Source organism: Camelus bactrianus, chromosome 16, assembly GCF_048773025.1.
Source record: "Camelus bactrianus isolate YW-2024 breed Bactrian camel chromosome 16, ASM4877302v1, whole genome shotgun sequence".
NCBI lineage: Eukaryota > Metazoa > Chordata > Mammalia > Artiodactyla > Camelidae > Camelus > Camelus bactrianus.
Window position 1 is genome coordinate 29,928,417 of NC_133554.1, and position 67,807 is coordinate 29,996,223.

Here is a 67,807-nt window from a genome sequence, read left to right on the forward strand (position 1 = left end):
AGGTCACCGACCTGCGACGCACCCTCCAGGGTCTGGAGATCGAGCTGCAGTCTCAGCTCAGCATGGTCTGTGCCCTCTGCCCTGTGGGAAGCACCCTCGTGTCCTCGCAGCCTTGGGCAGTCTGGGTGGTGGCTGTGCCCATGCCCTCTCTCAGCACCAGGCACGGCTGAGACTCCTTCCCTCTCCCTGCCCTCAGAAAGCCGCCCTGGAAGGCACCCTGGCAGAAACGGAGGCTCGCTTTGGAGCCCAGCTGGCACAGATCCAGGCACTGATCAGCGGCCTCGAAGCCCAGCTGAGCGACGTGCGAGCCGACACCGAGCGGCAGAACCAGGAGTACCAGCAGCTCATGGACATCAAGTCCCACCTGGAGCAGGAGATCGCCACCTACCGAAACCTGCTGGAGGGCCAGGACGCCTACTACAATGACCTGTCCCTGCCCAAGGTCCTCTGAGTCCAGTGGCCCCCTCGGCTTCCTGCCCTCCTGCAGAGGGATTCCCCTGGGTAGGGGCGTAAGAGGGGAGGGACCCTTCCCTGGCTCTCCCCCTGAGCTGCCAATAAAACTTTATGGCCTAAGGGAAGAAGGTTGCTGGGTTTGTTATTTCAGCCCATGGGCCGGGCCTTGGCACTGTTTGGCTTTGTTTGAAACAGAGTCCATCCACCCTGTCCCAGGAAAGGGAAGAGGGGGTCGCACACAAACTCCAACTCTTACGGTTATTCCGTCTTCATTCATCTTACCTGTTCCTTAAAACAAACTTGTGAACTAAGCATTGCTCCCACTTTACAGAGGGGTAAACTCAGGCCCAGAGGGGCAAGGTGGTTGGTGGTACAGGTAACTGTTCTAACACCTAGCAAAGGTAGGATTTGAAACTGGTTTTTGCTTCCAGATTTAGTTTTCTGACTATGGTACTTCCCTACAAGGGTTGGTGTGTGTTTGTGTAGGTGTAATTAATGTTTGCTGAGCACCTACTATGTACCATGTAATATAGTATGAGTGACATCTTACAGAGCAGGAAAACAGGCTCAGAGAGGTTAAGTAGCTTGCCCAACGCCTCACAGTGACTACCTGGCAGAGCTAAGACCAGAATCTACATTTACTGATTTTTTTTTTTCTGCTTGTTGGCACTTTCTTATTTATTTATTTATTTATTATTATTTTTAAATTGAAGGATAGTTGGTTTACAATGTTGTGTTAATTTCTGGTGTACAGCATAACGATTGAGTTATACATATATAGATATATTTTCCTTTTCATGTTCTTTTTCATTATAGGCTATTACAAGATACTGAATATAGTTCCCTGTGCTCTACAGTAGGACCTTATTGTTCATCTATTTTATATATAGTAGTTAGTATCTGCAAATCTCGAACTCCCAATTTATCCCTCCACCCATTTCTTAATTCTTAACCTACAATGCCAACCCTGCCCCCCTGTCTCCTAGGATGACACGACTCGTACCAGTTCCTCAGTACAGTCTAGTCTTGTTCTGGGACAAAGCAAGTTCAGAGGAACCCCTGAGGCAATTCCTCCTGACACATTTCTCCACCTAACTGAAGGAGAAACTGGGGCTTTGGGGTCAGAGCCTGGGTAACGGGGGCAGGCATCTGCTCAGAGGTTGGCTGGGGAGGGTGTGGTGTGCCCGTTGGCGTGTGTGCGTGTGCGTGCATGGACACCTCCATCCATCCCTGGGCAGCCCCGTGTCAGCCCCTTACGCCCACCAGCCCATACCTGGGCCCAGAGCCTGGAATAGGACCCAGCCGTGACCCAGACCTCCCACAATGACCCCCAACCTGGCTTGCCTGGGGCTGGTCCTGGGTCCACAAAGGAACACCAAGTCCCAGTATTCTGGTTCAGCTCTGCCCTTGGGTGGGTACGGTCCTGCCCCTGTGGTTTATGGCTCAGCTGCCAAAAACGGAGGCCAAGTAAAGGTAAATAAGAAGTCCCACTTACTCCAGCTGAGAGGTTCAGGCTGAGTGGACTGCGCAGGGCCCGAGCATCTGTCTGTGACAGGAGGCCGGCCCTGTGAGGGAGGGGTCAGTGGAGAAGCGCTACCCCACCCTCCTAGAAGGTCTTCTCTAGGGGCACAGGCTGTGCAGCACTGGGCCAAGGAGGCCTGAGACCCTTCATCCTGAAGCAGGTGCCCTTTCTGCCATTTTCCCATGGGCCTTGGCGAGGGTCATTCACTTGCTCCAAATCACAGGCTGGTGACCAAAGAGCCCAGCTCTTCCTCTACCCCTGCTGCAGCCCTGGGCCGGGAGCCCTTCCGCCACTCCCCCAGCTATCCATCAACACCCACGTTCCCTCTTTCCCTCTTAACTTAGGAGGCCTTGGAGCTAGGGGCCAGAGGCCATGCTGCACCTCCAGGCTGGGACTGCCCAGAGGTATTTGTTCCCTGTTCATGAAAGCCTCTGTTGTTGTCACAGCTGAAACCCTCCCCTATGCTCCAGAGGCCCCTGGAATGTGGCTGTGGGGTGGGGTCTGGGCCCACACAGGTGGGGCTGGTGGCTGGGTCGCAGGTTTGGGTGTCAGGAATAAAGCCTGCCTTTGTGCGTGTGTATGTGTGTGTGTGGAGGGTGGGGACACTTCTGTCTCAGTCTGGGAGCTGAAACTAGGGATAGTGTGTTGACACAGCAGCTGGGATAGAGGAGAGGGAGAGAGACGAAGGGGGAGGGGATTTGAGGAGTGAGGTTTTCCAGGCTGGTTCTCATGACCACTTCAGTTTGCAAGCATTTCCGGCCCATCTTCTTGCTCCATTCATGTGAGTCAGCCTGGGCTGGAGTTATTCCCGTTTTCCTGATTGGTAGACTGAGGCTCAGAGAGAGGAGGCTTGATTATCCAAAGCCACATAACTAATAAATGAGAAACGAGGAGTTCTCCAGGCCCCAGGGTGTATATTCTCTCTGCCCCCTGCATCTCCCTGGGGAGCAGAGGAGGTGAGGGTGGACTCTAACATTTATGGAGACCTCCACTCCCCATGGGCCATCAAATGCTCACTGTGGCCCTGTAGCTGGGGTCGTTGTTACTGGGGTCAGTGGGGTTTTTCTTTCTTTCTTTTTTTTTATTGTGGTAAAATACACAACATAAAATTTACCATCTTAACCATTTCTAAGTGTACAGTTATGTGGCATTAAATATACCCACACTGTTGTGCAACCATCACCACCCTCCATCCTCATAACTCTTTCCATCTTGTAAAGATGAACCTTTATCCCTAGTAAACGATAACTCCCCACTCTCCCTCCCCAACTCTGGCAACTGCCATTACACTTTCCATCTTTATGACTTTGACTCTGCTCAGTACTTCATATAAATGGGAAAATGGCCCAATATTAAGTTGGGAACCTGGGTCGGAGACGTTGAGTCACACCCAGAGGTGGAGTCCAGCCCAGGCTCCTTCTGCTGGGCTGCATCGTCCCATCCCCAGGACAGGAGGCCGGCTCTGTGGATAGCCTCTGTCTGCAGTGGGCGAAGGACAGAAATTGGCATCCTGGGTGGGCTGCCTAGGGCAGGGCCTGGGGCCACAGTCTGGACTAGGGCCAAATGGAGCTTGATCTTTGCCCTCATCCAGCTGTCCCCTCCTGGCCCTAATGCGTAGGCCCCAGGCACACAGACCTTGAGCTCATAGGAGCTGTTTGGACCGAAACCAGGGATTCAAGACTGGGCCAGCTGCCGCCTGGCCTGGTCCTGAGAGTGTAGGGAAAGCTATCTTGAGGGGCTGCTGGAGGGGAGTCAGGGTGCAGAGAGAGGTTGGCGGGGCTCCAGCCCTCCCTCACCCAGGGCTGACGGTACGTAATTGTTCATGGTAATTGCTGGGGCCGTAATGTCTGCAGAGGCTTTAATGAGCTATGGCTGATCTGAGTTTGATTATTTTTCTTTCAGAGGAAAAGACAATATCCTCCCACCCATGAGACAATACCGCACTGTCTGGGTTCAGCACTGAGAGGCCCGGCTGACGGTGATGCTGGGTGAGAAGTCTGCCCCTACGCCCCAGGACTGCACCCCGCTTCTGACATCTTAACTCAGGTGCAGGAGTCTGGGGTCTGTGGGGGTGAGCCTTCTTTCTTATTCCTTGTTTGAGTGGGGGTCAGGGGATCCACTGAGTCCTGGCGAAGCCTTCTTACTAGCTGTGCCACCTTATACAAATCGCTTTCCCTCTCTGAGCCCCAATTCCTTCTGAAATAGGGGCAGGGATCATCTTCTGAGATGTGAGGATTGGAGGCGTGGAAGCAAAAATATCTTGTAAACCGTGAAGTATGCAGTGGAAGTAAGAAATTACTCCTATTAGAGCAATAATAACAAAGATCTGCATTGCCCAAGAGGTGCTGGGTGTGGTAGGATATGGAAGGGTACGATGCTCACTCATGGGGTATATCTGATGCTCAAGAACAAAAGTTCCTCCTGCTGAGGGTCCTTGGAAGTCCCAGGTACTAGATGTGCACCACGCTCTCTGGCCCTTCATAAGACGGGGAGCCAAGAGGAGGCAGGATGGGCACTTTTGGGCCTCGGCCTTCCCTGGAAGTGGGAGTTGAAAGTTTCCAGTTGCTCCAAGGAAACTGAGACTTGAAAGGTACCATGCCGAAGGTTTTTACAAGTGGCAACTGATAGAACCAGCCTTGAACCCAGACCCAAGGGGCTCCAGGGCTCTGTCCACTTCATGGTGCTGTAAGGCCTGGGCCAGGAACCCCCCCTCCTGACTCTCCAGTCTAGTCTTGCTCACTTCCCCACCCCTGGCTCTCTCTCAACCCTGGAGCTGCAGACTTAGGGCCAGGCCTGGCTCCAGGGGTACTCCCACAGGTATCAGGTATCCCAGGAAAGCGGGCCCCTGAGCTGGTGGCAGAGGAACACGCTCTCCTGAGTGTTGGACTCCCCTCTCCGGCCTCAGCATCCTGCTCTGTGAAGTGGTGCCTTGGCCTTCAAAAATCTCCGAGGTGACTTCCAGTCTGCCTGCCGGGCCTCCTTCTCCCCTCCCTCCTCAAAGTGCTCAAGCACGTGCAGCCCTCTGGGTCGGGTCCCTCCTCAGCCCTGCGGCGGCTCTTGGCAGGACAAATGGGGTTAATCTGGTCCCGCTGTGCAGCAACATGCCTCTCCCTGGAGAAGGCAGGGGCTTTCTGGAACTTGTTCCCGTCTTATCTGCAGAGGTTTGCCCCAACTCGTCCCTGCAGCAAGGCGAAGGTTCGGTGACATGTAGTTGGCAGGTGGTAGGATGATCTATCAGCCCCATGTCAGCCCTGAGCCTGCTGGCTTTTGTGAGACTTCCAGTGCAGTGGGGCTGGGGGCTGGGGGGCACTGGAGAAGCAGGAGGGGGGCTGCAGGTGGGGGAGAGGGGGAGGGGGTGGAGGAAAAATGTCCATTTGCAGCATCAAGGAAGTGACAGATGCTGGCACCTCTGGTCACCTCAGCTGCAACTTGACTCAAGATCCCTCTCCTGTCCTCAGCCTGTCCCCGTGGGCTTGCATTCCTCCACATGCCTCTGCCCACCAATCCCCAGAGCCCCGCGGGCTCATGCCCAGGCTCTGAGGGACAGCACAGGGCACTGGTGAAAAGTGGATTCTCAAACTGAGAGCAAGGCGTCAGCCGTTCTGGGGTGAGGGTTCCCGGCTCAGAGGGGGCAGCAGAGAAGCCTGGCAATGGGCGGAGTTGGCTGGAGCCTCTCACAGGCCTGGGAGATGTGATGGGAGTTCACTCCGCTCCGTGCTCTCCTGGAGTGCAGAGATGAACCTGTAATTCAGGTGTTAAAACCATGGCCCCGGGGGCAAAACACCATACATTCTGAATCATCTCCTTTGTTGCATCAAGGGGGAAAAAAAAAAAAAGAAAGAAAGAAAGAAAAGAAAACCCCCACACTGGCCACATCGAGGTGTGCAGGCAGCTGTGTTTGCCGGGAACGCAGAAGGAGTTGGCTTCCCTTTTGGGGGAGGAGACGCGGTCCCACAACACCCGCAGAGGGGTATATAAGGAGCTGGTTGCTGGGGGGTGACAGGCACAGTGCCTGGGTCTCAGCCCTGCCCGTGCCTCCCACCAGCTTCTCTTGCACTGCTGAGAGCTTGGGGCTGCTGCCTGGCCATGAGCACCACATTTCTGCAGACTTCTTTCTCCAGCCTTGGGGGTGGCTCTACCCGAGGGGGTTCCCTCCTGGCTGGGGGAGGTGGCTTTGGCGGCGGGAGCCACTATGGGGGAGGTGGAAGCCGTAGCATCACAGCTTCTTCTGCTAGGTTTGTCTCCTCGGGGTCAGGAGGGGGCTACGGGGGCAGCTTGGGTGGAGGGGCTGGTAGTGGTTTGGGTGGAGGCTTTGGAGGTGGCCTTGGAGGTGGCTTTGGAGGTGGCTTTGGTGGGGGTTTTGGTGGTGGCTTTGGTGACTTCGGTGGTGGCGATGGTGGCCTCCTCTCCGGCAATGAGAAGATCACCATGCAGAACCTCAATGACCGCCTGGCCTCCTACCTGGACAAGGTGCGTGCCCTGGAGGAGGCCAACGCTGACCTGGAGGTGAAGATCCGCGACTGGTACCAGAAGCAGAGCCCCACCAGCCCGGAGCGTGACTACAGCCCTTACTTCAAGACCATAGAAGAGCTCCGGGACAAGGTGAGTCCTTGGGGGTCAGGGAGAGGGGAGCAGGTGGCTGGTGCCCTGCACACATCTCTACCAGCAGTGTTCCGGCTGTCTGGAAGAAATCCTTTCCTGCCCAGGCAGTGACTGTCGGTGTGTGACCTCTGCAAACTTGGAGTTCGGGGATTGCATTCCAGGTGCGGACGCTGGCAGCACACATCCGCTCAATCTGGCAGTGCTGGGTATCCTAGGAATCTGGTGGGGACCAGCGTGGGCTGAGGTGGGGGCAGAGTGCATGCCCTGCAGGACTTTGACTGGAGCATTCCTTTGCTTCTTTTGCAAGACTGGGAGTGGAGCTCTGGGAGTCCTGAATGCCAGGACCGCCTGCCTCACCTTTTGGGTGACTTTGGTGGCAAAAGCACTGCCGGGACTTAGGAGACCTGGATCTGGTTGTGGGCTCTGCCACCCACTCACTCACCTTTCACTCACCTGGACGGGTTTCCTCAGCTACAAAATGCCTTCCTCAGGTTCCTGTTGACTGGGATGTTCTGTAGATGTATGGCTGTGTCAAGGTGTGCCGGAGGCCAGTGACCATGAGCTGTCCACAGGGCAGGCTAGCGGAGTGCCCTGGAGATGGGCACCCAGCCCACCCCACAGTGGCAACCTGGGATCCTTGGTCTTTCATGCTCTGGAGACAAGGAAGAGGTGTGGGGGCAGATGGAGTAGTGAGCACTCAAGGTGAAGGTGGACTTTGGCCCTGGACCCTACAGGCTTCCATTGCTGGTATCAGAGGGGAGATGGTCAGTGAGGGGTCCGACCTGGGGTGCAGGGTGGGGAGAGCAGCAGGGAAGAGGAGGGGTCCTCTAGACACCAGCTCCCCATCTTCTGCAGATCCTGGCAGCCACCATCGACAACTCCCGGGTCATCCTGGAGATTGACAACGCCAGGCTGGCGGCCGACGACTTCAGACTCAAGTACGTCCCCCGTCCCTCCCCCAGTTCAAGTGACCCAGACCCCTCACCCTTCCTCACTTGGGTTCCCTCTTTCTTCCCAGGTTTGAGAACGAGCTGGCCCTGCGCCAGGGCGTGGAGGCTGACATCAACGGCCTGCGCAGGGTGCTGGACGAGCTGACCCTGGCCAAGACCGACCTGGAGATGCAGATCGAGGGCCTGAATGAGGAGTTGGTCTACCTGAAGAAGAACCATGAGGAGGTGAGAGCGGGGCTGGGGGTCGGGGGCTGGGAAGCAGAATGGGGCCTTCTCATTATTGGCTGAAGGGCTTAGTGGTTCAGATATGCCCCTCTCCCAGCAAAACAGTGGTCAGAATGGAGAGGAAGGGGCACCATCCTCTGGTGACCCAGACCCCTTTTCTTCTCTGATCTGTAGCCAGGCCGGGTGGACAGTGGGAACTACTGTCCTAATTTGCTTCATGAGTTCACACAAGGACCCTACTGCCTTGAGGTCCTCCCTTGGTAGGATTTAGAGGGCAGGGGAGACCCTCAGAGCTGAGGGGCCCATGTGATCAAACTTCTTCATGTGCAGTGGGAAACAGAGGCGGAGGATGGGTGCAGGGCAGAGCCAAGTTCTGGGGATGAGTTAGGGATGGAGCCGGGATTGACATGGGAGACCCCAGACTCGGCTCTCTCTTCTGCCCTCTGTCTCTGAATGGAGCCCACCCACCCTGCAGGAGATGAAGGAGTACAGCAGCCAGCTGGCCGGCCAGGTCAACGTGGAGATGGACGCCGCACCGGGTGTGGACCTGACCCGGATGCTGGCGGAGATGAGGGAGCAGTACGAGGCCATGGCGGAGAAGAACCGCCGGGATGCAGAAGCCTGGTTCTTCAGCAAGGTGGGCCTGACCTGCCTGCCCCATCCCAGCTCCCTGAACTCCTGGGGGATCCATGGAGCTCACTGCTCTTGTGTGCTACTTACAGACAGAGGAGCTGAATAAGGAGGTGGCCTCCAACACAGAGATGATCCAGACCAGCAAGACAGAGATCACAGACCTGAGACGCACGATGCAGGGACTGGAGATTGAGCTGCAGTCCCAGCTCAGCATGGTGTGACTCGCCCTGCCCCACCCCTCCAGCCTCTCCCACCCTCCATGGCTGCTTAAGCCTTGGAGTTTCCCAGCTCCCTCTGGGGTGGGGGTTCCCTGCACTTCATTCAGCCCCTCTCTCCAGAGGCCCTCAGTGGCTTCCCGCCTAGCCTGTTGTGGTGTCTGTTGGTCTGTTGATCCATCAGAAAGCCGGGCTGGAGAGCTCGCTGGCAGAGACAGAGTGCCGCTACGCCACGCAGCTGCAGCAGATCCAGGGCCTCATCAGTGGCCTGGAGGCCCAGCTGAGCGAGCTCCGCAGTGAGATGGAGTGCCAGAACCAGGAGTACAAGATGCTGCTGGACGTCAAGACGCGGCTGGAGCAGGAGATCGCCACCTACCGCAGCCTCCTGGAGGGCCAGGATGCCAAGTAGGTCCCGTGGGAAGGTACCTGCAGGACCCTGGGCTGTCGGAGGGGGCAGAGCCTTAGGGAGTCAGGCCTCGATGTCTGCACCCAAGAAGGGGCAGGGGTGTAGAGGGGGGATGAGGTAGGGGATGGTTGTGGTCGGGGTGGAGCATCATCCTAAGGGCACAACGATGTGTACAGTGAAAAGAGAAGAGAGCAAGGAGTAATGGGTTCTGTACGCTGTGCTGTGGTTTTGGGTGGTTACCTTGGGCAGGTTGTGTCACCTCTTTGGACCTGTGTGCCTTCTGTAAATGACACATTTGGGCTAGTGGTCTCGGATTTAATGCTGGTTCCACTTTCAGCATTAAATAGATGGGGTTTTATCATAGGTCAGAATCTCTCTGCTTAGAGGTGGCAGGTCTGGAGGGCTCTCAGGACGTCCCAGCCTTTAGAGAAGTCAGATGTGGGGAGGAGGGTGGGGTGGGGGCTGGGGGGGACTGCTTAGCTGTCTACCGAGGTCTCCCTTAGGGAGACCTGAGCTTCTGTCCTTTGCTTACATCTGCTCCCCTCTTTCAGGATGGCTGGTATTGGCACCAGAGAAGGTAAGAAAGCTTAACTCTTCCTGAGTTGCGAGGGGAGGGAAGCTGTTTAAGCCATGATTCCCCATGGAATGGAAAGGAAGGAGAACAAGGCCAAGTATCCTAGTAGGGTGGGGACATGCCCATTCCAGTTGATACCTCTTACCCAGTGGGACCCTCTACCAGCCCCAGGTAGGGTTGAGACTGAAGATTTATTGAGAACCTTCCAGGCTGAGAAGGCTAGGTCCAGGGCATAGCTCCCCCCAGCCCTCACTTTCATGTATTTATGGTAAGATGCCCATGATTACTTCCTGTTTATGTGCAGCTTAAAAACCCTGACATTCTCGCTCACTGCAGGGCATACCTGCCACTGCCACCACCCACCTCTTTCTGAGTAATTCCAGTCCTCCTGGCAGCTCTAGGATTGGCCAATGGCCATTCTCAGGGGTGCTATCCAATTCTTTCAGAGCTCAGCCAAGGTCCTGGTCCTGTGGGAGGGAGGACAGGGAGGGTCTCCCACTCTAAAGCTCACCCCTCTTTCTACAGCCTCCCTGGGTGGTGGCAGCGGCGGCAAAGTCCGCATCAATGTTGAAGAGTCAGTGGACGGAAAGGTGGTTTCTTCTCGAAAGAGAGAAATCTAAATACCCAGTGCAAGAGAGACGCCCCCGCCACCCCAACCCTCCCCATGCTCAGTGGACAGCTGGCCAGAGGGGCCAGAAGAGCAAACTCTAGACCCAGAGGTCCCTTGTCTCCTATTTGGGTGCTTTGCATGCTCTCCCTGTGCCCCTCCCCAGCCTTCCCACCTCCTTTAGAGCAGGAAGGTGCAAAGAAACCATAGTATTGTGTAACAAGGTCGTTTGTACCATGTCTAGCCATGCAATAAAGAATTGCTTTTCCTTTTGCAAATATCTCATGGTGATACGCCAGTTTTTCTTGTTGGTGGCCTCTGAGGAGGTGCAGGGCCCACGTGCTGTCATCTCCCCCGACTTTGACTTCTTCCCTGCACAGTCATTCTTTGAGGTCCCTGGGGTGCCTGGGACAAACCGGGCTGCTCAGGGGACTTGCTATACAGCTTACCCCCTTAAGCGATCATGGAAACAGGAGACGAGGTTCCTTAGAGCAGTTTGGCGTACCTAGCACAGAGCCAGACACATCGACTGATCACTTGCCAGATGCCTGCCTGTGTGGACGGCATTGGTTCACCACTGCACGGCTGGCCCTGCGCTCGGCCCACCCGCCCTCAGTTCTCATGTGATACAACTGCAGGTGGTCCTAATTTCTTATTCCCTCTTAGAGGCGAGATGAGAAACCTATAGAGGGAGTCAGGGAGATGACTTGCCCAGAAGCTTCATGGATGGATGGATGGATAGTAAGCTGCAGGGCTGGGGCTGGGTCCCACATCCGTATGACTCTAAGACCAGGGCTCGTTCAGACCCTGGTCCTTCGCAGTTCATTGCCAGGATCCTCCTCCTTGCTTCTGGTCCTCACCACATGTGCCCCCTGAACCTCCCTTCTTTTCCAGCCAGGTACACTTGACCTCCAGAGTGATTGAACCAGTTCCCATCTCTGCCCCCCTACAAAGCTGGCCCCCATTCCCCCCGAAGCTGCCATCTCCTCATAAGGCACTTAAAGTGCCCAGAGGGAAAGACACCAGCTCCAAGAAGCCCTCCCTGATTTTCCCATGCTTACGTCCAAAGCAACACCAACCCCTACTGCCCTTCTCTGTCCAAGTCCTGCTCCTGCTCCCCTCTCCCCAGTCTCCACCCTAGGGCTCATTAGAGCAGAGGCATCCATGCACACCTGATTTGTTGCCTCTGGTCTGGCACTGGTTCCTCTGGGATTCACAGCCCACTGGCAGAGGCCAGGGAATGAGGAAGTGGAGAACTCTGGGTGCCCTGGTTGGGCTGGGCTGGGGTCAGGATTGGTGGGCAGGGGGAGGGAGAACCGGTTTCTTAGTCCTGCTAGGAAGAGCAGGTAGGAGGTGTCTCTGTTCTCCTGAGAATCTGATCAACTAGAGGAAGGGCCCAGCCCTCTAAGAGGGACCCTGTGGGTCTCACGGGTCAAACTCCTTATGCAGTGATCCTGGCTGGAGAGAAGGTGTCACCTGATCTTTCTGAGGGAGGTTTAATCTAGAATGTGTCTCCTGAGTACACACTCCGAGGCCAGACTCCCCTGGGGCTAGAGGAAGGAAAGGGAATTTATTAAGTGTTCCATTCTGGGTTCTGGGCAGGGCGTTGAGTGGACAGCATCTCATTTACTCTCTCGACAGCTTTTGAAGTCGTGGTCAGACTTTAGCACTTCAGTTTTCAGACAAGGAAACTGAATCCCAGGGAAGTTAAGTCATTTGAATGAAGGCACAGCTAGGAAATCGTGAAACGGGATCTGGCACAGTCTCTCTGATTCCAGACGCTTGCTTTTCCCACAATGCCACGAGGGCAACGGAACCTGGCAACGCCTTCCTTACAGGGTGTGCTGCTCTGAAACCTATTTCTTAACCTCTGGGGGCAGCCTGTTCAAGTGTCACCCAGCTGTTACGGTCACAAAGATTGTCCTCACATGGAACCTTGGTCTCTCACGCTGTGGTTCAAGCCCAGAGTGCCAAGTGCCACATTCCCGACATCCTGGGATCAGTCAGGCTCCTTCTGGGGACTCTCCAACCCTATCGCCTGCTGTTCCTGCCTCTCTGACCTCTGGGCTTCTGTTGGGAGGTCTCAGACCTTCTAAATAGCTGCTACCAATGCTAGCTGTTCTTCCTTTTTGCAAAAACAATCGCCTCTGCAAAGGTGTAGAGGGGCAAGGGGGCTCAGCCCTCATCCAGGGAGACTTCTCTCAGGGCCAGACCCTGAGCTGCTGGAGAGAGGGTGCTGCTTCCACCCTCACCGCCGGAGCGCCCGTTCTTGCTCTGCTGGGATTCCGGGACGGGCTGTCAGAGGCCCATGGAACTTGCCAAGCCCTGTCCCCTGCCTGACCCTGGAGCGAGATGCCCACGCCCAGAGACAGCTCAAGCCTGGCTGAGCCCTTAAATAGTCTCTGCGCAGAGATGGCCCGCCTTCTGCCCGCTCCTGGACTGAGGTGGGGCTAGGTTTCCAGCCAATCTGGGAAGCAAGAAGCAGGCCTCTTTTCTCCCCTTAGAGAGGCCAGCTTTGGGACAAGGGATTAGGTCCCTGGGTGCGTCCTCTGTTCAGGCTAGGCTTCCCAGAGCAGGCGTGGGGCATACCCACCACTCTCTCCCCGAGGACTTTGACTGGTCCCTGCCCCTCTTTGAGTCTCAGTTTCCTCATCTTTAAATTGAAAATTCTGGCTGGATGAGATGAATTTTTTTTTAAATGAAGTATAGTCGAGTTACAGTGTTTTGTTAGTTTCTGGTGTACAGTATAATGATTCAATCATATATTCTTTTTCATATTCTTTTTAAAAGTGATCATATTCTTTTTTATTATAGGCTATTACAAGGTATTGAATATAGTTCCCTACGCTATACAGTAGGACCTTGTTGTTTATCTGTTTTATCTATTTTATATATTGTAGTTTCTGCAAATTCCAAACTCCCAATTTATCCCTTCCCACCCCCTTTCTCCTCTGGTAACTATAAGTTTGTTTTCTATATCTCTGAGTCTGTTTCTGTTTTGTAAAAAAATCTGTGTGTTTTTTAGATTCTATATATAAGTAATAACATGATATTTTTCTTTCTCTTTCTGGTTTATTTCAGTTAGTATGAAAATCTCCAGGTCTATCCACATTGCTGCAAATGGCATTATTTCATTATTTTTTCTTTACAGCTGAGTAGTATTCCATCACATATATATTCCACAATTTCTTTATCCAGTCTTCTGTTGATGGACATTTAGGTTGCTTCCATGTCTTGGCTATTGTCAATAGTGCTGCTATGAACATTGGGGTGCATGTATCTTTTCAAATTAGAACTCCCTCCAGATATACACCCAGCAGTGGGATTGCTGGATCATAGGGTAAGTCTATTTTTCAGTTATTTAAGGACTCTCCATACTGTTTTCCATAGTGGCTGCACCAAACTGCATTCCCCTCAGCAGCATGGGAGGTTCCCTTTTGGATGAGATGATCTTGACGTTCTCTATGAGCTGATCTGCATCCTGGGACCTCAGAGGGGCTCCTGGCCCCTGAGATCTGTGACAGCAGGGGCTGGATCTACCCCATGCACTGCCGAATCCTCGGAGAGGGAGCTAGATAAATATTTGTTGTACAAATGCGCGAACTTTCTTCTCTTTTGCTCTTTCCTGTCTTAGACGTGACGTGACTCTGGAAATTCACTAGTGTCTTGGGCATGTGCCCACATGGTGGTCCCTCTGTGGGCAGCTGGTGGCAGAGGGCGGGGGGGAATAAGGAGGCGGCAGCTTTTCCTGTGAGATTTGGAGCTGGGTGACCCCATCGGTTACCATTCCTGTTTGCCGTTGCTTCTCACCTAAAGCCAGCAGACAATGTATCTTTAAAACAGCTTCTCAGGCCGTTTTCCAGAGCTCCCCTCTGCCAGAAGCAGTATTTGGAGGTATATTTGACAAAGACCCTGTCTTTAGGGAACGTAAAACTGACTGGGGGAAATAAGACAGGAATGCCACCAACTGTCACCTGTCCGGTGGCTGTGGGTGCCGTGCTGGCTGCAGGAACTAGAGATGGAGGCAAAGCAGTGAGCTGGCACAGAATGGAGGCCCAGAGGAATTCTTGGACAGGTCATCTAACAATGATAAGCCTGTACTTCCTCATTTGTAACAGGGAAGGACTAGTAACCTTCTGCCTGCTGGGTGCTCCCGTGGGTCAGGTGCTTCTCAAACACTAACTCATCTAAGGCCTGTTTTTCCGATGGGACCACAGAGGAGGCCCTGAGAGGTTGAGCATCTTTCCCAAGGTCACGCAGGCAGTCTACGGCAGATGGAGGGTTGAAACTCAGGTCCACTGAATTCAAAGTCTTTGCTGACCTCGCTGGGTTTCCAGAGAGCCCTAGTGGTATAAGGGATTTGAGGAAGAAAAAGAAAAAGAAGACACTAATGAACTTATCTACAAAACAGAAAGAGACTCACAGACATAGTAAACAAACTTATGGTTACTGGGGGAAAAAAGGGGTGGGAAGGGATAAATTGGGAGTTCGAGATTTGCAAATATTAACTACTACATATAAAATATATAAAAAACAAATTTCTTCTGTGTAGCACAGGGAACTATATTCAATACCTTGTAGTAACTTATAACGAAAAAGAATATGAAAATGAGTATATGTATATCTGCCTTTCACAAGAGTCCCCATCCCTGTGGGGGAGCCTTAAGACCCTTTGGGAGGTTGTCAGGCATCCTGGGCTCTGGACCCCTTGTGGTCCAAGGAGAGAGGAAGGGAGGAATCTGATCTGAGATCCAAGAAAGGAACCCTGGGTTAGGAGCTGGGGGATGGGGCCTAGGCCTCTGTTCGGCAGATGAGTGATCTGGTGACTCTGGATAAATCTTTGAGAATCAGAGACTGAGGAGACATTGCTGAAGGAAACAGAATCATTTCCATGTAAGGCCCATGATGAATCAGTGGTGGAAATCCATGCAGTTCTCTTTCCTTCCCACTGCTCTGGATCTTGGCTTTCTGGGCCTTGGTTTTCCTACACATGAAATGAAGGGGTTGGATGGGAAAGTTCCTAAGTTGTCCTAAAAACAATTTAGGCTTGGACATTCTGTGTTGAGTGAGTACCACTGCCAGTCCCCGAGGTTTGGAGCTCATGTCAGGACAGACAGCAGACAGGCTGACCGTCAGGCCACCACCAGCTGCATAGGCCTAACCACTGTGCGATGCAAGACCATCCACCAGCTGGGTCTTGGGTGACAGGGGGCCTGAGGATGGCAACAGAAGACACCCTTGGTTGGATGGGATGGCGCTGACACCAGCCGGGAAGGGATTTACCATGTAGTAGTGAAGGGGGCAGAACCTAGAGCCAGAGGTTTGAATCTTGGCTCTGACATAATGAAGTCTGGGCAATGCAAACCGCTCCTAGCCTTAGTTTCCTCATCTGAGAAAAGGGTATGATACAAAGAGTGGAGTTATTTCAAGGACCAAACGAAGTCAGGCACGTAGAGCGTTTAGCACAGTGTTCAAGCAATGACAGCAAGTGTAATCGTTGTCTTTTAACAGAATGGAACCTTCAGCAATCGTGTGCTGATTTCATGGTGACCTGGGTCTAGTGACTTGGCTCCCCTGATCCTCATCTGGGGTTGTAACATGGGATTATATATTCATGGGGTTAGTAAAAACTCTCTACCATCGCAGCGTGGATTCAGGAGCAACATGTTCAGCACAGCCTCACTTGCTGGGGATACTCATAAATGTAGCGTTCTCTCCCCTTACCTGGAAAAAACATAGGGGAGGGAACTGAATTTGGTGTGATTTTTACCAGAAAGCAAAGAAGGAAGCTTAAGACACGTGAGCAGGGCCTCAGCTCCAGCCCTCTGAGCTGTCCCATTCGGAGCTGGGTTGGGAGAGGCGAGATGGGGTTCCTGGGAGAGGTTGGGATGAGTCTCTGCCCAGCATCCTCCAGGAGGGCTGGCCTGTGTCCCCCGGCCCTGTGTGCCCTGGGTTCACTGCAGGTCAGTGGAAGGCATTCCTGTGTCAAGGCATCACATACCCTGCTGGGGAGGGGAGGGGAGGGGAGGGGAGGGGAGGGGCGGGGAGGGCAGGCATGTCCTGGCTGCCGTGTTTGTACCACTGGGGATTGAGAGGCTCTGTGGTATTGTTCCTCTCCGAGGCGTTGGCCGAACCTGCTCTTCAGCCCCAGGAGGCTTGTCATTCCAGGCCTAGCAGGTTCCATTAATCACCTTCTTGTCACTTTTGATCCTCTACGGAGAGCACGGGAGCTCCTGCTTTGGGCTGAATCACCCCTTTTTGGAGAGAGAGCGCTGAGCCATCAGTTTGGGGTGGGAGGGCCGGGCAGGGTCAGGGGTCAGCCTGAATCCCTGGCCTCACTGTGGTCTCAGGGCGCCCACAGCCCGCCCTGGCTCCCTCCCTGACGCTGCCACCCGCTGGGTGAGACTCCCAGCAGGCCCACTCCTCTCCCCGCAAAAAACAAAGGCCAAGAAAGCCCTGACTCAGAGCCCTCCTTTCTGGTCTTGCTGAATCAGCGAAGGGGTTTCCAGGACACCCTCAAGCCTGTGCCACCTCACCCCAGCCCAAGGCCTATCCCATCCAGCCCCTCAGGCTGCCGGGGGCTGCAGGCTGTTCCCCGGAGGCCATTCACAGTAACCCTGGCCCCCTTGGTGAATGGAGGCTGGAAGCCGGAGTCCAGCATCCTCCATTCTCAGCCCTGGAAGCTGTCCTGCTATCCTGGGCTCTGAGAGGCCAGCTCCAGGCCCCTTTCTTTCAGCCTGAGTGGTGAGACCTCCCCCAACAGGCTCACTAAGTGGTCCCCGAGTTTTAGTCACATCCCAGCTTCTTTGGCAGAGACCCTGGCCCCAGGCCCAGGGTCACATCCTCCAGTGTGGCCTCTTGGTCAAACATTCACAGGTGTCATGTGACTGGGGGGCTAGAAAGAGCCTGATTCAGCACTACAAGACTTCCTCTCTGGGGTAGCTGCTATAATGGAGTGATTAAACATAGGTTGATCAGGGCTTCTCAACCTTGACACTAAGGACATTTTGGGCCAGAGAGTTCTTAGTGGCAGGGGCTGTTCCGCGCACATAGGATGCTCAGCAGCATTCCTGGTCTCTAGCCTCCAGATACCAGTAGCATCCCCCTGTTGTGACAACCAGGATGTCTCCAGACATTGTCAAATGTATGTCCCCTGGGGAGCAAAATAGTCCCTGGCTGAGAACTCTAAATTGAGCTACAGTGACAGAGACGGAATTGTGCTTATGTTAGGGGCAGGGGGAATATGGGCTGGGGTGGGGGCATTGACTGGGAAAAGGTATGAGGAGCTTTATGGGGTGCTGGAAATGTTCTGAGTGGTGGTTACTCAAGTGAACATGTGCTTAAAACTTCGTACAAGGGTAAAAATGCATCAAGCTGGACACAGGATTTGTACATTTCACAGTAAGAAAAATATACCTAAAAGTGAGCCTCAGGGTCGGACAGAACCAGACTGGGGTGGGGTTTCAGTCCTGACTCTGCTCTTAAGGCTCATTTTCCTCATGTGCAAAATGATGATTGTAGTAGGACCCACCTCACTGGGCTGCTGCAAAGATTTTTTTGTTTTAATTGCTGCAAAGATTAAATGAGGTGTCATGATAAATTTCTTAGCTCAGGGCCTGCATATGGGGAGGGATCTGAGATCAGCTATTATAATGAGCAGGGCTCCGGGCTCGTTCTGTGCCTCAGTTTCCCCAGCTGTGTTGGACGATCCCTAAGGTTCTTTGCCCCTGTGACTTTATCTGATGGTCTTGGAGTCATTTTGTTCTCAGCCTAAACACTTGCAAGGTTGTGGATTCTACAAGACAGAGCCAAGTTTGTCGTCAGAATGGCTAGGAGCTGGGAGTAGATGAAAGGCTGAGAAGGAGGCAGAACATTCCAGGTAGAACTTTTAGAAATAGGAAGAAGGGAGGCAGAGGGCCATGGTGACCTCGCATGATGTGGAGCCACTTTGCAGGCACCCTTCCTCCCCAGAGGCTCAGTCCCCATTCTAACACTGGGTGGGGCTGGGAGCCTGTAGGAGTGAGTTCTGAAAGAGAATTCAGTTGTCAAAGGGTAGGCTCAGGTAGAACACTGTTCCCTCTGAATCATCTGTTTTGTAAAGGATTAAAAAAAAAAAGGCCACCCCCCCACAAAGGCACAACCCACCCTGGAGAGCCAAGGTAACTGGGCTTGTGGGAAACGGACATGCAGCTGGCACCAGTCAGAGGGTGGGGAAGGGAGGAGAGAAGATGGGGCGGCTGTCCAACCCCCTGGAAGGTGTATAAAAGGCATCCACTCTGGGCAAGGGCCACAGTCCTCGGACAGCTCAGGCCAAGCTCCCGCTGCACCTGTGCTCTCTCCATCTCACTCTCATCATGAGCTGTCGCCTGCAGAGTTCCTCCGCCAGCTACGGAGGTGGCTTCGGGGGTGGCTCCTGCCAGCTGGGAGGAGGCCGCAGTATCTCTACTTCCTCAACCCGGTTTGTCTCTGGGGGATCAGCTGGAGGCTATGGGGGCGGTGTGAGCTGTGGCTTTGGTGGAGGGGCTGGTAGTGGTTTTGGGGGTGGCTTCGGAGGCAGCTATGGAGGTGGCTTTGGAGGTGGCCTTGGAGGTGGCTTCGGTGGGGGTTTCGGCGGTGGCTTTGGTGACTTTGGTGGTGGCGATGGCGGCCTCCTCTCTGGCAATGAGAAGATCACCATGCAGAACCTCAACGACCGCCTGGCCTCCTACCTGGACAAGGTGCGTGCCCTGGAGGAGGCCAACACCGACCTGGAGGTGAAGATCCGGGACTGGCACCTGAAGCAGAGCCCGGCCAGCCCAGAGCGTGACTACAGCCCCTACTTCAAGACCATAGAAGAGCTCCGGGAAAAGGTGAGCCTTTGCAGGCCAAGGAGGGTTCCTCCGTGCAGGGCAGAGGCACGATGTCCAGGAAACCCAGTATCCCTGGGGACCAGCAGATGCAGCGTGGACAGAATTCTTACCCTTCCTGTGGGGGAATATCTAGTTTTTACTACCTACCAAACAGCTCTGCTTCTGCTGGGCTTTCTCATACTATGTCTTCCCAAATGCATTTTCTCCCATTATTCATTTTTATTGTGATTACTCATGCAAACATTTTTTACTGCTTTCCAAACAGTTATGTTTTCAGTGACTTGATCTCTATAATCCTAACCCACTGGGTTATTTGGAAACCATGACAGTTTTAAAAGCCACTGAGAATGACTCAAACAACAGAGAAAGGGATACTTGTTCATTCATTGGTCTGGGGGTAGAGCTTATTTTTGCAGGTGCCCACGTTAAACTCTCAATTAGCCACGACCAGGTGGGGGAGATGCAGGCAGAGGCTTAGGTGAGGCTAAGCCGAGATTTTCTCCATCAAGCCTGTCCATCACACTGTGCTGTCAGCTTGTTGGAACAGAAATCCACCTCCCTGGGCTGAGTCCCAGCTACGTGGGGTGGATTTGAAGAGCTTTGGAACACAGAAGTTTAGACAAGAAATTCAAATGGATGGGACTGTTTGCTGGAATTCCCCTCTACTCAGCCAGGAGGCCAGCTCTAGTGAGGTTATTATGAACTGTGTGGAACCAGGCTGATTCTCTTCTGATCTTAAGGGGAAGGCTCTCAAGACAGCAGCCTGAATGCTTGAGCAGGGCTGCAGAGACGTGACTGACTACAGATGTTCTTGGTGGGGTTGCTCCCTTGAAATGCACATCCAGGTCTTACCCACCACGACCTAGAATGCTAGAGCGACAGAACAAACTGGAGGGCCCAGTCCCCTCTCTCACTTTCCAGAAGAGGAACCGAAGCCCAGACGGATGTGCCTTGTTAGGTCGCAGGGGCAGTGAAGAGGCAGAGTCTGGCAGCCACCTGCCCTGCCTGTGTTTTCTGAGTCCTCCTCCCCAAGCTCTCGGACCCTCCAGTGGTTACCTTCCGTATTTTGCAGATCCTGGCGGCCACCATTGACAACAACCGGGTCATTCTGGAGATTGACAATGCCAGGCTGGCAGCTGATGACTTCAGGCTCAAGTGAGTTTATTTCCCTCGTTCCCCTGCCCCAACAGTTCTTGTTTGAGACAGATGCTCTTCTGAACCGTGTAATTGGAGCATCCCAGGAGTGAAGTCTTGGGGTAATAGCAGGGTCCACTGCAGGGATGGGGGAGTGTCTAACATCATTTCTGTGTCGTTTTTTCTATGAAAAAAAATCCTTTAGGTACGAGAATGAGCTGGCCCTGCGCCAGAGTGTGGAGGCCGACATCAACGGCCTGCGCAGGGTGCTGGATGAGCTGACCTTGACCAAGACCGATCTGGAGATGCAGATCGAGAGCCTGAATGAGGAGCTGGCCTACCTGAAGAAGAACCACGAGGAGGTGAGGCGGGGAGAGGGGCTGAGCTCGCTGTGGCTGAATCACCGTCAGTGAGAACTGGGAGCCCTCGGCTGCAGCCAGACTCAGCCTTCCACCATGGGACCTGGGAGCACTTTCTAGAACACCCCAGTAGCATTCAGAGCCGGGGAGAGGCAGGATAAGTAGCTTCATGCATCTTCCCTTCCCATCCCCACAGGAGATGAAGGAGTTAGGCAACCAGGTGGTTGGCCAGGTCAACGTGGAGATGGACGCCACCCCGGGCATTGACCTGACCCGCGTGCTGGCGGAGATGAGGGAGCAGTACGAGGCCATGGCGGAGAAGAACCGCCGGGACGCAGAGGAGTGGTTCCACAGCAAGGTACCTGGCCCTCTCAGCCCGCGGAGCCAGGGGCTGCCAGGGCCTTCCGGCTGGGGTCCTCCATCACCTCCGTCCTGCTTGAATTCCAGAGTGCAGAGCTGAACAAGGAGGTGTCTTCCAGCACTGCCATGATCCAGACCAGCAAGACGGAGATCACGGAGCTCAGGCGTACGCTCCAGGGCCTGGAGATCGAGCTGCAGTCGCAGCTCAGCATGGTACACCTGCTGCCCCCTGCCCAACGGCCACCACCGCCAGGCCTCCCGCTGGCCCGGCTTCCCTCATACTTTCTCCTCTGCTGCCCCCCAGAAAGCCGGGCTGGAGAGCTCACTGGCGGAGACGGAGTGCCGCTACGCCCTGCAGCTGCAGCAGATCCAGGGCCTCATCAGCAGCATCGAGGCCCAGCTGAGTGAGCTCCGCAGTGAGATGGAGTGCCAGAACCAGGAGTACAAGGTGCTGCTGGACATCAAGACGCGCCTGGAGCAGGAGATCGCCACCTACCGCAGCCTGCTGGAGGGCCAGGACGCCAAGTAGGTCCCGTGGGAAGGTACCTGTGGGACCCTGGGCTGTGGGAGGAGGCGGAACCTTAGGGATCTGGCTCTGAGGTCTGGGAAGGGAAGGCACCTGTCTAAGCTGAAACAGGCTGGGCCAAGATCCAGGACCAGAGCTCCCTCCTTGCCATTTAGCATCTGACTAGCATTTCCTTTCACTCTGTGATCCGGGCCTCTGGATTAGACTGGCAGGACTGGGGACCATAGACAAAATATCTCATATTGGAAAAGGTCAGCCCAACACAGCTATTATAATAGAGATTTAACTGCCTTCAGACTATTTGCAGGGACAGGGCCATCCTTGTGGGCTCAGGGGAGGGCGGGGGGTTGAGTGAGCCAGAGGGAGGACAAAGTTTCCAGCAAATGCCCAGTAATATCTCCTCCTGAGGCTTCACAGACAGACAAAAAGACAGACAGGCCTGGCAGGCCCCTGATGCTGCTGCCCCATGGGCTGGGGGCACATCTGGGAAAAGAGCCCAACTCAGGGGCTTCGGGGATGCTCTGAGTCGCTCCCTCTGAGGGCAGGGAGGCCGCCATCCTGGGTTGCTTTCCGTTCATGGCTGTGTCTCTCATCTGTGCAGGTTGACCGGCGTCGCCACAGGAGGTAAGGAAATAACCCGGGTGGGAGAGGCAGTCAGGCTCCTGTTCACTGCCCTGGGGGTGGGCAGGGCGGCAGTGCTGGGCTCCCCAGTGGAGGGAGGGAGGGGCTGGGGCAGAAGCTGTCATTTGCTCCTCTGTTTTCCTTTCAAAATAGGTGGCTCTGCCTCACAGACCCCTGGGCTATCATGGAGAGAGTCTCCCAGACAATAGCATAGAGTCCCCATCAACTCACCCTCTCACCTGACCAGTTAGGGGTTTGGGGCCCTCCTGGGTGGGGCTTGACCTGGCCTGAGATGGGTCTTCTCCAGCCTGAATGTCTCTTGCATCCTCTGTTTCCCAGGAAGCACCACCACCAGCAGCACCACCATCTCTCGCCGCTGAGAACAGTAGGCCTTAAATCTGCCCGGCGGCCCCTCCCTCTGTCTTCATCATCCAGAGGAGCAGAGAGCCGGCGGTTCCCTGCAGGAGAGAGGGGGAGACTGCAGGACCCGAGGGTCAGGCACTCTGCTCCCCAGCACCCCGGCTGGACCCCACTCTCCCGAGGGCCTGCACGCCCTGTCTATCTCCCCAGAGTCTGCTTTCTCTTCTCCCTGACCTGGCTCCTTTGAGTCCTCAGCTTCTCTACTAAAAAGAAAATTCAATAAAGTTTCCTGTCTTTTTGCAAACGTAGTTTTGACTCTGGCCTGGTTTCTAAGGGTGGCACCAGCCGAGGCCCTGACTGGTGGCTGTAGGCCAGGGGGTGCGGTTGGGCTGAGCGGCTCACCCTGAGCCCAGAGAGCTCCCAGCTGGGAAGGACACAAGATGCAATAATGACAAACACAGAAGACACAGGTGGCTCACGGGTGAGGACCCCAGCAAACATGGACTAATAGAACGAATCAGAGATGTTGGGGCACTAGGGCCAGTTCAATACCCTAAAGGACCTTCAGTAATAAGGCAGCAACAGGGCTCTGGTAGAGTCAGGTGACGGGGCGATGTGGGAACAAGGTACAGAGGGCTCGGGGCAGGATGCAAGGGGAGGGTACATGGCTGATTTGAGGAGAAGGAGGCCTAGGCCATTTATTCCGGCTCCAACCAGCTGCCTCCCTGCTTCCTGCAGAGAGAGCTTCCTTCCCAGATGGTGGGCACCCAGACCTGCAGTCTGCCCACCCTTCAATTCACCCCAAGGTCCTGCCATTCCAAGCCACTCAGTGACCAGTGCTGGCCTTCCTCCCCGCCTCCCCTCTGCACCCCCGCACCCCTGCTGTTCTGGATGTCCCAGCTCAGACACGCAGTCTCCTCTTGCTCTGCTTACTCCTCATGGTGACGGGTCCCCTGGGTCCCTGCGTAGACACTCTTCTCTTTTTCCTCTTCACCTCCCACCGCCTTGGGCCAACCGGGACCTGTCCATAGTCACAATGACCAGTATGCTCTGATAACTCTCCAGTGAGGCCCCTCTCCTCAGTTCCAGTCTCACGTGCCCAGATGAGCTGGCCATCGCCTCCTCAGATCTGAAGCTCAGAGGAGCTGGAAATCAAGTCAGGAGCCCGGGAGTCCTCTCCGCTTCCTCTCTCCCTCACCCCCTTACAGGTCCACCCACGGAGGCCGTTTTAGTTGTAAATATCCTCATCACCTGCCCGTCTTAACTTGCTGGGTGTGTTGCCATGGCCTCCTTGGCCTCCCTGCCTCCAGTTGGAGCTTCCCCTTTACCCATGCTCCACCCGCCAGCAGGGGCGATTGCTAGATACAGAAAGTCCTCCTGGCTTAGAGATGCCGCAATGCAATAGCCCCCCGCCGGACACTGAGGAAAGCTCAGACTCCTCACCCACTGAGAAGCCACTGGAGCCTGGCCTCTGCCTGCCTCTCTCCAGCCCTAAATCCTGCACCAGCCTCCCCCAGCCCACCCCGAGGTCCTGCCCCTGCAAACTGCTCTTAGGGAACCAGCCACGTGGCTGGATGCCTGGAGCCTTCGCTCAATGAGTGACAGTTTGATCTGAACTTCCTCCCCTCATTCTCTTTGTTTTATTGGAGACTACCAGGTCTTTAGTCAACATGCCGACTGAGATGGACACCCTCTCTTCTGGGGCGTCCGGAGAGAGCGGGGTGCACCCAGGCGTTTGTGCGTCCGCGCCTGCCTGCCCTGGCGTTGAGCACTAACCATGTGCGCCAAGAGGGCAGGGCTCTATCTAGCTGACTGCCAGGGCTCAGCTGACACTTACTAAGGGGAAAGATGAATGAATGAACTAGGGAATCTGCCATTTAAGTTTCATCTTGGAGTTTTGGACCGGGGGTAGGGAGGCCCCGCCACTTTGGCCAGCTGCCCCTTTCATTGCCCCCTCCTCGTTTTCCCTCCCTCCCTCTCCAGCACCCCCCCCGCATGGTCACTGCCCTCATTCATCATCCACCTCCTCCTCCTCCACCCTAAGACTGTCTGTGGGCCCAGGCAGTGGGCTTAGTCCCACAGGGGCACTCAGACCTGACCCTCCCAGCTGCTAAGCCAGGGGAAAGATGTCACTCTCCACTCATCCCAGATCCCACTCCACGACAGAACGAGGTGTGACCCAGTTCTCGTCCATGTGCCCAGAACTGTGCTGGGAGCTCAGAGAGTAAAGAGAAAACAGGATATGGCCTCCACTCCCCAAACCCGGTTACCTTTTTTCGTTCATCTGTTTTGTCAGCAGCTATTTATTGAGGGTACCATGTACTGGTCACGGTGTCGGATCCTGGAGAGAGAGAGACATACAAAAGGCAGCCTCTGTCTTTAGGGAGTTCACGGACCGCCAGGAGGTGGGAGGAGATGCCCTCAACCTTCAATAATCACAGTCTTCAAAGCTCAGCGCAGGGCTCACCATCTGCCACAGATCTCTGCTCTTCCCCCGCCACTCCCAGCATCCCCGATCTGTCCCCAAAGCTCTGTACTGATGGCCATCACAGCAATTACTGGAGATCCAGGCTCGAAGGCCACAGGGTCTGGAGCCCCGCTGCCCTGGTGTGTGTCGGGGCTCTGCCGCTCGCTACATTTGTAGCCCTGCCCAAGCGTCTTAACCCTGTGGGCTGACTTTCGTACCTGCTAAGTACCAGCTCCCTTGAAGGTTATTAAAGTCAGGCGCTTAGAACAGTCCTGGTGCACAGCAAGTGCTCAGTAAACAAAGCTTTGTTTTTCTCTTTCCTTCAGGGCAGGGATGGTTTTGTTGGGATCCCCATCCTCATGACTAAGATGCTGTTGGAGCTCAGTAAATGTGTTGGATGGAGGAATGAGAGATGAGTAAAGACAAGCTCTGGGCAATGAAAGAGGTAGCTAAGCACACTGTCCTGCAGGTGTGAGGAAAAGGGGCCTCTCCCAGACTGCCCAAGGGAAGGCCCTCAAGGCTGAGCCCCACAGCCAGTGCCAGGCCCCCTGGGGTCTGTGTCTCAGGCTTGCTGGGCCTGGAGCAGCCCCTCTCCCTGAGACCCAGGCCGAAGCTCAGGAGGAGGCAGTCCTCTCCTTTTCTGAGCCAGTGTTAGGGGTTCTGGGTGGGGTGTGGGGTTCATGGTCCATATGGAGCAATGAAATGGGCTAGACCTTGGGCCAGGTAGGGGCTCTGGCCTGGGACCCTTTCACCCAGACCCCAGAGGGGGTTACTGAGAAGCTGGGCTCCATCCAAGGACCTCTGTGGCCCTATCAGGAATCCCAGGGAAACTGAGAGGGGAGCCCAGGTGGGGGTATTTCTATCAAAGTGGACCCAGGAGCCTTCCTGAGCTGGACAGGGGTGGTTGTCCCAGAGCTTTGGTCTGAGATGTGGGAGAGGTTGGTGGGATGGGTGGGGGGTGGGGGGAAGGCAGTTCTCCCTTTCTAACCAGGACCAATTTCAGCCCCTCAGTCCTGCATGGGGTGTCCATTGGAGGGAGGGCAGCTTCATCAGGCCTGCTGGGTGGATACTGCCCCTCCCCGGGCTTGGCCAGGTGCCCATGCCCACCCCAGGCTCACAGCCCAGCTTCCCAGGGCTGTAGCTGCGGGGAACAGCCCTGTCCGTGGTGTCTGACTAACCTCTATGTCCATGACCGCAAGCGAACACAAGTTAATGCAAGAGATGCCATAATAAAGGGGATAGTAACACGTGTCTAGCACTCTGCCCTTTACAGAGCGCCTTCTCATCCTTTATTTGATTTCATTTTACAACAACCCCAAGTTGGCACTGTTGGGCCCATTTGACATATCTGAAGACTGAGGCTCAGACTGGTTAAAGAGACCCGCCCAGCAGGAGAGCTGGGAGCCACGTGCTTTTCAAGACTGAGCAAAGCAAAGTGTTCAGCTCTGGAATCTGGGGCAGAAGTGAGGCTCTCGTCTAAGCCCAAGGCTTAGGGGACAAAGACATCACTGTGGAATGTGCCCGTGGCGTCTCAGTGCCTCAGAGCTGTGGAGGGAAGCGCCTCCCCATGGCAGGTGCTGCACAAAGGTGGCTAATTGCTGTGCAGCCCTGTGACTCCCAGCTGCTTCAGTCACCCTCTCCCTCAACCCCCAGCAAAAGGCGCCTCCCTCTCTCCAAAGCTCCACCCTGGGTGTATTGACCAGTGTACCTCTGCCCTCCCTTATGGGGTTGTGTGTCCTGCCTGGGCCCTGCAGGGGGCAGGCTCACTCCAGAAAGCAAGTGCCTCTTTGGCCACCTGCTGCGACACAGAGTGGAGGGACAGGGCACTAGACCCGGTCCTACCTGGGCCTGGTCCCAGCATGAGGCTCTGTTCAGTCCCCAGACTCGAGTGGGGCAGCTGGGCAGTGCGTGAGCAGGGCACAGCTGATGCGGAGCTGTGGCCCTGAGACCCTTGGTTGCCTGTTCTCCCTCTGTTTTGGGTGGCAGCCTTGAGGGGCCACAGAAGATCCAGAATATGAGATGAGGGTGCCTGGGGCTTCCTGGTAGGGGGGATCTCGCTTGAGGGGAGAGGAGGAAGAGATGTCACGGGAGGGCTGTGGTCGATGGGGTGTGATGATGCATTGTTCCAGATTCCCCATGTCAGCGGCTGGGCCCTTCTTCTTCCTGCCTGAGTCAGTGCCTCTCGGGGCTGCTGGGACCTGCCCCCTGTTGGATGGTGTTCCCAGGAATCTTGGGGGCTGGAGTGGAGCAGGGTGTGCAGGTTGTATCCCTTTGAGCAGCGTATCTGAGGGCTCTCAGAGAGCTGGGCACACGTCAGACTCTCCATCTTCCTGCAGTGTTTGGGAGGGACCATGTGGGTGGGCGCCTGCTGGCGGGGCTGGGGATTTGGGAGAGCTGGCAAAGAGCCGGTCTTTACTCTTCTGGTCCATTTTTATGAACAGTCATAATAACCCTGTGGCTTCTTTCATCCAGGGATCTCAGATGAATTTGAAAGTAGAATCCCCAGTATAAAGCACAGTTAATTACTGCCTGGAGCCCACAGTCTGGTTTGCAGACACACTGTCGTTAGCAGGATGATAGTAAGGCTGACTGCACACCAGGCCCTGAAAATGCAGACGGCGGAATCCAATCAAACAGGGTGTTCGGGGAATTCGCTTTGTGGTCCGGTTAAGTGGTACCTGAATCAAGGGGACGCGGGAGACTGAGGCACCGTCGTCTTCTCCTCAGGCACCTGGCTGTGCGTCTCCCACAAATCACAGGTTCTCTAAGCACATCAAGGAGAGCAGTGACAGCTCTGGAAATCTCCATAAAAGCTGGGTGGGGGGAGTCAGGGGCTGAGTGGATCTGAGCAGGAGGCCCTGAACTCTTCCAGACCGGAGTGGTCAGTCGGAGCAGGAGGAGCTGGCCCATTGGCGAGATGGAAGTGGGCCCTGGGACTTGAAAGGCAGAGAACCCAAGAGGTATGGCTTAAGATTGGGGTCAGGGCGGTCTCTGGGCCTCCCCTGTGGCAAGAGCAGTTTGGAGCCAAACCCTGGAGCCCCAGACTATGGCCAAAATCAGACCCCAAGGCAGGAGAAAGGACCTTTGTATTTGGGAAGAGAGGAGAGTTCCTGGGTGATTCTGGACCTAGGAAAGGGGGAGTTTTGAAGCCTAACCACAGTCAGGTCCTGGCCCAGTGGGGATTCAGGACCATCCACAGAGCAGGATGTTGGGAAGCTGGGTGCCCAGGAGCCTTGCAGATCCCTTAGACTCTCAGGAGGAGCCAAGAGCCGTGGCCAGCTTGCCTGCTCTCCTGCGGCCCCGAGCACAGGCTCTGGGCCCTGCACAGGGGCAGCCAGAGAGCAGGAAAGCCCTCAGTGTGCACTCAACCTGTCTCAAGTCTGGTGAGGCCTGGTGAGAGCGGGGGGAGGCGAAAGTTTGGGGCACAGGCGGGGGGCGTGGGAAATGGAGCCCAGAGGGACTTGCCAAATCTTGCCAGGAAGATCTGAGTCACCCAGCAGCTGCCATCAGGGTGGAATGTCACCGAGGTGGCCAGGAAAGAGAAGGGACAACTTAGCGCCCTTCTTCTGAGTTCTGCTTGCTGGGCCTGGGAGGGTAAAAACGGCAGTCACTGAGATTGGGGTACAAAAGGCAGAAAGTCACCATACATCTGCTCCTGAGACCCTCCAGTCATGGTGACAAATCACAGGGGAAGGAGGGAAGGAACAGCTGCGCCTGTTTGGCCAAGGTTCTCAACCAGTGATGCTTCCTCACCGAGGATTGCCAGAGAAAATGCAGGACGCCTCGTTAAATTGCAGTTGTGGACACCATGAATACGTTTTTAGTATAAGTATGTCCCACACGTTGCTTGTATTTTTATTTGCTCCATTGGGCAACCTTACCCTTAGCAGGTTTGCAAACCGCCCCGAGTCTTCCACCATCAAAACCGAACAAGCGTGACCTTTCTCTGATTCCTTGGACCAATGAAATCAGTGGCTTGAAATGTCTTAATTGAACTTTTTTCCCCCTCCCACAATGCTTTCTTTAACTCTGTGTACCTGTTACGGCCTGTCTGTACTCGAATCTAACATCAGCTGGCAGGAGATTTGGCAGGAGAGTTTGATGTGGTTATTTGATACAGAGTATGCAGTAACCCTGTTTTTCAGGGAGGGGCCAGGAGTCCTGAGTCCTCTGTTGCTTGAACAAATTCTTTGGTACAAGAGAACAAATTCTTTGGTACTTGTGTTGAGAGGAATGAGACCGGTGTGGGTCCCTCTGGATGGGTGGGCTCTGGGGAGGCGTCTACAGAGGTTAAGACACAGGACCAGCATTTCTTAGATGCCTGCTGTGCTGGGAAATTCTGCAGGACGTGTGGGGGTGGATGCCAAAGATGGAACAGGAGACGATGAGGAAGTTAAAGCCTAAGACAGCAGGACACTCTGAGAGATGATCACTGGGTGGCCAGGCTGCCCCGTGGTCCACTGTCTGGTTTCTCCAATGCCACTGGGGCACAGTGGTTGTGGTGGTGATGGTGGCTGGCACATTCTGACCACAGCCCAGAGGAGCAGGGGAAGAGGGGCCGTGCTTGGAGAACTCATTTTCGCCTTGGGCACACTGACAGGCTGCGCCTGGTGCCTTCTGCCTTGAAGGGACAGCTCAGAGCTGGGGAGAGGAGACTCAGGCTTGGTTTCTTGGGTCTCTGCCCACAAGGAAGCTTGGCCTTCAGGTGGATGCTCATTTGAGGGTGAAGGCCATTTTTCACCTAAAAAGGAACCACAGACTTGGTGATTGGTTTTGAACATGGTGGCCTTCCAAGGTGGGCTTGGGGGAAGCCGGGGTGTTTTCTGTCCCTGCAGCAGTGTCCCTCCTCCTCCCTCTCCCCCTAGCTGGGGTCATTGTGGTCAGAGAGCATCCTATCCACTCTGTAGCCCCAAAGCCAGCCCCTGTTCTGTGGCAGGTGGAGTTGGGGGCTTCGGGGATCTTCTAGAGTAAAGGTCAGAGGCCAGAAAGTCCCAGCCGAGGGGGCCCCTGCAGCCCTGGACACAGTCTCAGGAGCCGCCTTTCCTCACACAGCTGGGTCAGGTCTCTGAATCAGCAGCCCATGAAACCAGGGCAAGCCGTTTGTACCCTGGAAACAGTGTTCAACTGGGGCTCAGACTACACGGGCTGGAAGAAGAGTTTTGATCTCCTAAATTAGTGATGTGCGTTCCTATTTATCAAGCAGGTTTCAATTTAGTTGTCACAGTCCTGGGAATGTGGCATTAAGAGCTCTACTCACCTTTTGGGAAAACTGAGGCCCAAAGAATTAAGTGGCTTGAACCAAGGTCTGGCTGAGTCCAGGCCCAGGGCCACTGCTGTCCAGCCAGACACTTCTCTAAGCCCTTCTTCTGCAAAGTCTCTGCTGGCTCGGTGGGCCAGATATGTCATTTCAGCTGGGATGTGCTGGGAGGCCTGCTTACTATCCTGGTGACACTGCACCTCCGAATGGGCCCTTCTGAGGACCAGCCTTGGGAGGTGGGTTGATGTTGCCTCTGCCTATGAAGGAAGGCCAGGAGGAAGTCGTGCCATCATGTCCTCCTGGTGTGCAGGTGTTGGAGGATGGTGGGAAGGAGAAGTGCCTGCTGAACTGAGAAGGCATCTTGAGACCGAAAAATGAGGCAGGCAGCTCCATGTGATCAATGTATCTGTGTATTACAGGGCAACTTATGCATAAGGTGGGATCAGGTGGACGGATCCCATTTGCACTCTGCACCACGGAGGGGCCACTGGGACAATTTTACAGTTAACTTAGTGTATGCGAGTAGGTGCCCAGAGACAGAGTGGACATTCCAACATTTATGAATGGATAACTAGTCTCATAGGCTCTGGGAAGATGTTGGCAAAGGTTTTCATCATTGTTTGGGGACCAACAGAGCATAGAGGGCGCCTGGTCCTAATGATTATTAAACAATATTAACTACAAAGCCCTTGACAACAGAGAAGGGATTCACTTCACAGTACAGTCCTGGGTAGGGTCAGCAGGAAGACAGGAGAAACTGTAAGTTTCCAAGATGGTGTCAGTTACACTAACGGCCATACAGTAGACCTGGAGGCAAAGGGAGACAGAGGTCCCTGAGGGTTTCCGTATAGAAGAAAACCCAACTGTGCCACGGGCTGAGCCTCCGTAACTCCTCTTTGTTCTGTGGTCAGTGACACAGAAGGAACGGTGGCTGTGGGTGATGGCCTGGGCCTCCCGTTCTATGCTGTCTGAGATGGAAGGGCCCTTCCTGTTCAGATCAGGGCTCTGGAGCCCAGAGTGGATGGGGCTCACACAGAGAGTTTGGGGCAGTGTAATTTTGACCCACGTTAGAAAGAAGGGTCTCGGAACAGGACCCTATTTTGAAATAAAATCTGGTGAATGGGCACCCCCAACGTACTTAATACTGAACAGGAGGATTTTCTCCAGGGCTGGACACCCAAGGGAGGTGGGGTTGGGTGGGCTGAGCTGCCTGGGAGGTGAGCAGCCCTGTGAGTCCCAGCTTCAATCCTCTGATCCAGGTAGAACCTTTGTTCCACTTGGGCCTTGCTCCATCCAGTGATGGTCCAGGCTCCGGAGGCAGAAGAGGGCAGAGGACTTCTTCCCCTGAGGCCCCCTCTGCACTTCCTTCCAGGAGGTGGCCTTGCAGCCTGCACCATGGGAAAGGGGACCAAGGGCGACTGAAAGAACTTCTCTGGCCAGCCTGTCACCTGCTCCGGGAGAGGTATGTGCCTCTCCTTACAGCCCTGGAGACACCTGCCTGGACTCTGGCCTGTGGTGGCCTCCTGATGCCTGGGCTGAGTGATGGGAACACAGCTGGGGTAGCAGACACCTGCTCATTCAGTTGCCCTGAGAAAAACCTAGAATCAGCCTCAAATATGGATTGTACAGAGGAGGGATTAAAAAAAAGAAAATGGGAACATTAACTTCAGAAGTCCAGCTGCTTAGAGACCCCAAACAGAGAAGAGCCACGTTAGGAGCGGGGAAGGGGCTGCCCTCAGGACGAGTGTGCTGGGCCACAAATGAGGTGGGTCGGGACATGGTGTGCTCAGAACTTGCCTGAATGGGCCCTGCAGAGATAGCCAGGTGCCACACTAGTTGTCTCAGAAAACAAAGGAGGCACTTACAGGAGGTCTGGTCAGAGCCCCAGTCCCTGTCCTGACAGTCCGGTGGGTCTCAACTTGGGGCGGTTTTGCCACCCAGGGGATATATGGCAGTGTCTGGAGACATTTTTTGGTTGTCACAACTAGGGGAGGGGGTTGCTCCTGGCATCCGGCGATAGAATCCAGGGATGCTGCTAACCCTTCACACTGAAGCCCCCACGACAAGGAATAATGTGGTTTACGAGGTCCACAGTGCTAAGGCTGGGAAGCCCCTCAGCCCTGCAGGGAGGGCAGGGAAGATGGGCAGCCATAAGGAAACATTGTGGAGGCAGCCAAGCTCTGGATGCCTGAGGCCCTTGCTGGAGGGGACACGCAGCACATGCACCCCTGGGAGCCCATTAGATGGCTCTTGGGCATCCTGTTGAGGTGTCCACTGGACTGGGCGAGGCATGTGCACCACAGCCAACCCTCCTGAGTAATTTCAGAGAGAAGCTCATAAAGTGTTTTAAGAAGTCGGTAAATTACAACTTCAGAAGCATGTAACTGCATCTATAAACGCCCGCCTTGCCCTGTGTGTTTGTGTGGGAGAAGAGGGAGCAGGCTGCTCAAGCCTTGGGAAAGCCCACTTTGAGGGCGGAAGACCAAATTTACCTTTCGTCTGTAATTCTCAGGCTCTCCTCCCGGCTTGCTTAACTCTCTGGCAGTGTGTCATCTGTTCCTCTTATTCCTTCCCTGTCCAAATTGTCTGCATTGAGCACCTCTGTAAACCTGTTCAGGCACCAGTGAGGTTGGAGTGGGCTGTCCAGGGTCCTGATTCTACCCTCCTAGGTTCAGGGAACTGGGGGCCCACAAAAGAAACTGCCCTCTAAAGCAGCCCCACTTGAGAACTCACAGCCATGATCCTTTGCTCGCCACAGCCACAAACCACCATCAAAGACAATCCTCTTAGCCTAACCAAAACGTGTGTTGGTTTTCAAAACACTTTTACTTCTGTCCTTGTTTGACACTCCTTGTATCTGTGTGAAACAGACGGGGCAGGCTCACGATCTGTACGGTCCCGATGAGGACACTGAGGATGCCAGGGAGGGAGGGAAGTGCTCAGCGTTGCAGGGCAGATCATCAGCCGAGCCAGGATTTGAACCTAGGTCTCCTATCCCTATGTTCTGGGTGCCTGTGCTTGACCTTGGTTGTGTGGGGGAAGCAGTGGGACAAGGGCATGGGACTTGGGGTCTGAGAGCCCTGGTTTCAGATCCAAGCTCTGTTCTCATTGCCTGTTCATCTTGAGCAAGATTTTTTTTAATTAAAAAAAAAAAAAAACCAACATTCTGAGCCTCAGTTTCCTCAATATTGGCCCCCTCCCAGGGTTGTGGTGAGGTGCACATGAAGTAATGACGAGCTTGGCACATGACAGATGCTCCATGAATTTTACTTCCTTTGCTGCCTTCTCACCATCCCAGCGGCCCAGGCAGAGGTGAGCAGCTAGGAGAGGTGGGGGTAGTGGACAGAGGTGACAAATGGGCAGACCGGGCTCCTCAGGGGAAGGTACACAGAGAGGGCAGGTACCAAGTGTCATTCGTGAGGCCACTCCCAATTTATGGGATGTGGTGCAAAGACTTTGAAGAGGCAATAAAATTCATATTTGGCTAGGAAATGACAACAGCTGAGAGTCCTGACTTAGCAAACTAAATTCCACATTTTTTTTTTAATAAGGCAAGGGATTCTGGATAGGTAACAAAAATCACATTCTAATGACATTAGCGTCCCGGATTAGGAATAGGCTTTCCCAAGAGTAACATGCCAACACCCCACGGAGAGTGTATATAAACGCCCCAGAGAGGCCATGAGAATCCAGAACCTGAGCTCTCGGCTAAGCTGCCAACTTCCTCTGCTAGCATCATGGCCACCCAGTTCTGCTCCCCGATCTTCTCCTCTGGGTCTGTCAGGGGTCTCTGTGGCACAGCAGGCGGCATCTCTCGGGTGTCCTCTGTCCGCTCTGTGGGCTCCTGCAGGGTCCCCGGTCTGGCTGGTGTCTCGGGGTCAGCCTCTTCCGTCAGGCTGGGCCTCTCTGGCTTTGGGAGCTGCTTGCCGGGTTCCTATCTGTCCTCTGGGTACCACTCCTCTGGCTTTGCTGGGAGCGGGGGCTGGTTCTGCGAGGGCTCCTTCAATGGCAACGAGAAGGAGACCATGCAGTTCCTGAACGACCGCCTGGCCAACTACCTGGAGAAGGTGCGGCAGCTGGAGCGGGACAATGCGGAGCTGGAGAGCCGCATCCGGGAGTGGTACGAGGCTCAGATCCCGTACATCTGCCCGGACTACCAGTCCTACTTCAAGACCATTGAGGAGCTCCAGCAGAAGGTAATGGGGACCTGGCCCCTCTGCAGCCCAGCAGCCCAAACCCTGGGAGGGGTCTGTCTCATCCCACTCCAGATGGGACTGTAGCTCTTAAGGGATTCTCTCTCCTTTGAGGGTAAGGTTTTCTCTCTAGGGTCTTGGTTTCCTGGGGACCCAGACCTCTCTGCTGATTGTGAGCCATTATCAGCCATTCCTCCCCACCCTTCTCAGCTGTAGGAAGGGCAATCACACACATGGCACCAAGTCCCTACTGGAGACAAGCACTGTGCCTGAGGCCTTCCTATCCTTTGGCTTGTTTATTCCTCATCTTGGAGAGATGGATATCGCTGGGCCCATCTAACAGATTCAGAAGTTGAATTTTAGGGAGATTCAGCAACTTGCCTAAGATCACACAACTTATCAGTGTTGGATGCAGAACCTGAATCCACGTTGGCCTGGTTCTCTCCACTCTCCCTGGTGAATCCCACTGCGTCACTCTGGGGGCTGCAGACATCAGGACTGATGGTCACTGATGTTCCTCTGTTGCCCTTCCTGGGACTGATGCTCCCGCCATACTGGGGCTCCGGGCTCAGAGCTGGACATGCCAAAGGTGCTGGTGGTACTTAGGAGCATGGAATCTGTGAGCTGGGCTCTCCTCTTTCCCCTGGGGCTTTCTCTAGCTCATGGGAAGCACCCTGTTCCCCAGATCCTGCTGACTAAGGCTGAGAACTCCAGGCTGGTCCTGCAAATTGACAACGCCAAGTTGGCGGCTGACGACTTCCGAACCAAGTGAGTGGCCTGATGAGGGGAGGTTTCTGGGCTGCTCCCTTGCTTCTGTCCCCACCCGCCTCTGGGAGCAGGGGAGGTGGGAGTGAGGCCAGATGAAGCCATAAGTGGGCAATGCGGCACTGGCTCTGGACCACCTCCGGGTCAAGGGAAAGGACCACTCTGCTGCTAACCCTGAATCAGCTGCAGCAGCTGGACAGAAGAGCAGGGGTCCTGGCCTGGGTATGGCTGCTCTGCCACAGACTCGGCAGGGTTTCGTGTGTGCAGGTACGAGACGGAGCTGGGCATGCGGCAGCTGGTGGAGGCTGACACCAACAGCCTGCGCAGAACCCTGGATGAGCTCACCCTGTGCAAGGCTGACCTGGAGATGCAGGTGGAGTCCTTGAAGGAGGAGCTGATATGCCTCAAGAAGAACCACGAGGAGGTGAGGCTGGTGCCAGGCAACCTCCGGATGTTTCCCATCCAGTGGGAGCCACTGCTGACCCTTGGGCATAACACCTGTGACAACCACCTCCACAGTAACTCCAGCTGATCACTAAATGTGATGGCTCATTCTGTGCCAGGAATGATAGAAAGCACTTTGCATTTCATTCTCATTTCATTTCATCTTCACAATAATCCCAGGAGGTATATGCTATTACAAGCTCCATTTGACAGATGAGAAGACTGAGGCACAGAGAGGTTAAGTCACTTGCCTAAGGTCACCAGACTCCTGGCTGGGACACTCAATCTCCATTTGGACAGCAGTGCTTAATACAGATTCAGCTTGCCTGGTGTTTGCATCATCTCGCTTCACTCTTCCAAATCCTCTGAGGAGGTTGGTATAGGTACATGAGGAGACTGAGGCTCAGAGAGGTTAAGCATCCTGTTTAATGTCACACAGCTGGCAACTGAAGGAGGAAAGGTTTTACCCAGGTCAGTGGAACCTGCAACGAGCATACTTTTCACAGCCTTACACCATCTTGTTTCCTCTCTGCAGGAAGTCAACACACTTCGATGCCAACTTGGGGACCGGTTGAATGTGGAGGTGGATGCTGCCCCACCAGTGGATCTCAACAAGATCCTGGATGAGATGAGATGCCAGTATGAGGCCCTGGTGGAGAATAACCGTAGAGACGTGGAGGCCTGGTTCAACACCCAGGTGGGGCCAGGGCAGCCCAGGACAAGCTCCTGGGGTGGGGGTCACCTTGACAGTAGCTTCACTTGCTCTGACCGTGCTCTGGGGCCTCTGTGCTTTTCAGACTGAGGAGCTGAACCAGCAGGTGGTGTCCAGCTCGGAGCAGCTGCAGTGCTGCCAGACAGAGCTCATCGAGCTGAGACGCAATGTCAACGCCCTGGAGATCGAGCTGCAGGCCCAGCACAGCATGGTGAGTGGCCTCTGCCTGCGTGGCTGCCCAAGCCCATGGCAGGCCCCCTCGATCCACCAGTCTCAGTTATCCTGGGGCGTGGTCACCAGCCGTTTGCAGATGCCTAGGGCTGTGTGTCTCTGGGTAGGATTCCCTCCCATTGGCAGTGTCTCCTGTTTCCCATTGCAGCGGAATTCTCTGGAATCCACCCTGGCGGAGACAGAGGCCCGCTACAGCTCCCAGCTGGCCCAGATGCAGTGCCTGATCACCAACGTGGAGTCCCAGCTGGCCGAGATCCGCTGTGACCTGGAGCGGCAGAACCAGGAGTACCAGGTGCTGCTGGACGTCAAGGCCCGCCTGGAGTCGGAGATCGCCACCTACCGCCGCCTGCTGGAGGGAGAAGACTGCAGGTGAGTGGCTCGGGGAGGCGGGTGGACCCTGGAGGTCCCCGCTGGGGGACAGGGCTCACTGGGACCCAACCCTCAGTGCCGCCGTGAGGGCATCAGTCCTGAAGTGGTTATTGCACAGATGAAGGGGGGTTGATCAAAGCCCCTGGAGAGAGATCCTTCTAGCCCTGGGCTTCGGGCATTTGCAGTGAGACAAGTTGGCCCCACTCACAGCACTTCTCCCACCATTGTTTGTGACTGGGAGTTTGTGGTCTTCGTCCCTGAAACCCTCTGAAACTGGGATTTCAGAGGCACGGTCTGAAGTTGTTTGTCATTGTCACCTGCCTATCTCACTTGACCTGCTAAATCTGTTTACTGTTAATGTTGGTCCAGTAGCCAATGCCAAACCCACCTTGACATGATCGCCTTTCCTCAGGCTGCCTGCCCACCCTTGTGCCGCGGAGTGCAAGCCTGCCATTAGAGTTCCTCATGTCTCAAGCGTGCCCTGTGCCCCGACTGTGCCCTGCGCCCCAGCTGCCCAGCTCAGCACCCAGATCCGCACCATCACGGAGGAGATCAGAGATGGGAAAGTCATTTCCTCCAGGGAGCGTGTGCAGCCGCTGTAACCAGCCGCCTGGCCCAAAGGGGCAGGCCCTGGCCCACAGGAAGGAGGACACGCCTGTGGCTCCTGGTTCTTCACAACCCCCTCTACCCTAGAGGGACCCCCCCCCCCCCAACCCACAGTCCCTGGCTCAGCAGATTTTTCTACCAAAAGTTTCTGGACTTAACCGCTTTTACGCCACATAAAACTAGGTTTCCCTGGAAATTTACCCAATAAAGTGTGTTCTCTTGGCATAGCAAACTGGCCTCTGTCTACTCTCTGTGGTTGGTTAGTGGGGGTGTCTGATCAGGGCTTGCTGTGAAGGTGTAGGATTTGGTCTCGGGTTTATCTTCTCTGGCTCTGAGTGGGAGGAAGTGATAGGGTGAATCAAAATACTTCATAATGGGGAAATCTCAGGGCCCAGTCCACGAGAACAGATGCTGGCCCAGTCGGGATGGGTGCTGGCCATAACCTACAGGCCTGGCCCTGCCCATGGCGACCACCTGGGGCAGCCTCAGAAGAGGCAAAGACTCCCAGGCCATCCTCCTCAGGAGCCCTGCCTGGATCTGGTGGTTCACTCTCTTCTCTTCAGTTTCTCCTCCCTTGTCCAGCGCCTATGACCCTGGGGACACAGGAGAGGGGGTTCCAGGGTCAACCAGAGAGGCAAACTCCAAGCAGCCAGCCTGGGCCAAGCACCCCAGGAAGTGGGGTTGGGTGAATTCGGAGCAGAGTAAACCCAAAGCCTCACTGCATGCATTCAATCAGCCTGTGTGTCAGCGGCACATTATGTCGCTTTGTCTAGCTTTTTATCAAATTGTTCAGAGCATCTGCATTGGTTAAGGATCCCGTGCTCTCAACATCACACCTACCCTTAACTGAGTTCCAGTTTACATCTCCAGCCACCGTGCAAGCTCGGCTGTTCAGCAGTTCAATGCTGTTTGGAGCGGGCATTTGCCACAGCAAGTGGCAGACTGACCCTTCCTCAGGTGTTTTGACTCCTACATCATTGCTCTTTTCTTGACATCAACAGAGAGATGATCTAAAGCATCCCATTTTATCAAATTTCCCCAGAACGAACGTAATACTTTCAACGCAGTCTGATCTTGTTTGTACTTTCCACCTCTGCTATCTGGCTGTCTTTCTTGTTCTCACGTACTCAGATCAATGAATCCATCACCAGATAAGGACTGAACATCCCGTGAATGGAAAATGTTAATGTGTGTGTTTATCTAGGGAAAGCAGGGGTGCGGGAAACAGCTGCAACATAGGGTGGGGAACAGGCACTGTTTCCCAGCTGCTGATGTGAGATACCCCCCACACGCTACCACACAGCCCCAGGGACAGCAGGTGCGGATTTGGGGCTGGTTTTCAGGTTCTCAGGAGGGAAGAGCTCATCGAGAGCTGGGAAGCCCAGGGGAGGCTTTAGGGGAGATTCAGAATTGAGGGGAACCCTGAAGGATGGGCAGAAGCAAGAAGGAGGGAAAAGGGTACTTTAGGACATGGCCAAGTGTATCCGTGGCATGTTCTGGGGGCAGCACGGACCCCATCCGAGCAGAGTGCGAAGGTCCTGAAGGAAAAATTATTAGGATACTTACTAAATGACATTCATTCTTACTGATAAGGGGTTCTAAGTAAGATTCTATTCTGTTAAAAAGATTGCTAAGCAAAAATGGAACTAAACCAGAATAACTTATGCGCTACTTAATAGCTTTCAAAATATTACTGCTCAAGGCATCACACAACAAGGGCTCAGACGAGAGAGGGAGGGGTGCTGGGTGAACAGCGCAAAAAGGGTTTTCCTTATAAAAATTATTACTGATGTGTTACAAAATTACCTAAAAAACTTATCGAGACTTCTTACCACACCTTCAGCACTGCATTGGCTTAGGGTCTGTCTCCCTTTGGCTTTTGGCCCAGAAGAACATTTTGTTCTTTGCCAAAGGGGTCGGTTAGTCTGGGCGGGTGTGGCATTTACACAAGGATGCCTGATTGCTTGACGTCATCGAGCCTCAGTTTCCTCATCTGTGAGAGTAGAGATAGTAAGGCTGCCTTTGGAAGTCTCTTTCCCTCCCCACTCTCTCCTCCTTTGTTCTCTCCTTACTTCCTCTTTCCCTCCCTTTCTATTCTCCCTCTCTCTTCAAAAAATCCTTTCTTTGCCTCCTTACTAAGCACAGTTCCCCCTAGGCAAAGCATCCATTCATCCATCCACCCATCCATCCATTCATACATGATGAAACATCGAAAAGTCCCACATGACAGAGGTTTCATAAGAAGTACGAGGTCAGTCCTTGCCCTCAAGAGCTTACAGTCTCCCTGGGCAGAGCGGGCCGGAACACGAGACAATCAGAGGACATCGGTGAATGGAGGGCCAGTGGAGCAACCTCTGGTCACCGCTGTGGGTGTTCAGAGCCAGGAGGCACTGCAGGGCTGGGGGAGGTGGCAGGCTCGAGGGAGAAGGCCAGACTGGGGCTGGGCCCCCAGTGGCAGTGGGGCAGGCCTGGTGTCTGGAGCTGGAAGGCCTGGGCCTCGGTCTCCCTGGGAAGACTATGAGGATTCAAGTAAGCATTCCCCACACCGGGAGGCGGCACCTCACTACCTACAGCTGTGTGGTAGGGCATGCGGGGGGCTTAAGGAAAGATGCACCTTGAATGGCTGCACAAAGGCTGGTTCTGCCGGCTCTGCTGTTCACCAGCTGTGTAACCTCAGGCAGGCTCCTGAAATATTCCAAGCCTCAGTTTACTCATCTACGAAATGGGGATAGGGGCAATGCCATCTCAGGAGGCTATGGTGAGGAGTGAAAGAGAGAAGGCATGGAGAGAGTTCAGTGAATGATGGCTGGTTCCATTAGCCCCCTTGTTAACCTGTCAGCGAGGAGGAACCCCTTCCAGGCAGTAGAGGTGCGAAGCCCTGCCTGGGAACCCCTGCACCCCGTAGAACAGCATGGGGCTTCCCAGACCTTGGCTACTGTGGCTTCTCTGGACCCTGTGGCTCCAGGGTGGCCCTTGTGGAGCCAGAGCATGTTCCCCGGGAGGCTGTGGCTCAGCAGGGCTGGGGTGGAGCCCGTACCACTACGGGTGGGAAACGCAACCACCCATGGAGGTGCAGTCGGACTTTCGGCTCAGCTGCGTCCTTTGCACTGGAGCATGGATTTCCAGGAGAGAGAGGCTGAGGCAGCCAATGGGGCCCTGGGACTGTGCTGGGCGGGCCCGCTCACACCAGACCCCTGGGCATGGGAAGGGCACGGTGACTCACGGGAGCTTTATATCCAAGGGCCCCAAACACAAGCACCTGGCCCGTGGGATGGTGGCCTGTGTGCTCAGAGCCCATCCACACTCCCTAATGACAGCTGCTTAGCATCATCTATCTGAGGACAAGCCTCCACCCATGTGGGGACGGGCGACCATAGCAGCTGCCATGACCAAGCACTTAGCGTGAACAGGTGCTGTTCTGATGCTTCAAACTCATGTTGTCCTCACAGCAGCCCTAGGAAGTGGGTCCTATCATCCCTTTCCAATTTTCACAGGGAAGGAAACAGAGGAGGCAGAGGGGAGTGAATTCACACAGTTGGTAGGTGGTGGGGCTGGGATTTGAACCCACAGAGTTCATACATTATCACAAGGCTGTGCTGCTTCTCCTGGGGCACCCCCAGCGGCTGTTGGCCATCCCCTGCTTGGAGCCCATCCAATCGTGTCCCTTCCATTCTTCATGGAGCCCCACCACATCCAGCAGCCTGGGATGGGATTCTAGAGCAGAGGGGGAGGTGGGTGGTATAGTGGAGAGGGCCAGGCCAGACTTGGGGTGACAGCTTGGCTCTGTAGCTGCAGACACTTGGGCAAGCTCTTATCTCCCCTGGGTCTTGGTTTCCTTGGGCTTTGAGATGGGGATGATACACTCGGGCTCACAGAGCAACGTAAGGACTGACACGGTGCATGGCTGATGGTAGCTCTCCTGATGGGAAGCTATTACTTGTCCTCAGAAGAGTGAGCAGGACCCCAGACCACAGGGCAGACCAGAGGGCAAGACCCCCATCCCTGGCTCCACCTCCCCTCTGCTCAGCTCCCGGCCCCTCTACAGGGTCTCACTTGCTCAGCAGATTGGACCTGCTGAAAAATAAAAACCTAGCCCTGCCAGGCTCTCGGCCTCACTCCAGACAACTCCTGCAGCAGAGATGAAACTCTGAAGGTCAGGCTCTGTGTGCCTCTGGGGAGGCCTGTGAATCAAGGCCACTCCCCTCTCCCCGGACAACCAGAAACAAAGGCTTTCCTATTTTCCAACCAGGGCTTGAGAAGACAGACCTTCCAACCCACGGGCGGTGTCAGCATGAGCAGGTGCGCAGTTAGCTGACCTTTCAGTCTTTTTGGCTGGCTGAGGTTACACAACAGAGCAGATTTCCTGGCAAGAAGGGCAGTGGGGATGTGTCCTTCAAGGGTCTGTTGTATCTGGGTGACCAACTATCCCATTCTGCCCGGGACTGAGGGGTTCCCTGGGGTGTGGGGCTTTATCCCTAAAACCAGAACAATCCTGGGGAAACTGGGATGGTTGGTCCCACCGTAGACAAGTTTCCTAGGCCTTTCTAGAACCTTCTGTGTGCCTTCCTGCAACACCCCTGCTTGTTCTTTTGTCTCCCAGGAGCCAGCCTGAGGCCTCCTCTGCTCCCCTGGGCTCATAAAAGGAGACAATGCTGGAGAAAGTCAAGACAGTGTGTGGACTCCCACACCTCTTAAGAAGGAGGCTGAGGTCTGGGCGCTGATGACAGGCCCCTTTGATGAACAGAGACTTGGTCCTCCCGGTGACACGGGGTGGCGGAGATGAGTCTCGATGTAGCTGCTGGTCCAGTGGGGCTCCTTTTTTATGAGGCCGGGAAATGTTCACGGGAAGCTAAATAACAGGTTAATGAGGGGTTCTGATAGAAAGTGGTATTAACTTTAACGAGGAGAAAACACCCTGTACCAGCCAACGCCCACTGGGGCAGAGATATAAACACAGGACGAGACGCTGCTTCTCTGCATTGGGGGTGCCTGGTCTCGAAGATCTACCCCTTGTGCTGTTGAAGCCATGGCTGCCAAATGCCTCAAGGCCAGCTTCTCATCAGGGTCTCTCAAGGTCCCAGGAAGGACCGGTGGGGGCTCCGCTCGTGTGTCCACGATCTACTCCGGCGGCTCTTGCAAGCTCCCCAGCCTCTCCCGGGGGACCCGGAGTTTCTCTGCCTGCTCAGTTGGGCTGGGCAGGAGCAGCAGCAGGGCTGCCAGCTGCCTCCCCACTCTTTGCCTCCCCTCCGGGGGCTTTACCACCAGCTACAACATGGCCGGGGGCTGGTTTGGGGAGGGTGTCCTCACCAGCAATGAGAAGGAGACCATGCAGTTCCTGAATGACCGCCTGGCCAGCTACCTGGAGAAGGTGCGGCAGCTGGAGCGGGACAATGCGGAGCTGGAGAGCCGCATCCGGGAGTGGTGTGAGCAGCAGGTGCCCTACCTGTGCCCTGACTACCAGTCCTACTTCCTGACTATCGAGGAGCTTCAGAAGAAGGTGAGAGGTTCAGATTAGCTTTGGCTGCCCTGGGAGCCTGGTGCCACCAGCCCTGGACTGGTAGCCCTGCTCCTATGGGGTCACAAAGCCTGATCACCTTGGTGGCCCTTATTGGCTCCACCCAATCATCTTAAGGCGAGCCATCATTAGCCCATTTTACAGATAAGAACACTGAGGCTCAGGCTGGTGAATTGACTTATTCAAGGTGATCCAGGTGACAGTTAGTGGAACTAGAGCTTGAAACTACCTGGTTGTGGGACCTTTTGTACACAAACAGCTTCTCTGAGTTTTAACTTTTTTTCTTTTCTTTTCTTTGTTTTTTGGTTTTTAATTTTGAGGGGTAGGTAATTAAGATTATTTAGTTCAATGGAGGTGCTGGGGATTGAACCTAGGACCTCATGCACGCTAAGCATGCACTATACCACTGAGCTATACCTGCCTTCTCTCTCTCTCTCTCTCTTTAAGGTTAGGGGATTAGATTTGATGTGTTTGGTGCAGATCAGGGTGTCTGTAACTAACTCAGAAGTTTCCTTCTTGCCCAGCCCACATCCCCCGAAATCCTAGCTAACTCCTGAGAGGGACCATTTGTGTCCAGGGAATCACAGAGTGTGTTTTTGGGAATGACTTGCCCTGAGTCCCCTGAGGGCCTGGGGGAGCAGAAGACAAGAGGTAGCTACCACACCAGGTCTTTCCTGCAGTGTTTCCATCCCTCCCTCTCTGTGACCCAGGCTGCACATCTCAGATGCACTGCGTTGGAAGGGACCTTACAGCTGTCCTGCTCTGATCCCTACAGCATGCCCATAACGCTTTGCAGCACCTCAGCTGCTAAGAGCCCAGGGATGGATGACCAACACCCCCACCCCAACCCTGCTCCAAAGGCAGCCCACCCCAGCTTTGGGGAGGTCCAGCTAGAAGAATGTCCTTCCTTTCACTGAAGTCATTTTCTTATTTCCCCAGACCCTGTGCACCAAGGCAGAGAACGCCAGGCTGGTTGTGCAGATCGACAATGCCAAGCTGGCCGTGGATGACTTCAGGACCAAGTGAGTTGTCCTCTGTGCCCTTTGGTTGGGTGTTGGTAGAGCTGGATGTTGGTGATTCTCAGACTCAGGGTTCTGGCTACACTGAGTCACTGAGGCACAAGGCAGGATATGCAGCACCAGGCCAATCTGGGGTGGGATTGGACTTAGACATCAAAAGGAAAACAGCTCTAGATGCCCCACTATGTGCCTGCCAGGTATGAGACAGAGGTGTCCATGCGGCAGCTGGTGGAGTCGGACATGAATGGCCTGCGCAGGATCCTGGATGATCTGACTCTGTGCAAGGCTGACCTGGAGGCCCAGGTGGAGTCCCTGAAGGAGGAGCTGCTCTGCCTTAAGAAGAACCATGAGGAGGTGAGGATGGGGGAGCAGGTGAGCATGGGGCGTAGGTGAGGATGGGGGAGCAGGTGAGCATGGGGAGCAGGTGAGGATGGGGGAGCAGGTGAGCATGGGGCGTAGGTGAGGATGGGGGAGCAGGTGAGCATGGAGCTCAGGTGAGGATGGGGGAGGAGGGTGATTGGGGCAATGATCTGTGAAAGCTGGCACTGACCTCGGTTTGTGCCACAGGAAGTGAACTCATTGCGCTGCCAGCTTGGTGATAGACTCAACGTTGAGGTGGACGTGGCCCCACCTGTTGACCTGAACCGTGTTCTGGATGAGATGAGATGCCAGTATGAGACCCTGGTGGAGAATAACCGTAGGGATGCTGAAGACTGGTTCAATACCCAGGTAGGTGCCTGGAAACAGTGTGTGCACCAGAGACACACGGTGGGTCACAGAAGTGACCTTGGGGCTCTGAATCAAGATGCCTGAGTTTGAGTCCCAGCTCTGTTTCCAACTCACAGTGCACCTTGGGCAGGGTGCTGTCTTGAAAGCCACAATGTCCTCAAGGGTGGAATGAATGGGCTGGACTTGGTAATCTTCTTGGCTCATGATTCTAAGTGGCCTCTGTCAGCCTTTGAAGCTGAGTCTCCAGTGTTCCTGACCGGGTCCTGCCTGTGTCTGTTTCAGACCGAGGAGCTGAACCAGCAGGTGGTGTCCAGTTCAGAGCAGCTGCAGTCTTGCCAGGCGGAGATCATTGAGCTGAGACGCACGGTCAATGCCCTGGAGATCGAGCTGCAGGCCCAGCACAGCATGGTGAGGCCCGAGGCCAGCGCGGGGCTGCTCTGGGACCCAGCCAAGTGGCATGTGAGCCCCCAGCCTCCGTGTTCTGATCACATGGGCAGGCTCCAGGGGATTGAATTCTTGAGCGCCAGGGCTTTTCATGCAGAGAAGAGGGAATAAGGGGCCAGCCCTCATTCACCAATGTCCCGGTGGGAAAAGACAGGAGACCTGTAGCACCCGACGTGGCCTGACAGCAGCTCCTGAATTCATGTGAGCAGATTCATTCTGAGTAATTATCAGTTACTCAGAGATATCATTAACAGGAGAGCTACGCTAGATCAGGAGGCTCCAGGGGCTAATTTGGCTCATCTCACACAGGATGTCTGACTGTGGTTCATCCAGGCTTCAAGTGATTCTCTGAACTTCTGTTCCTGGATCCTGAGGCCTCCCGGGGACCCAGATGGATGAGGTGAATCCCCCTTGTTTCTTCTCTGACCTCTAACCACCGTCCTCCCTCCACACTCCTTGCCCTCGCAGAGAGACGCTCTGGAATCCACCCTGGCGGAGACGGAGGCCCGCTACGGCTCCCAGCTGGCTCAGATGCAGGGCCTGATCACCAACGTGGAGTCCCAGCTGGCGGAGATCAGGAGTGACCTGGAGCGGCAGAACCAGGAGTACCAGGTGCTGCTGGACGTCCGGGCCCGGCTGGAGGGCGAGATCAACACGTACCGGGGGCTGCTGGAGAGCGAGGACGGCAAGTGAGTATCGCCGTCTTCTGAACACGGCCTGCAGAGTTCCAGATGCATGGCCTGGTGCCGGGGGAGGGCCCAGCGTTCAGAGTCAGAAGCCCTGGGTTTCAGCTCAGGTCTTGTTATGCATTCATCACGTGACCCTGGCAAGTCCCTTGTCCCTCTGGGTCTCTGGTTCCCCACTGGCAAATTGAGGGGGTGGGACTAGGTGATTTTTAAGATGCTCTGAGTTACTGAAAACAGCAACTGAAAAATCGTCCTGATCTGACATTTTTCTTTCTCCTAGGCTCCCCTGTAACCCGTGTGCCCCTGACCACTCACCTGCCAAGTCAGGCCTCCCCTGTCTTCCTGCGGCCTCCTGTGGGCCTGGCCTAGCCCGCACAACCTGTAGCCCCCGCCCCATTTGTGTGCCCTGCCCGGGGGGCCGTTTCTAAGAGTGGCTGGCCCAGAAAGCCAAGGCTGCTGTCTCCAGGGCTCGGACTTGGCCTCTGTTCAAGCCTAACCCTAAAGCCCAACCCCCTGTCTTGGTGCAGAGCCCGGGCCCGGGCCTGGCCGAGAAGGCTCACGGTGAACACATGCCTTCACCCTTCTCAAGGCTAGTCGCTAAGGCTGGCCACCCCTGAAGGCCTCAGCTCCTCGTGGTTTCAATGGGGGCCAGAATCTCTGTTCTCAGGCTGCCTCCTGGGGCAGGTTTTCCTCCTGGGTGCTGTTGCAGTGGGCTCTGAAATGCAGTAGAGGGCTTCTGTGGCGGAACAATAAAGCGTGTTTGCTCTGGTTCTCCGTGCCTAACCAGCTCCCTTCTGGTATTGGCAGTTTGTGTCTCTGCTGGGTGGAGAGCGGTGACTCTTGGCAGATAAATGGGGGAGGTGTGACCAGGTATGACCCTGGGGATGACAGGGCCCCTGTGCCCCTTTTTGGGGGTGGTTAGAGGTCTACAGTGGGACGTTTGGCTCTCCTGATGAAGACCCTTCTCCAAGATTCCAATATGGTGACAGGTGCGACCACACCCCTCTCAGTATCGAACGTCACCCTGGTCCCAGAGGAGGATGGATAACGCTGAGATCAGTATAATGTGAAGCATTTTAGGCCACTTCAGTTGCCTCATGCCTGTGGTCCTTATAAGAACAGCAGTACGGCATCCCATGGCCAGGAAACTCCATAGAAGTCCCCAGCTTCTAGAAGCGGGTTATCTCCACCGCTTCTTTCTCGGCAGCTCTTTCACACAGCCCTTCCAGCTCAGCAACCCCCTTAAAACCCAGAGATCATTGAAAGCTGGAGATGGGACGGCCATAAAAAAGAATGAAATCATGCCATTTGCAGCAACATGGATGGACCTAGAGATGATCACACTGAGTGAAGTAAGTCAGACAGAGAAAGACAAATATCATATGGTATCACCTACACGTGGAATCTAACAAGATGATACAGATGAACTTATTTACAAAGCAGAGACAGACTCACAGACATAGAAAACAAACATGGTTACCAAAAGGGAAGTGGGGGAGGGATAAATTGGTCGTTTAGGATTTGCAGACACTACTATATATAAAATAGATGAACAACAAGGTACAGTTCTACTGTAGAGCACAGGGAACTATATTCAATATCTTGTAATAACCTATAATGAAAAAGAATATGAAAAGGAATATATATAAAACTGAATCACTATGCTGTAAGTCAGAAACCAACACAACATTGGAAATCAACTCTACTTGAGTTAAAAAAAGTAAAGCAGAAGATGGGAGACTGAAGCCCCCCATTGTGAGTTCCGCCCACAGTTCAGAGATCCTTGTTCCTAAGAGACTCAGCGTGTTCTCATGTGCTCCTGACATCTGATGCAGCACCCAGTGCCTTGGGGTCTCAAACCATTTCTGCATAAAAGTGGGAGCTCCCAGCGTCTTGGACAAAAGACTCTCATTTGTGCCCAGAACGTCCTTCCTCAACAGACCAGGCAAACAGCAAGCCCCATCGACCCCCATGGGAAATGGAGAAGGATGAAGACAAAACTGTCTGAGACAGAAAGGTAGAGAACAGATTAGTGAAAGATGTTGACCAAGGTGGGCCTAAGAGCCCCCCTCACTACGACCCTTTAAGGTACCTAGTATAGTTCCTCTTAACTCAATTTTAGAGTTCTCCCCTTTCCAACCCCCTGTAAAGGAGGGCCTGGGGCTTTGCTTTCTTCCAGTCCCCCTTGCTCCTGGCGCCCTGTACCGCCTCAGCTCCTGTCTTCTTGGAATAACTTGGCTTTTTTTTCTTTTCTTTCTTTCTTTTTTTGTTGTTGTTAATGGAGGCACTGGGGATTGAACTCAGGACCTCATGCACATTAAGCACGCGCTCTGCCACTGAGATATACCCCCCACCCCCAACCTTGGCTGGTTTTGCTGAGGCTCAGCCACCTGAAGAGGGTGATGGTTTCAGGATCATTTGGATCACTTAATAGCCTTTCACTGAGTGCCTCTCTGGGCCAGGTAGCGTGTTAGGTGCCAGGGGCAAGAGTGACCCTCGTTGGAGGGAGGCCTTAGGCTGGGACGGGAAGGACACCCACTTACTGCTTCTTTTCCATCCTGCCGCAGTGGTGGAAGGAGGCCAGCTAAAGGGGGCCATGGCTTTAGTATGATGGACATGGGCTCCAAACGTGGTCAGCCTGACCCGGGTTCAAATCTCAGCTCCATCACTTACTGCGTATGGGGGCTTTAACAGGTGGTAGTCCCTGCCAGAGCCTTGGTTTCCTCATCAGTGGAATAGAGAACGTGACACTTACTGTCCTGTAAGCTCCCTAATGCTTTGATGAGTCCAAGCTGAGAGTCTGAAAATTGGTCAATATCATCAACTCCATTTCCAGCTGGATGCTGGGATTGGTCTAAGGGTGGTCACCCACGTTTTCCCTGCCTTGGGATGCATTTCTTAGGTCTTCCTCCAAGCAGTAATGCCTGGGGTCAACCAGGCAGCCACAGAGGCTATGCATTTACAGGACTAGCAAATTCTGACTGAGCAAAGCCAGTAGGGGAAGCTGCAGCCAGCCAGCAGCACGTGGCACTCTTGAGCACATGGGTCCCAGTTATCTCTTTGACAAAGCCACACTCTTCTTTACGGCAAGCCCCTTCCAAACCCATCCTAACTCCCTCCACGAAGGAGCTCACCAGGTCCTGTGAGGCCCTGCCCCTAATTATTATTTCCTTCATCTGCTTGTGTTTTTCAGTTATAATGTACTTTCAATTTGGCCTGAGGTTCTCAACCATGGCTGCACATTGGAATGACCTGCAGAGCTTTAAAAAAAAATATGAATGCCTGGTCAGATCTCCAGAAATCCTGATTTAGTTGGTCTGGGATATGAACTGGTGTTGGGGTTTTACAAGCTCTCCAGGTGATTTCTATGTGTGGACAGGGTTAAGTTCCTTCACTAAGTGGAGGGCCTTTTGTCAAGGCAGCTGGGAGTTCAGGGGGCTCCAGGCAGCTCTGATGTAGCCCTTGGTACCATCTGACCTCTGTACTGTACTTTTGATTATCCCTTAGATCTGGCTTTTTTTTTTCCTCTCCATTAATTTAAAACATCTGAACTGAAATGAAAATTTTTTTCCTTTTTAAAATAAGGTGTTCTTTAAAATTTTTTTTTTTTTTATTTTAATGGAGGTACTGGGGATTCAACCCAGGACCCTGTGCCTGATAAGCACGCCCTTTACTACTGAGCTATACATCTGCCCCCTGAACTGAAATGCTAATTTCAGTTATATTTTTAATTTCAAAGAGCTCTTGTTTTGTTCTCTGTTCCTCTTTTCTAACATCCAGCTCTTGTTTCAAGGATGCAACTGCGATACTTAACTCTGAGGTTATTAATAATATATACATATGTTTTCCTTAATAGGTTATTTTAGATTCTGAATTTATTTCTTCCAATTTCCTCTTCACTGTTTTGCTTGTTTGCTTGTTTGGTCTTGTCTCTGGTTTTTAATGTTGGAAACATCTCTCAAATGTCTGGCGATCCTTCTGTTTGCATTTTGAGATGAGACTCTAAAATGCTGGTGGAAAGTGCGATGTGTGGGCAGGTTGGCAAAACGCATTTTTGGACAGTAGAAGTACCTACATTCAGATTTTGTAAGTCTTTTCTCTGAGGTCATTCTGTTTTTGTAAAGAATGGAGGAAAGAGACAGCCTTGGGCCAGGCCCCGACAGGCATCCTACCTGCCCTGATTTAAACAGGTCCTTCATTCTGGACCTATTCAGCCCCAAACTCTCAGCAGTATTTCCTCTTTGTTTTTTCCCACTTCTTTGCATCATTATTCAATCTCTCCCTTCCCTTTTTCTAATAAACTTATTTTCCCAATAGTTTGCTTTGGCCTCAGAGGGGTTGGGGTCCAGGGGAAAGGCTCTGGATGGAGAGAGACCTGGATTTGGAAACTGTGCACCCTCTTGCCCTGAGGCTGCCTCTCCCCTCTACCACTTCCACACCTGGGAAACGTCCCCAAAGTCTGGCATGTTGGCTGGAACCCTGGTCTTCTGTGGCTTTGAACATTCTGTCTCTCCTTTATTGCATCACTTGAATGTGAGACCCTGTCCCTCCTTCATAATGTAAAAACACCATTCACACCAAGCATTTGCACTTAGCGGATTTTGCTGAAGAGCTCCCGGGACTGCGGTGTGGACCGCGCTGCACAGTGCACAGCCTCTCACTATCTGCCTGGTGCCTCTCCTTCTAGCTCCAGCCTCTCTCTCATCCTACCCCTTCCTGCCTTGACTGCCCCGGAAACTTCAAATTCTTCCCCGTTTTCTCCCTAGGATGGCTTGGCAGCCAACAGAAAGGCACTTGGTGGGGAGGTCCCATCTTTTACTCCAAGAACTTCTTAAACTTTTTTTTCTTTTTCTTTGGCAGGGGAAGGTCACTGGGTTTTTATTTATTTATTTTTTAATGGAGGTACTGGGGATTGAACCCTGGACCACATGCATGGTAAACATGCGCTCTACCACTGAGCTATGGCCTCCCCCTAAGAACTTCTTAATGTCTTTTTTTTTTTTTTTTCAAATTAAGACAGTCTTTTTTGCAAGAGGAATAAGGTGGCAGACACTAAGATATATATGCTCCTACACCTCAGGGGTTCTGAGAACTGCCTGGAGGACTTATTAAGAATGGATGGCTGGGCCTCACCCTCAGAGCCTCTGATTTAGCTGGTCTGCGATGGACCTGAGAAACCGCGTTTCTCACATATTCCTGGTTGACATCAACACTGCAGGTCTGGAGGCTACCCTTTGAGAACCACCACTTCTCCTCATTACAGTCATGAGTGCAGGCAGACCTCATTTTCTTGCACTTTGCCACACTGTGTTTCACAGGTAACTGAGTTTTGTTTGTTTGTTTGTTTTTTTTAACAAATCGAAGATCTGTGGCAACCCCGCATCAAGCAAGTCTACTGGCGCCATTTTTCCAGTAGCATTTGCTCACTTCGTGTCTCTGCGTCACATTTCGCTAATTCTCACCCACTTTTTCATGATTATTATATTTGTTATGGTGATCCGTGATCAGTGATCAGTTACTGCTATGCGACTCTCTGAAGGCTCAGATGATGGTTAGCATTTTTAGCAATAAAGTATTTTTTAACTAAGGTATGTACATTTTTAAAAGACCTAATGCTATTGAATACTTCATGGACTACAGTACAGTGCAAACATAACTTTCACCCGTGCTGGGAAATCCAAAAGCTCAGGTGACTCGCTTTACTGTGACGCTTGCTTGACTGCAGTGGTCTGGAACTAAAGCTGTGATATCTCCAAGGTATACCTGGATCTTATATTTTTGGGGTGAGGATTAAATGGGCAATTTAATGCTAAGCACCCAGCACAGTGCCTGGTACTTGTATATATTCAACAAGTGCTGGTGATGATTTTGAAGGCTGGCCTGTTGAGTCCCCCCCACATAGCTGGTATTTACATCTCCTTCTGCCCGATGCCACTGTCTTCTCTAAATAGTTAATTCAGACAAAGGAACTGGAATTGATGGTGGCTGCAGGAAATCTCACTGAGAGATGATTTAATCTAAGGCTTTCAATTTGCCTGAGGCAGCTCAGGCCCACAGAGGTCAAGTGCCTTTCCCAAGATCACACAGAAGAAGGCAGCCTCTCTGTGTTGACTGTTCTCAAGGAACAGATTTCAGGAAATAGGGCTGGGCTTTCCCCTTTCACCAACACTTCCAGAAATAAATAAAAAACAAGACGAGCACTTATACTTCAATATTAAATTGAGAAGATGCGTGAATAGAAAGTGGCTATGTTGAGGGGGGTGTAGCTCAGTTGGTAGAGCATGTGCTTAGCATGCACGAGGTCCTGGGTTCAATCCCCAGTATCTCTATTAAAAAAAGGGGGCTCTGTAACACACGCGTATGAAACACGGCACGTGTGAGCCCACGAGTATTGCAGGCAATGACTGAAAACCACCGTCTCTCCTGTTGCTTTCTTAGGAAGCGCCCAAGGGCTTCTCTAATTGAAGATACCTGCTCCTGGCCCCCTGGCTTCCAGGGCTGCAGTGTCCCTTCTTGAGGGAGCAGATTCACCCTGCTCCGGGTCTCTGAGGTCCCGCAGTGAGCCCTCCACTGCGGAAAGTAAAAGCAGAGCCAGTTCCAGCCTGTGCAGCCAACGACCACTGAACTCTCCCAACTCTACGTGGAGCAGCGAGAAATGAAGGGGAGGAGCCAGAGACAGTATCTGTCTCACAGGGGTGTTCACAACATTGACCTCCTATTCCAAGAGGGGCGTCCTTGCCCCTCTCTTTCTCAGCAGCATCCGGCGGAAAGGATGTCCCCGATTCTCAGGCTTTCTGTGGTGTCTTGAGTTTGCTGTCTCCTCCCTGTGATCATTTTCTTCCCCTGAGGAAGAAGAGGCACATGAAGACCCTCAGAGGTCTTCTTCCCTCCTCCCTGGACTTACACCACTCCCAGTATCAGTGCTGCTTCAGTTACCCACACATTCCCTCCTTAAGGGGCCAGGCCTCTTCCCACAGGGGATGCTCTCATTAAAAGCAGTGGCCACTGCCCCATAGAACTGTGGCCTTTATCAGGGCTGTAGCAGGTCAGGGTACAGGAGCCCAGGCTGCTGTGGTCTCCTGGCAGCCCCATCCTGCTAATGAGAGCCCAGGGAAGGAGCTGGTCCTTTGAAGATGGGTCTGGAAGCTCTCTCCTGTGATCAGTGACGGAAGCCTGGAGTCCTGGGTTAGTCAAATGACAAGCTTGGGCTCTTTTATGATGAAAGGAACTCCTTACTGAAAACCAAATTACAAATTAATTAGCAGCTTCCTCTGGGGCCAGGTCATCAACACCACTCCATGAGGACTTTCGAGCATGAGCCCCCTGCCCCCAAGAGTACAGAAAGGTCCCAGGCAGAATGGGGCTGGAGGACATTAGCAATTTAGGTCCTTGTAGCCCAGGTAGTGGCAGCCTCTCCAAGGTGACATCTAACCCCCGCCCAGCCTCCCTCAAGGGTGGCCCCCGGCCCTCCTAGGTCTGCTCCAGCAGCATGAGCCGCCGGCCGCAGCCGTGCCTGGGTTATGCCTGCCAGCCCCTGACATGGGTGCCCTCCGTCTGCACGCCCGCCACCTACCGGACAGCCAGCTGCGTCTCCAAGGCCTACCTGTCCAGTCCTGCCAGCCCAGCAGCCGTGGGCCGACCAGTGGCATCTCCAGCTCCATAGGTACCTGCAGCTGGTCCTGCAAAGTCTCCTTCAATGGCAACAAGAAGGGGACCATGCAGTCCCTGAACAACTGCCTGACCAATTACCCAGAGAAGGTGCGGCAGCTGAAGCGGGACAACACGGAGCTGGAGTGAGAGGTTTAAGGGGCCTGCCTGTCTGAAGTGCACACCTTGTGTCCGGACTACCAGTCTTATTTCAAGACTGTTGAGGAACTTCAGCAGAAGGTGAGGGCAAGTGGTGAACAGATTCCCTGGGAGGGCGATGGGAATAGCTGGCCTTCCAGATTTGAATCTCATTAACTGATGAAGCGATGGTCAGGGAAAGAGACTTCCCTAGGGTGTAGAATTATCTCATGATTTGAGTGCTCAGCCAGAGCCCTTAATCTGGAAAAAGGTCTGAGATCTAGTCTCAATTCTGTCATTGATCCATTACATGACTCTAGGAGGTCCCTTCCCTGGGCCTCAGTTTCCTCGTGTGTAAAATGGGGATAATGATGGTCCTTATGTTGAGAAGATTCCATGGGTTGATGCCGGTAACGTACTTAGCACAGCCCCTGGTACCTGGTGAGTTTTCAGTAAATGTAAGTGCTTGTTAAGGACCCTTCTAACTGTCATGTAAATGAATCCACACTTAACAAAGTCTTTCCTTCCATGTTGCTCATTGCATCCAAAGTGGGGCATGCAGCTTATGAAGACCCAGGTACTTAAAAAAAAAAAACAAACTTATGTTCTTGAAGGACCAGCAGTTCGCTGAATATCCCTCGAAGTTCCAGGACCTTCTGCAGGGATGGCTGCGGGACCGCTGAGCCCTATCAGTCCTCATTTGTGTTCTTTTTCTTTCTTCTTGTCCTGGACCGACCCCCTCTGTGTGCTGTGGCCCCTAGGTTCTGTGTACCAAGGCAGAGAATGCCAGGATGGTTGAGCACATTGACAACACCAAGCTGGCAGCTGACAGCTTCAGGACCGAGTGAGTTTGGCCAGCAGCTGGGGGAGATTCGCTCCCGCACATGCTTGGGGGCCACGATCCACTGGTTCCACCGACAGTCGGAAAAGCTCCAGCCATGCCAGGCCTTCCCTGAGCTCTGTATTCAAGTTCATTCCTCAGTTACTGACCTGGTCCTTACCCAGGTCTGAGACCGATCTGGCCCTGCGGCCACTGGTGGAGGCCGACGCCAATGGCCTGCGCGGAATCCTGCACGAGCTGACCCTGTGCAAAGCTGACCTGGAGATGCAGGTGGAGTCCCTGAAGGAGGAGCTGATGTGCCTCCAGAAGAACCACAAGGAGGTGAGAATTGAAGTCCTGCTGAGGTGGCCTAGGAAGGAGAGTGGGAAGAATGTGGGGTTTTGGGACTGGTAGATGTGGATTGAAATTCCTAGGCCTGCCGCATATCATTTCTGTGACTTTCCTGGTTTATTTAACTTTTCTGAGCCTCCTCTGTAAAATGGGAACAATTCTATCAACCAGGGCGGCTGTGAGAATTCAGTGAGGTCACAGGTCATAAACACCTGTCCCTTGGTTGCTATTTGGAAATGCTAACCACCTTCCTTCTGCATTTCCTGGAACTACGTGATCACCAAGTGCTTGCGGTGACTTGTTTTTCTCAGGAGAGCCACATACTGGGGTAGAGCGGTGCAAGGTGCCCGAGGGGGTTGTTTTCCGGAACTGACGCGGAATGGCCAGTGGGTCTCTGCTAGGCTGGGCTGTGGGACTGACCCCCATCTCTTCTAAGGCAGAGCTGAACTGCAGTGATTTTCTTTTTTCTCTCCCCATCCTTGGTCCCCTTTCTCTCGTCTGTTTGCATGTAATACACTTAATCCACAAGCTGCAAGTCAGCCCCCTACTCTCTGGCTTTTCTGCATCCCCTGCAGATCCGAGGAGGGAAGCCCTTAGCCCCAGGCACCCACGTGCCACAAAGCCCACCTGAGCTCTGGTGTTTTCCCCCTTCTTCCCTGGGTTGATGCTCAACCTCTTGACTTGGGATTTGAAAGAACAAATGCCTCTGAACCCTGGCTGGGTTTCCTTAGGCTTAAGTGTACAGTAACAATCTGTCACCACGGACTCCCGGAGAGCCAGAAGGCACCTGACTCATCCCACCTAAATCAGAGGACTGGGAACAGCCCCAGGAAGCTGCTAATAAGGAGTTATTACTCAGCACAGCGGCAGCCGCAGCAACAACTTTCTTGCCTTGGCAGCCAAGCCTGGGAGGAGCCTGCTCTAACTTGGGCCTTGAACCAAGTAAAGCCAGGTTTTAGCTGTCCTCCTTCCCACCTGAACACAGGCTGGGAGCGTGGCTGCGGATACACATTTCCTACTTTAGTCCAAATGGATCCAACAAACCCTGATGCTGCTCTTGGCTTCTGCCAAAGTGACAGAAAGCCTCCCGCATCACAGGGGTGTCCAGGTGGAGCTGGAAGACCCCTGGGATGCTGCTGAGTGGCCCACGGTCCTCTCAGGCCCCCTCTAACGCATCTTTAGCATCCTCTGTTCCATCTTTTTCTATCTTCCTGGGGAGGTGAGGCAGATTGTGTGACTTTAGCCTAACTAATGGGGCAACAGACCGTAGGAGAATAATCACAAACCACTCTGGAAGGAGGCAAAGAGGCCCATAGAGCGATTCCACACAGAGAGATCAGGGGAGGCTTAAAGGAGGAGATGGCATTTGAGTTGGAGGAGGCTGCTCTTGGTCCTAGCGCACATGGGAACCACTGAGGTTTTGGGCAGGGGAGGGACATGACTCGTGTTTGTATATGATCACTCTGGCCATGAAGGTGAGGATGGTTAGGAGGGGCCAGAGTGGGGTTAGGGAGACCAATTAGGAAGCCATTGTGGTCACACGGTGAAGACCGTGAGGCTGGGACATGGTAAGCTGAGTGGAGACGGTGGGCAGTGGGTGGCACTGAGAGGCACGGGGTGGTGGGGGTGGGGCAGCACTGACTGGACTCCTTGCGGAACTGGGCTTCTTTCTAATCCTGCCCATGTGCCTTTCTTCTGCAGGTTGCCCTGTAACCCGTGATCCAAGAGCTCCCGTCCCCCTGGTGCACCCGCTCCCAGTGTGCCCCGTCTGTGTGCCTTGTGCGTCCTGCCCCCGGGCACTTACCTAAGTGCCCTGGCTCCACTGGATCCTGGAGGGACCTGAGCTGGGTGGCTGGTGCCTCCTTAAGCCAAGCCTGACCACAGGTCAGTGGCCACCAAGGGAGGAGGGCCAGCCCTGGCAGGAAGGAAGACCAGGAGCAGCGTCAGGACGTGGTCCATGTGCAATGTGCTGTCATACTGCAGGGGGCGCCCTAGCCCCTGCCCCTTAGAAACCGCCACTTCCATTCCGTGGGCTCATTGCTCTCTTGAGGGATGTTTCCGGTTGTCTTTGCTGCCTCGGAGCACGTGCTCTTCGTTAATCAGCAAATAAAGCCTCACTCAGGGGCCCCGCAGATATGTCTTTCTCAACTTGCCATTTGCGCTCTGTATCCACCAGCTGATCCTACTCAGTTGGGTTCAAGAGGAATGAGGCCAAATTCTATATTTATTTTTATGACCCCTCTGCTTCTGTAGAGTCTCGAGAGGCATTTGCTAAAAAGGCCTGCATGCCATAAACCAGTTAAAACCAGGCCATCGATCCAGAGCCAAGTAATAAAATAACAGAGAGAGGAGGGATATAATTGGGCCAGAAACCTCTGCCAGACCTACTATAATTGAGAATAATACTGAGATAGCGCCACCTCCAAACCTCATTGCGGCTGGTACAATGGGATCATTCATTCAATCATTCATTCATTCATTCATTCAGAAAATCTTCAGGCAGTTCCACTTTAGGGGCTGGCTAACCCGTGTGACAGTCCTCCAGCCAGACACCTTGTTAGTGCTCCATTTAATCCTTGCAAAAATCTATAAAAAAGGTACCATTATTTTCTCCCCTTTATAAATGAGGCCACTGAGGTTCAGAGAGGTTAAGAAACTTGACCAAGGTCACAGAGCCAGTAAGTAGTGGACCCAGGACTCAAATATAGGCCTTCCAGGCCCCTGAGATGCTCAAGCAATTGAAATGGTGAGTCCTTGCCATTTGCAAACACAGCTGGGTGCAAAGGATACCAAGAAATGTGATTTCCACTGTCTGGACACTTCTAATAAGAGAGGGAGCTTACCAGCGTGTGTAATGCCTCATTCCTTCCTCAATAAGAGTCTAATAATAATAATAATAATAACCATAACTACCACTTATTGAGCACTTATAATACACCTGGCACTCTGTTGAGCACCTTACATAAGTTAACTCATGCAGGTTTCACAACCATCCTGTAAGGTAGGCATTGCGTCCATTTTCGAGATGGGAACTGAGGCTCAGGGAGTGGTTTAGTCTGTTGGCCAAGGTTACAGGCAAAGACAAAGACTTGAACTCAGGTCTGGATGGTCCCACTGTAGCCTTATTCTAGCCACTCTGCTACATCCTCAAATTCCTACCTAGAAAGAGTATACACAGACAAAGATTGGGAGAAGTACCAGCTTGGGGGAGAGCAGAAGGGCTTCATGTAGCTGGTGGCATTTGAGATGGGCCTGGAAGTTTGAATAGAATGCAAAGGACAGGTCTAGGTACGTGGAGTCTGCAAGGAAGCAGAAGTCAGGCCTTGAATGGCCCTGCTGGCAGGAGCAGCAGGCTCCTGTGAAAGACCCGTGGGGTTGAAGTTTCAACAGCAGGAAGCCAGTGGGGGGGGGGCTCGGGTACCCCAGGAAGAAACTGGACTCTGTCCTGAAGGCAGTGGGAAGGCCGCTGCAAGATGTGAACCCAGGGATGACACAACTGAAGTGGTGTTTTAGTAAGTTCCACCAAGAAGTGTAAACAGGATGGCTGAGAGGCAGGGAGAAACTGACAAACAGCACGTGGGAGAAGCTAACGGGGCCTCCACTAAGGCAATGACAGTAGGGATGGAAAAACCAGGGATGAATTTGAAAGACTCAGTAAAGGGTCCAGTGGGAAATAGCTGGGCCATGGCAGGTAAAGACAAGAGAGCTGGGAACAGCAATCTTCAATACCTTTCTGAACCTCACCCCCCAAACACATAGTTCTTCCTTAATGAGCTGAGGTGATGTTTCTATTAAGGATCTGCCCTCCGGACTTGCCAAGAAATGATGAGAAACAGATTAGATCCTGAAGCTGCCTGAGGCTCTCGGGACATGATCCTGCATGCATGCCTGGCCGGCAGGGAGACACAAACACACTGCTCAGCCAGCTGTGGTGACTGGTTGGAGGTGGAGGTTCAAAATCCCATGAGCTGAAATGCCAAGGGAGAGGGGCTCCTGGCTCAATGGATGTTCTAATAACCAAGTGCAAACCAGCAGTCCTTCCTTTCAGTCCCTGTGCAAAATTTGTCTAGAATGTGCTTAGCTTGACAGACACCAACACCAGACTGAGCAGAACCAAATCTTTGGATCTAGAATCCCAGGCCTGTTCTGTCCAATATAGTAGCCACTAACTCCATGTGGCTATTTACCTTTTTTTTTAAAAAAATTTTTATTTTTTATTGAAGTGTAGTTGATCTACAATGTTAGTTTCAGGTATACAGCACAGTGATTCAGTTATACATACATATATACATATATGTACCTATATTTTCAGGTTCTTTTCTATTACAGCTTATTACAAGAAATTGAATCTAGGTCTCTGTGCTACACAGTAGGTCCTTACATGTGACTATTTACTTTTTAATTAAATAAAATGAAAGAAAATGGAGAAGCTCAGTTCCTCAGTGGTACTAGCCATTTCAAGTGTTCAGTATGTACGTGGGGCTCGCGGTATCATACCAGACAGTGCAGATCATGGCATATTTCCACTACTGGAGAAAGTTCTATTGGATGTTGCTGTCTTAAACTGTCAGACTCACAAGGAGCCTTACAGATGAGTTGGCCCAGCCCCTCCCATTTACAGACAGGGAGTCTAAGTCCCGGGGGGATGGAAAGATGTGCTCACAGGCACACACAACCAACAGGTGGAGATTGGAGCCGAGCATTCCGCTGCCAAGCCCAGTGGGTCTCTCTGGGATCTTTATACTTTCTCCAGGCACCAGCGTTTATTATTTGAGGCTAATTAATATTTTCCCCTTTCCTCTGCTTTCATGTCTCTAAGAATAGAAATATTCTCTCTGAGATGCTGAAACTCTTTCCTAGGAACGCAATTCCCCTTTAAAAAAGAATTAGCAACCACCAAACTCAAAATCTCCTCATCCTTTGAGCATGTGACTCAGTAGGAGCCTAGACCTCAGGTTGTGGCCAGAGCCGTGGTGGGAGCCATCACACAGGAGTCACAGGCCAGGAGTCCAGGCCCCTGGACACTATGGGGACCTCTGTAGGTTCCCTGTTCCCTAGCACATATTGTCCAATCCTGGTCCCTGTTTCCACACCTGTGTGTCATTCCGACTTGCCAAGACCTATCTGACCACCCAAATGCCGGTTTAAGCTTTTTTATGTGAAACCAAGCCCCATAGCCGAGGGCCAGGAGTGCCACCCCCTGCTGGACACAGGTGGCCACCATCATCCATGTTTGGATGGTACTTCCAAGTTAGAGATGTCACAAGCTAAGCCCATCTCTCTTATTTGATGGATGAAGAAGCCATGGGCATAGGCTTTGGGAAATATTTATGCCCACCAGCATCAGGACCTCCTGGAAACTGGACCCAGGGCTACACAGGTGGGGATTCTCAGAGGAACTCTGACCTCCTATCAAAGCATTTGGATTTAATTAACTCAGGTTTATAGGAAAACCTAGGCAGGGCCATGGTAAAGTAATAAAACCTCTGGTGTATTTGATGCTTGGGAGAAACTCCCACAGGTTGCAGGATCTTCCCTGAGCAGGGACTGGGAAAGAAAGGACCTGCGTTTCAAAGATACAACTTTTCCCAAGGCCATCAAAGAGACTGGGCTTCACGTCTGCCGCTTGCTGCCCTAGTGGAGTGAGTGGAGGGCCCACTGGAGCCAAGTGGCTGTTCAGGGCAGCCTGGCCAGAGGGGGACACTTCCAGAGAGAAGGGCCCAGGAGTCAGACACCGTGATGGAGAGGCTGGGTGGTTCAGGAACTGAATTGCACTGAATGCTACCCTCCCTACTATGTTGGGAAAACTTTTACAATATGATCCAAAAAAGGGTATGCCGGTGGTAACTGGAAAAATCACTAACAATAAAACAGTTCTCTTTGGGGGTTTTGTCAGTCTTAGCCTATGAAGGCAACGATCTCGATTTTGCTAGACAGGAAGTTCCTAAGATCATTTGATGTCTACCTTCTTGAACAATTGGTCAAGATAAGTCTATTTCCCAATAGTCCTCTCCTGGGGCGGGGGGTAATAGCTTAGTAGTACAGCGCGTGCTTAACATGCAAAAGGTCCTGGATTCTATCCCCACTACCTCCGTTAAAAAACTAAACCAAAACAACAACAAAAAAGCCACACAGTCTTCTCCCTTAGCCCTAAATAAGTCACCAAACACACCAACCAGCATCTCGCTGAAAGGTGACTTTGGCTTTAAAAAACCTGGGCTGGAATCCCAGTTCTACTGTGAATGTGCTGTGTGATGTTGGCAGATATCCTAACCTCTGTGCATTTCTGTCTCCTTCTCCCCATGCAGAAATGGGGATAATTCTACCTCCTTCACCAAATCTTTGGGGGTGGAATGCATGTGAATATGCTTCTCACGATGCCTGGCATATGTTAAATGCTTGGTAAATGTTGCTTAAAGAAAATCTGCTCTGGTAACAAGTCCCCCTTGTGTTTGATTTTCCCCAACAACTATGGGGGCTGAGTCATTTTCTGGGCTATTTGATGCCCACATTTCAGAAGTCATAGGAACAGCAACGGCTACGACCACAACACCATCCCTCAACCAGATGAACTTTGCTCCAAAGTTAAAGAGCATCTGGATGAACTTCCAGTCTTGGACTAAATGCCTTGGAAGAGTGGCGGGTCCAGTGTTCAGGTCTGGTGTCCACCTGGGGGATGCCCCCCACCCACCCCAGCCCTCTGACTCCAGAGCTGACTTTAGGTCTCCCCACATGCTCTGAGGACCCAAGTTTCAGACCTCATTCATTGTGCCATGGAGCACAGGGGTTGGCAAACTACAGTTCACAGGTCCAATGCAGCTGCTGCCTGTTTTGGAAAAGCAGCTTCAGCGGGAGCAGGGCCACACCCAGTCGCTTCCGTATCGGCTGGATCTGCCCTGTGCCACAGGGCAGAGTCGAGCAGTTGTAGTGCAAAAACGCTGTGTGGTCCATGAGACCTAGGATAGCTACGATCTGGCCCTTCAACAGAAAGGTGTGATGCACAGGGGAGAGAAGGTGCTGGAGTCGGAGCTCTGGGGCCTGTCCGGGCCCTCTTGTTTCCGCCTTAGCGCCCCTTTCCTTCTATTGACTGGTCCTTCCCGGGGCTCCTGCCCTGAGACCAGGGCCCCCACGCTCAGCGACCCCTCCCTCTTTGAGAAGACTGCTGCATCTTAGAGGCTGTGCTCCCCAGAGAGACACCAGATGGTCACTCAGGGAGCAGAGATGACTCCTCCATGGGGTATCATTAAAGAGGTAACACGAAACCTCCCTGTTAGCAACAGAGGGCAGTGAGGAGTTACTCTGCTCTTTTAGGAGTTGGGGAGCTACTTACGAATCCCGAATAACTGACTACTGGCTGTTCTGACGGCCCTCTGTGACGTGAGGATGTTGTAGGGGAAGCTTGTGTATTACACCTGCACCCACAGTGGGTGGGTGAAAGTTCTGGGCAAGGAAGCGCTCTCACACTGGTGCACTCGGCCCCAGTAACCAATCTGCAGCTCAGTTTTCTACAACCACGGCTTCTGGTTGTAGCAGCAACCCCTGCTCGTCAAGCTCTATGAAGACCTTTTGAAGGCTCATTGCTGCAGGCAGGCTGTGGCAGGCAGCCGCCCCCGGGAAATGCTATACTCAGTGATGCCCCAGCCTCCAGCGTCACAGCCCTGGGGCCCACTGGAGAGAGGAGCCAACCTGGTAGCCATCTTCCCAGAGCCTGTGATTTATGGCCAGTCCAGCCTGGCCATTCCAGTGGTCATCCAGGGATCAGTGGGGACCCTCCTGTACTACAAAGGGAGTGAGCTGGGAAGCAAGTGACTCACCCATGTCTGAAGCCCACCTTCCACGTGGGTCCTCTCTGAGGTGGGGGAGGGGCGCCCCTGGGGCTCTGCAGCTTCTCAGCACCTCCACCTGCCTTTTGCTTGTCAAGTATTCTTAGCACAGCCACTTTCTGCAGCACTTGGGGATCTGCAGCTCTCGCTTCTGGGTCCTGGCCAATCAAGGAAATGAATAGATGAGTAAATGAACTTGCATACTGAGTGTGAATCTCCTGTCATTGTCTGGTTACTTCATTCAGTTACAGTGGGCACTGGTCCACTATTTTTTTAACTTAAAAAAGAAAACCTCATTTTATTTTTTTTTAGGGAAGGGGAAGATAATTAGGCTTATTCATTCATTCATTCATTCATTCATTCATTCATTCATTTTAATGGCAGTATTGGGGGTTGAACCCAGGACCTTGGGCATGCTAAACATGCACTCTGTCTCTGAGCTGCACCCTCCTCATCCTGGTCCAGTGTTTTTTAAACTACAGCTGTGAGTCACTGATGGTCTGTGAAGTCATTTTAGTGGGTTTTAATCAGTCTGACATATACACACACATTCAGAGAAATGAAACAGAATAGAAATTGGAAAAGATAAGCATTTCTTTTTTTTAAATTTTGTTTTATTAAGTTATAGTCAGTTTACAATGTTGTGTCAATTTCCAGTGTAGAGCACAGTTTTCCATCATACATGAACATACATATATTCATTGTCACATTCTTTTTCACTATGAGCTACCACAAGATCTTGTATACATTTCCCTGTGCTATACAGTATAATCTTGTTTATCTATTCTATATATACCTGTCAGTATCTACAAATTTCGAACTCCTAGTCTATCCCTTCCCACCCCCCTCCCCCTGGCAACCACAAGTTTGTATTCTATGTTTATGAGTTTGTTTCTGTTTTATATTTAAGTTCATTTGTCTTCTTCCTTCTTCTTCTTCCTTTCTTCCTTCTTCTCCTTCTTCTCCTTTCTTCTCCTTCTCCTTCTCCTTCTCCTCCTTCTCCTTCTCCTTCTCCTTCTCCTTCTCCTTCTCCTTCTCCTTCTCCTTCTCCTTCTTCTTCTTCTTCTTCTTCTTCTTCTTCTTCTTCTTCTTCTTCTTCTTCTTCTTCTTCTTCTTCTTCTTCTTCTTCTTCTTCTTCTTCTTCTCCTCCTCCTCCTCCTTCTCCTTCCTTTCTTCCTTCTTCTTCTTCCTTTCTTCCTTCTTCTCCTTCTTCTTCTTCCTTCTTCTTCCTTCTTCTTCTTCTTCCTTTCTTCCTTCTTCTTCTCCTTCTTCTTCTTCTCCTTCTTCTTCTTCCTCCCCCCTTCTTCTCCTCCTCCTTCTTCTCTTTCTTCTTCTTTCTTCTCCTACTTCCTTCTTCTTCCTCCCCCCCTTCTTCTCCTCCTCCTCCTCCTTCTTAAGATTCCACATATGAGCAATATCATATGGCATTTTTCTTTCTCTTTCTGGGTTACTTCACTTAGAATGACATTCTCCAGGGACATCCGTGTTGCTGCAAATGGCATTCTGTTGTCATTTTTATGGCTAAATCGTATTCCATTGTATAAATATACCACATCTTCTTTATTCAGTCATCTGTTGATGGACATTTAGGCTGTTTCCATGTCTTTGCTATTGTAAATAGTGCTGTAATGAACATTGCGGTGCAGGTGCCTTTCTGAAGTAGGGTTAAGACAAGCATCTCTATGGGAAACTCTCTGCATATATGTAACACATGTCTTGGGTTGCAAAATGTACAATGTAATTCTTACTTAGGCTCAAGAACTTCAGCCCATGGTCTTTTCCAGAGCTTGCATTTTCAGATGGGGGACTAGGGACCACAGAGCTTGCTGACTTGTTTTGGGCCAGCCGGCTAGTGCTGGGAGCACAGCCTGTATGGAAATGCCCCCTACGAGAACAAAGCCCTAATACAGCCATGGCAGCCCTAGGAAGAGAGTCCTGGGATGGGGAGAAGCAGCCAAATGATTTGGTCCTGTGTGCCTGGGGGACTAAGCACCACAGCCAGGATTTGGGGGCCTTCTCTTGTTCTAGCACTGGTCAGGGGTGGATAAACGACCCCAGATTCCCTGTCTCTAGGTGGAGGGTGGGTAGAGGAGAGGAGACTCGGGTCCTCATTGAAGACTAACAAAGGGGATCAATGGATCATGAGTCTAGACAAACTAGCTCATAGCCCGCTTGTCCTAATCATGTGGTTCTACCAGGAAAACAACCTTGTCTGAGACCCTCTCCTTCTAGCCCCCATTTCCCTCTGCATGTTGGACACCATACTCACCCGGTGCTCCCAGGGGAGCTCCATCCCAGACCTGAGACTTCTGAGTGTCTAGACCAAGGAGGAGTCGAGTCCTGAAAATGCCTCTTCCCTTTCTGTGAATGACCCTTCTCTGCAGGTGAGGACATGTTAGATGGGTCCTCATGTACCCAGGGCTGTGGCTGTCCACCCACAGACTCACCCGCATGTCGGATTCAACACCCCTAATCCCGGGGCTGAGGGAGCTGGTCCCTCACAGAGACCCAGTGTCTGCTTTCCCATCTGTGCTCTTTCCCTCCGATCTCTGATCGCCTTTAGCCCCATTTCCTAACACTCAGGAGTCATGGCATATGAGGCTCTACACACAGGAGTTGTCTGTCATCTTTGCATTCACTGCAAGGTGTGAAGGGCGATGTTTCCATACAGGCTACCAGCCCCTGAATGCCCTCGTGGATCTTCCTGCAGCAGGAACTGTGCATAGAAAAGGTAGTCTGTGGCTTCGGCACATTTCCAGGTGCTAGCCTGCAACTCCACACCTTTCTCTTCTGCTGGTTGAGATACACTCCCATGTATCAGCACCATATTTGAAAAAAGCACCCAAAGAACAGTTTCCCACTTCCACTGGCAGTAGACTTCCTGCTTCTAGAGATTGGTATTTCTAAAGTTAGAGTCAGTGCACAGAGCTCTGGGCACACAGGTGAATGCAGGAGGGCTGAAGTCTCCACCACTTCCTGTCACCGAACCTGGCTCATACTGGTCACCAAGGGCCACCAGGACTCTTTTTTAGAGAGTTTGGAAGGAAGACCGTCTTAGGTATGAGGGCAAGGATCCTTGTCTACACTCGCCTCCTTTGAAAAAAATGCCAATCAGTGGAACCAAGCGACTTGACAAGGGGACATGCCATATCAGTGTCATTATACAAAACAGCATCTTCAGTAGAAGCCCAACTCGGGACCATGATCAAGTGTTAGCTGAGAAGAGCATTATTTGGATGTATAAAGCCTCAGAAGTGATGTTATGCCAGTAACAAGTGTTGTGTATTTTGAGATGAAAGAAATTACAGTTTTTAGCCAGTGGAATGAATCCTGTCAGAGGATAAACTCAAAAGATAAATTCTGTTTAGCAAGTCAAAGGAAGTGACTTTAAAAGTCTAGGTCTCTGGTTTAGAGGGAAGCGTATGGCTGTGTGATGGGGTGGAGGAGAGCAACCAAGGGGTGTTTGAGGATGTAACCTATGCAGATTGCCTCCTGAGGCCTCTGAAGGATGGGATGGCCTGGCCTGGTGACGTCCCCTAATTATGGTGCCTTGAAATGGTTATTCATGGATGAGCTCCGAGTGACTTGTAGGCCAGAGCTGACCACTGGTTACCTTTACTGGGCAACCCAGTCTGGACAGAATTCTCAAGTTCTGTATTTTTTTCTTGGTAGAATTCCAACAGTCTAAATTTCACTTATACATATCTGGTCCCTATAGAGATGTCTGTTTGCTCTTGTTCAAGGTTCAGAGCACGGCCAATATTCATTTTCTCAAAGATCTGGTTGTAACCACTTGGGGGATCTTGTTCTGCATTAGGTTTGTCTTAGAACTTGGAGCCTATGTTCGGCCACAGATTTTGAGAAGCTATTGTGACCTTAGCCACCAGTTGTCTCGATTCTGTAGGAACAGATCTAGTGGAGTGTGGGATAAAGGATAACCATCTTGGAGATAACGCTTTTCCCTGGGCATCTTCCTACCTAGTCCTTGGAGAAACCCTATTGCTTTAGTACTGCAATATCTGTATTTTCTGAGATATAAAGAGAATAACATAGAACGTCAGATTCTTGAGGTTTTTTTGTTGTCAAAAAATAAAAAAATAAGATATATTTGACATATAACACCAAATTAGTTTAAATGTACAACACAATGATTTGATGTATGTATCTATTGTGAGATGAGCACCACAATGTTTAGTTAACATCCATCACCACACATACAAGTTGTGTTACAGTGTTTTTTCCTGTGATGAGAACTTTTAAGATCTACTCTTTTATAGACTCACGGACATAGAAAACAAACTGTGGTTACCACGGGGGGAAGGAGGGGGAAGGATAGATTAGGAGTTTGGGATTAACAGATACACATTACCGTATATAAAATAGATAAGCAACAAGGATCTACTGTACAGCACAGGGAACTATATTCCATTTCTTGTAGTGAGCTGTAATGGAAAAGAATCTGAATATATATATATAGTATGTATATGTATAACTGAATTGCTTTGCTGTACACCTGAAACTAACATTGTAAATCAACCACACTTCAACAAAAATAAGACTTTAAAAAAATCTTCAAAACTGAAGAAAAAAATCTTTTAGCAACTTTCAAATATACAATATAGTATTCTTTTTTTAAAAATTACCTTTTCTTAGACTTAAAATTTTTTTTAGTTTTTTTTGGGGGACAGTAATTAGGTTAATTTATTTGTTTTTAGAGGCAGTACTGGGGATTGAACCCAGGACCTTGTGCATGCTAAGCATGTGCTCTACCACTTGAGTTATACCCTCCCCCCCCAGTATTCTTTTTTTTTTTTTTTTTAAGGTGTACTCTTTTCTTTGTTTTTTATTTTTTTAATTTTTGGGGGATAATTAGGTTTACCTATTTATTTATTTTTAGAGGAGGTACTGGGAGTTGAACCCAGGACCTTGTGTATGCTAAGCATGTGCTCTACCACTTTAGCTATCCCCTTCCCGCCCTACAATACAGTATTGTTAACTATAATCACCATGCTGTACTCTACATCCTCAGCACTGACTTATCTTATAACTGGAAATTTGTGCCTTTTGACCACTGTCACCTAGTTCACTGACCCTACCTCTGGGCAACCACCAGTCTCTTCTCTGTGTCTACGAGTTTGGTTTTTCCCCCTTAAATTCCACATATAAGTGAGGTCATACATTTTTGTTTTCTCTGT

At 52.6% G+C, this 67,807-nt stretch overlaps 5 protein-coding genes and 1 non-coding gene across 11 annotated transcripts in view; 5 read left to right on the forward strand and 1 right to left on the reverse strand.

Annotated features, from left to right (window-relative positions):
• KRT19 (keratin 19) overlaps positions 1-581 on the forward strand; it is a 3,689-nt gene extending 3,108 nt beyond the window's left edge. The window contains exons 5-6 of the mRNA XM_074342856.1: positions 1-65; positions 197-581. The exon at positions 1-65 is cut by the window's left edge and continues 61 nt beyond it. Coding sequence (XP_074198957.1) covers positions 1-65; positions 197-451 — 320 coding nt within the window. The 3' untranslated portion in view covers positions 452-581. The remainder of the gene's footprint in view (positions 66-196) is intronic.
• A 5,372-nt stretch (positions 582-5,953) lies between these two features.
• KRT15 (keratin 15) lies at positions 5,954-10,467 on the forward strand. 2 transcript variants are annotated; one of them, XM_045505108.2, is made up of 9 exons: positions 6,450-6,577; positions 7,069-7,341; positions 7,433-7,515; positions 7,596-7,752; positions 8,228-8,389; positions 8,475-8,600; positions 8,785-9,005; positions 9,558-9,583; positions 10,106-10,467. In XM_045505108.2, the coding sequence occupies exons 2-9, from the start codon at positions 7,096-7,098 to the stop codon at positions 10,198-10,200; spliced, it is 1,116 nt and encodes a 371-aa protein (XP_045361064.2). In that variant the 5' UTR covers positions 6,450-6,577; positions 7,069-7,095; the 3' UTR covers positions 10,201-10,467. The 2 variants fall into 2 exon arrangements, with proteins under 2 accessions (XP_010966330.1, XP_045361064.2); XM_010968028.3 differs by lacking the exon at positions 7,069-7,341 and having other exon boundaries at positions 5,954-6,577.
• An 8,004-nt stretch (positions 10,468-18,471) lies between these two features.
• Positions 18,472-22,704, forward strand: LOC105079325 (keratin, type I cytoskeletal 13). The gene is made up of 8 exons (XM_010968029.3): positions 18,472-19,036; positions 20,109-20,191; positions 20,376-20,532; positions 20,726-20,887; positions 20,977-21,102; positions 21,194-21,414; positions 22,017-22,039; positions 22,376-22,704. The coding sequence occupies exons 1-8, from the start codon at positions 18,542-18,544 to the stop codon at positions 22,414-22,416; spliced, it is 1,308 nt and encodes a 435-aa protein (XP_010966331.2). The 5' UTR covers positions 18,472-18,541; the 3' UTR covers positions 22,417-22,704.
• Positions 22,705-27,701: 4,997 nt separating this feature from the next.
• Positions 27,702-37,684, forward strand: KRT36 (keratin 36). Of its 5 annotated transcripts, none has more exons than XM_045505106.2 (10): positions 27,775-27,823; positions 31,493-31,582; positions 33,324-33,432; positions 33,733-34,316; positions 34,999-35,081; positions 35,346-35,502; positions 36,058-36,219; positions 36,320-36,445; positions 36,614-36,834; positions 37,247-37,684. In XM_045505106.2, the coding sequence occupies exons 4-10, from the start codon at positions 33,858-33,860 to the stop codon at positions 37,434-37,436; spliced, it is 1,398 nt and encodes a 465-aa protein (XP_045361062.2). In that variant the 5' UTR covers positions 27,775-27,823; positions 31,493-31,582; positions 33,324-33,432; positions 33,733-33,857; the 3' UTR covers positions 37,437-37,684. The 5 variants fall into 5 exon arrangements, with proteins under 5 accessions (XP_045361061.2, XP_045361062.2, XP_010966332.2 ...); XM_045505104.2 differs by having other exon boundaries at positions 27,776-27,823; positions 32,633-33,432; XM_010968030.3 differs by having other exon boundaries at positions 33,324-34,316.
• Positions 37,685-42,402: 4,718 nt separating this feature from the next.
• KRT35 (keratin 35) lies at positions 42,403-46,616 on the forward strand. Its single transcript, XM_074342822.1, has 7 exons — positions 42,403-42,937; positions 43,895-43,977; positions 44,172-44,328; positions 44,542-44,703; positions 44,986-45,111; positions 45,616-45,836; positions 46,114-46,616. The coding sequence occupies exons 1-7, from the start codon at positions 42,467-42,469 to the stop codon at positions 46,259-46,261; spliced, it is 1,368 nt and encodes a 455-aa protein (XP_074198923.1). The 5' UTR covers positions 42,403-42,466; the 3' UTR covers positions 46,262-46,616.
• Positions 46,617-48,112: 1,496 nt separating this feature from the next.
• On the reverse strand, positions 48,113-48,184 carry TRNAI-AAU (transfer RNA isoleucine (anticodon AAU)). Its single transcript has one exon. It is a non-coding gene; the product is annotated as a tRNA-Ile (tRNA).
• Between the last annotated feature and the right edge of the window lie 19,623 nt (positions 48,185-67,807).

Coding starts and splice junctions, on each gene's coding strand:
- KRT35 (XM_074342822.1), top strand. CDS start 42,467: ATGGCTGCCAAATGCCTCAAGGCCAGCTTCTCATCAGGGTCTCTCAAG. Junction 44,329..44,541: donor TTAAGAAGAACCATGAGGAG/GTGAGGATGGGG, acceptor TTTGTGCCACAG/GAAGTGAACTCATTGCGCTG. Junction 45,112..45,615: donor TGCAGGCCCAGCACAGCATG/GTGAGGCCCGAG, acceptor TTGCCCTCGCAG/AGAGACGCTCTGGAATCCAC.
- LOC105079325 (XM_010968029.3), top strand. CDS start 18,542: ATGAGCTGTCGCCTGCAGAGTTCCTCCGCCAGCTACGGAGGTGGCTTC. Junction 19,037..20,108: donor TAGAAGAGCTCCGGGAAAAG/GTGAGCCTTTGC, acceptor CGTATTTTGCAG/ATCCTGGCGGCCACCATTGA. Junction 21,415..22,016: donor CTGGAGGGCCAGGACGCCAA/GTAGGTCCCGTG, acceptor TCATCTGTGCAG/GTTGACCGGCGTCGCCACAG.
- KRT36 (XM_045505105.2), top strand. CDS start 33,858: ATGGCCACCCAGTTCTGCTCCCCGATCTTCTCCTCTGGGTCTGTCAGG. Junction 35,503..36,057: donor TCAAGAAGAACCACGAGGAG/GTGAGGCTGGTG, acceptor TCCTCTCTGCAG/GAAGTCAACACACTTCGATG. Junction 36,220..36,319: donor AGGCCTGGTTCAACACCCAG/GTGGGGCCAGGG, acceptor TGTGCTTTTCAG/ACTGAGGAGCTGAACCAGCA.
- KRT15 (XM_010968028.3), top strand. CDS start 6,062: ATGAGCACCACATTTCTGCAGACTTCTTTCTCCAGCCTTGGGGGTGGC. Junction 7,753..8,227: donor TGAAGAAGAACCATGAGGAG/GTGAGAGCGGGG, acceptor CCCACCCTGCAG/GAGATGAAGGAGTACAGCAG. Junction 9,584..10,105: donor TGGTATTGGCACCAGAGAAG/GTAAGAAAGCTT, acceptor CTCTTTCTACAG/CCTCCCTGGGTGGTGGCAGC.